This window comes from Mytilus galloprovincialis, chromosome 2 (assembly GCF_965363235.1).
Source record: "Mytilus galloprovincialis chromosome 2, xbMytGall1.hap1.1, whole genome shotgun sequence".
Taxonomy (NCBI): Eukaryota; Metazoa; Mollusca; class Bivalvia; order Mytilida; family Mytilidae; genus Mytilus; species Mytilus galloprovincialis.
The window spans coordinates 72,686,508-72,758,596 of NC_134839.1; the positions used below are offsets into that span (position 1 = coordinate 72,686,508).

Consider the following 72,089-nt stretch of genomic DNA (forward strand, 5'->3'; position numbering starts at 1 on the left):
ATCATCTGTAAGTGATAGTGATAAGAAATCTTCACATAGACTTCTTGGGTTTTATACACAGATAATATGAGGATTATATGAATTTACAATGGAGAGAAAAACAACTCTTCTTCTATAAGCAGACAATAACATTAACAAACAAAGGGATAACTTCCATGAGCATGATGAGGACATCATTACAAGAGAAAATATCAATAGCATAATTTAAGAAAAACACATAACTAATCAATTACAAACAAACCACGCCCCGCGACAAAGTTACTGAGAATTGTCAAAAATTATGCGCTTACCACAGCGCTATCCAAAAATCCTGGGGAGTACACTGCAAAGTATAATTTTTAACTGAATGTAATAATTAAAGTTAATTTATTGGATTTTGAATAAATCATAATCTGATAGTAGCATTAGATTATTAGGAAAACATCAATGTTCATTTGTCTTTCCATTATAACATTGATGAGGTTACTAGAACGAGGTTAGTCATTAAAAGTTTTCCACTTTTTGTCAGTGAAGTTTACATTTTATATTTTGTATATTTACTATTTGATATTCTGTATTGACAAACTGTTTAATTTGAGATTCAATTTAGTCAAAGACATTGATACAGAAATCAAAAATATTGTTCTTGTCTTCTTACATTTGAAGCTTACTTATATATTATAAGTAAACATGTACAATACTGTGGATTTATTTATTTTCGTGGGTACCAATTTTCGTGGATTAAAGAAATCTTGCATATTCAGGGATATTTAATTCATGGTTTTTGGCAAAGTCTGCAAACATTTCTTTAGAAAATTTGTATTCAGTTAAACATTTAAATTTGTGGTTCCCCTGAAACAAGGCAATCCATGAAAATTGGTATCCAACGAATATTAAGGAATCCACATTACATGAGGAACTTTTTTGAAATAAAATTATACATAATAATTACACAAATACAGATAGTAGGAATTATGCTGTATCATCTTTAAAATATTTCTATAATTGTCTAGGTTCCAATATTTACCAGAACAAACCAGCATTTTCACATGTCAGATGATCTCAGTATACCTATTATTATGGTAGGACCAGGAACAGGTGTGGCCCCATTTGTAGGCTTCCTACGACACAGACAGGCTCTAAGGAAAGATATGTCTGATCCAGAGCTGTATGGGAACACATGGTTATTTTATGGATGTAGACATGAGAAAAGTGACTATATCTATAGGTATGTTCATATGTAGTTGTACAGGATATGTTGTAAGAAGCTTGGCAATCAATTAATGATGTTAGTTATTTGCTGAAAAATTATTGCTTGCATACATTTTATATATAACAATATGAACTATAATTTATCATAGCACAGGGGGTCACATTATGTTTTTCTTTTGTTAATATGTATTCTCTGTACTTTAGGATATAACATTTATTCTGTCTACTGTAAATTCAGAAATTATTGCGTGCATTTATTGTTGCGATTTTGTCATTTTAGACTTAAATGCAATTTTAATTTTTACGATTTTTAGAAAAATTCTGTTTTTAATTCATATAAAACATTTCAAAATGCGAGTTTAAGTTATTGCGTTTCCAACTCAGTCGCATTTTTTTACAATAATAAAAACCTCGCAATTATTTCTGAATTTACAGTATTTGAAAGTTTGAAAATAGTTTTGTGTAGAGAAGCTATGATGTGCATTTGCAATTTAAAACTTTAAGAAATGAGTTTTTTTTTCAAATTTATTTTTAAAGGAAATTATCTTTGCTGTTCTAAGTATTGCAACACTGAAACAATTTAATGGATCTTATATGTGTTATATAATGAAATATTACTATACCTAAAAGAAAGGCGAAAAGTACCAAATGTTATTCAAACTCATAAGTTGAAAACACACTTACAGTATTGACATGCTAATGTATGTGAACATAGGAGAGCCTTGAGTATTCTGTTATCAGCCTAAATTTTTTACCCTTCAAACTATACACACATTCTTGCAGTTCCCACACATATTTGATCTTGATATCTTGTTCTGGTATAAATAAAGTAGTTTTTGTCTGAATTTCTTCTGTACATTAGGCAAACAACAATCAATATTTTTCGGATTATGCAAGTAATAGTTGCTGCTGGACATATGTCAATAAACTAGCAATAATGCAATCATGGTTAATTTAGGAATAGATTTTCAAACATGACAAATATTAATATTAATAGGCAAATCATAATATTGTATTTTTCAGGAAAGAACTTGAAGATTTTCAGTCCACTGGTATATTATCTCAACTATGTGTATGTTTCTCTCGTGACAATCAACTACAGATATCACCACAATATGTACAGGATAACATAAGAAATAACTCTACAGAGTTATCTATCTTGATAATGGAGAAAAATGCCACAGTGTTTGTCTGTGGAGATGCCAAAAACATGGCCAAAGATGTGAATGAAGCATTTGTCTCAGTTATACAGTCATATAAAGGTTTGTATTCAATAGTCATTTATTTTTTTTCATGTTTTGTCTTGCTTATTATGAATTATAATAAGATAATAGTATTTGGTAAATCAGATCCTTGCTAAGTATGCATAAAAAAGATCAGTCACAGAGTTCAGCTGACTTTTCATGGATACATGTTAAAGTAACAAGATTAAGTTTGTTTTTCACATACTATAAGGTTAACTTTATTTGGCATATGAAATGATTGCTAAGTGTACATATAAAAAAAGAAGATCTGGTATGATTGCAAATGAGACAACTCTCCTCAAGAGACCAAAATGACACAGAAATTAACAACTGTTGGTCACCGTACAGCCTTCAACAATGAGCAAAGCCCATACCGCATTGTCAGCTTTAAAAGGCCCCAAAATAACAATGTCAAACAATTCAAACGAGAAAACAAACAGCTTTATTTATGTACAAAAAATTAACAAAAAACAAATGTCTGTCTAGCAGAGTTCATCTGACCTTGACTTAATTTTAATGTTTCAATATAAAATCAATCAAGATCAGTAATACTGGTGAGACATTACATTGTGTGCACTCTTGTTTTATTTTCTGTTGCTGGATTACACAAGAAGGTTGCCAGTAACTTTCAAGAACATATTTGGTTAGCAGGAGCATATAATATCTTAGCAGGGGCATATTATAGCTTAGCAGGTACCTTATTGTAGGCACTTTTGTTTATTGATCAATGCTGTATTCCGACACATAACTACATAGAAAATCAATTCTCATGATTTTAATCTAGTCATCTCTTATTTTTTTTTTACCTCAAGCACATACTTTATCAGTGATATTCTTTTACAGGATGTACAGCAGAAGAAGCTAAGATAGAACTTATGAAAATGAGGCTACACAAGAGATATTTAGAAGACGTCTGGACATAAATTAGGTAGAATTGGCTGTGTTTAAATTAAACACTCATAGATCAGGAACTTAATAGCCAACAAACTAATGTTATTTATACTGCATTCTGGGTTATTTTTATATTGATATAAACCTTTATTGAATATTTGGAATGGGATAAATTTATGTATATTTGATGAACATGATAAAGTGTTTTTAGATGAAACTCTGAAAATGGTAAAAATTATTGCCCTTCATCAAAAACTTGTTATATTCAATGTAGTTGGGATTAAAGAATTGTAGAATTGGCTGTGTTTATATTAAACACGTAGATCTTGAACTTAAGGTCTAACAAAATGATGTTATAGATAATGCATAGTCGGTTATTTTAAATTGATATAAACCTTTATTGAATATTTTGAATGGGACAAATTTATGTATATTTGATGAAGTGTTTTTAGCTGCAACTCTTAAATGGTAAAACTATTGCCCTTTTTCAATAACTCGTTTTATTGTGGTTGGGATTATAGGGGTGTAAATTTGGCTGTGTTTATTTTAAACACGTAGATCTTGAACGTTAAAGGTCTAACAAAATAATGTTATTGATACTGCATTGTGGGCTATTTTATATTGATATAAAAGTTTATTGAATGTTTTGAATGGGATAAATTTATGTATATTTGGTGAAGTATTTTAAGCTGAAACTTTTAAAATGGTAATATTATTGCCCGTTCATAAAAAACTCACTTAAGGATGTTTGTTTGTCTTGTTTTAGAATTTTTGTCAGATTTTCAAAATCCTCTAGATTAATCCATTTTAATGTCTTAAATATTTTTGCCCATGAACCCCCATTTTACTTTTTATAAATCTTTTCATGTATAATTATAAGCCATTTGTAAAAGTTTTATAACATTTTATTTATTTTTAAATAGTTTTTGATAACTTTAACTGGTCAATGATAAAGCTATAAAAAATCATGAGAGAACATTTTCCTGCCAAAATTTCAATGGCTTATATCTCGAAAACAAGCAGATTGACCCCTATATTTTTTTGGCTTTTTTTATTCCTCTATTAATCCCCTATCAATATATACTAGTCTTATAGAAAGTTATTTATTTTGAAACTGAGCAGCGAATTTCCTTAATTGAATTTGGGATTAAAGCGGAGAATTTTTCAATATACCAAATGTAAACCTAAATTTTCTCCACATTATTATCACTTTGTTAAATTTTGATTAAAAAATCATGCAAAGAAATCAGTTCAGTCATGTTACATGATTACATATCATTTAATAAAGTTATTGAACAATTATTGTTTATCTTTCTCTAAAATATGTCTGTAAATTTCAATGATTGTACTTTTGACATTTTTACCTAATATGTTTGTGTGTTTTGTTCATGCATCATTGTCAATATAATGGAATTTGATTTGACTCTCTTACAAGTGAGAGGTTTAGCTAGCTATAAAACCAGGTTAAATCCATCATTTTCTACACAAGAAAATGCCTTACCAAGTCAGGAATATGACAGTTGTTATCCATTCATTTGATGTGTTTGAGCTTTTGATTTTGTCAGTTGATTGAATTTTCCTTGGAGTTCAGGATTTTTGTGATATTACTTTTTTTAGACAGAAAAGCACACCTAATAGTCATTGTACACATTTAGAAAGTAGTTTTGGGACCAAAACATGAATTGTAATGTGCATTAAGAACCATGAAAAGTCATGATCTATCTGCCCTGAAATTTTCAGATGAATCGGACAACCCGGTGTTAGGTTGCTGCCCCTGAATTGGTAATTTTAAGGAAATTTTGCCGTTTTTTGTTATTATCTTGAATATTATTATAGATAGAGATTAACTGTAAACAGCAATAATGTACAGCAAAGTAAGACCTAAAAATAAGTCAAACATGACCAAAATGGTCAATTGACCCCCTAAGGAGTTATTGTCCTTTATAGTAAATTTTTAACAATTTTCATAAAATTTGTAAATTTTTATTAACATTTTCCACTGAAACTACTGGGCCAAGTTCATTATAGATAGAGATAATTGTAAGCAACAAGAATGTTCAGTACAAACACATCACCATCACCGAAACACAATTTTGTCATGAATCCATCTGCTTCCTTTGTTAATATTCACATAGACCAAGGTGAGCAACACAGGCTCTTTAGAGCCTCTAGTTTTAACCAAAAACTCTAAAATAAAATCTTGAATCATCACCAAAAAGTATACAGATCTGTAGATTAATATAAATAAGATGTGTGTAAAGTTTGGAGCAATAATCATTAATTGTTTTTGAGATACGGCGTGACTTGTGACCCCACCTTTCTATTTTACAAAAAACTCAATTATTCTTAAATAAAATTTAGAATCATCACCAAAAAGTATACAGATCTTAAGATTAATATAAATAAGTAGTTATCAAAGGTACCAGGATTATAATTCAGTACGCCAGACGCGTGTTTCGTCTACATAAGACTCATCAGTGACGCTCATATCAAAATATTTTTAAAGCCAAACAAGTACAAAGTTGAAGAGCATTGAGGATCCAAAATTCCAAAAAGTTGTGCCAAATACGGCTAAGGTAATCTATGCCTGGGATGAGAAAATCCTTAGTTTTACGAAAAATTCAAAGTTTCGTAAACAGGAAATTTATAAAAATGACCACATTGTTGATATTCATGTCAGCACCGAAGTGTTGACTACTGGGCTTGTGATACCCTCGGGGACGAAACGTCCACCAGCAGTGGCATCGACCCAGTGGTGTAAATAGTTATCAAAGGTACAAGTGTGTAAAGTTTTGAGCAATAATAATAAATTTGTTTTTGAGATACGGCGTGACATTTGACACCACTTTTTTTTTTTTACAAAAAACTCAATAACAGGCTCTTTAGAGCCTCTAGTTTTAACCAAAAACTCTAAAATAAAATCTTGAATCATCACCAAAAAGTATACAGATCTGTAGAATAATATAACTAAGATGTGTGTAAAGTTTTGAGCAATAATCATTAATTGTTTTTGAGATACTGCGTGACTTGTGACCCCACCTTTCTATTTTACAAAAAAACTCAATTCTAAAATAAAATTTTGAATCATCACCAAAAGGTATACAGATCTTAAGATTAATATAAATAAGAAGTGTGTAAAGTTTAAGCAATAATCATAAATTATTTCGAGATACAGCCGACATGTGAAAAAAACACCCCTTGTTTTAGTTAGAAAGACCCGCAACTCAAAAAGTTTAAATTTTATTTTCACATAAAAGTATACAGATCATAAGAAACATCTGTTTTAAGTTTCATGAAATTTTGATTAATGGTTCTTAAGTTACGGTGTGAAGTGTGGACCCCAGACAGACAGACAGACAGATACCAAGCATTTGTATACCATAATACGTCACTTCAAATTTTTTACGGCCGTATAAACATCATCATCAAAGGGCAAAACCTCTAATAGTAAGGAATAGGTCATGAAAACTTATTTGTAAAACTTGTCTTGCTGATTTATCTATCATAATTTTTAAGATATAAGTCAAACAGGCAAAACAAAAGGCAAATCATCATCAAAGAGCAATAACTCTAAAACAAAAAGAGTCAATTGACGTTTTCAACTATTGTGGAACAATTTGTAGAACAAGCCTTGCTAATCATTTTTTGCAAAACGACAAAAAACAATCAAAATGACATATTGAAAGTCCACTATCTGCAACAGATTTAATATACTTTTAGATAGTTTACTAATGATAAAGATCGAACTAGACGACAAGACTCCTAATGACATTTGTAGTATTTGAATATATATTTGACTATAGCAAATTTACAGATCTAACATTGTTGGGTTGATGTTTAGACGAGTTGTATATACATTATGTACACAGCCATGTATCACCATCATTGATGGCGATCCGATGGATACATCTGTTGTAGAGTTGTCACTGACTCAGACGTACTTATAAATATAATTATTTTCTGTGACTGTATATTACATTAATTTGTAGGATCCTTTACTATAGATAATTTAGCTGATCTGTAACAATAACATCTTCATGCCTTATATATCATGTACTGTAGTACGCCGCTAGATTAAAACTGACGAGGAATGGTAACACACGGCCAGCGAAAGCTCTTTTTTTGAGAGCCCAGGTGGTCGTGTGGTCTAGCGGGACGGCTGCAGTGCAGGCGATTTGGTGTCACGATATCACAGTAGCATGGGTTCGAATCCCGGCGAGGGAAGAACCAAAAATTTGCGAAAGCAAATTTACAGATCTAACATTGTTGGGTTGATGTTTAGACGAGTTATATATATATATATATATATATATATATAACACATGATTTCATTTTCAAGCTTTTCACATTGACTGCAAAAACATATGAACTGTACATCGATTACTGCAATAGATATGCACCTTTTGTAATATTTAGATAAGCATTTAAATAATTTTTCTCACACTCTCTACATATAGATTTGATTAAAACATTTTTTTTGTGTACTATTTTCTTAAATTTCTATCATTGCTATTATCTAGTTTATGATGGTTTCTTGACTTGTCTTGTAGGGAGATTTACTACACATATAACTACACATATAACAACGAAAGATTTTCCCTTGCTTTTAAAAAAACCAGATATCCATGTTCATAGAAACAGGCATGATTCACCAAGAATTTGCGTAAACATTTTTTATTACATTGATTTCAATATGCTCAATTTTCAACTGCAAAACACAATCCACATGTGTTTCTGCAATTATCTCGAAGATTTGGTTGATTGCACAATTCATCTCTGTCTGGATAACTACTGCAATCTTCCCATAGGTCTATACAACCTAGAAAAAATGAACATTCACTATATTCCTAATACCCTGATAACTACACACTGATTTTATCAAATAGAAAAAGGGAGAAGGTTTGGATCCATTAAAACGTTTAATCCCGCTGCAAATGTTTGCACCTGTCCTAAGTCAGGAATCTGATGTACAGTAGTTGTAGTTTGTTTATGTAATATATACGTGTTTCTCGTTTCTCGTTTTGTTTATATAGATTAGACCGTTGGTTTTCCCGTTTGAATGGTTTTACACTAGTAATTTTGGGGCCCTTTATAGCTTGTTGTTCGGTGTGAGCCAAGGCTCCGTGTTGAAGGCCGTACTTTAACCTATAATGGTTTACTTTTTAAATTGTTATTTGTATGGAGAGTTGTCTCATTGGCACTCACACCACATCTTCCTATATCAATTTACTGCATACGGTTTGAACATTTTTATATATTAGTAGCTTGACATGGACGCTCTAGACTCGTTTAAAAAAAATAAAATTAAGATAACTATGATCAAATGTGTTTAGGTTAAATTCACAGAATGATATTCAATCTCAAACATATGATTCTATTCGCCTAACTTGTTCAAACCACTGGTACATATAATCGTATCTCTGCATAACTGATTGATAGAACCTCTCAAGTGAATTTTAAGGTATAACAAAACTCGATTATCAAAAGCAAAATTATTTATGTTATATATATAAAAAGACAACACATTTATAAAATATATACCTAGATCTGTACAATCTGGTTGTGTAGGTGTTGCACTATCTACAAAAATGTATAGAAAAAAAAATTAGATATCTGAAATACTGTAGAATAAAAAAATGTCAAACATATGGTTATGTTCTATAGTTGAATGTACATCTTCATCAAGTGAATACTATAGTTGATTTTGTTTACGTTTTATTTTCTCAAATGTTTGATAAAGTAATAGATTATTACAATACTGCACATCAGCCAATTTGCCAGACCTTGTCACTTAAATGGCTTATAATATGTCATTTAATAAATTTACTAGAAATATACAAAAAGGCTTCAAAACCTCTTGAAAAAGATGTAACATTACGACAAAACATTAATACATTGTATACATTGCTCTGTCGAAGATGTTGGTGTTATAAGATATGCAAATATGTATAGAAAATAGATCAATTACACGAAACACCGTATAATCAAATACTCAAAATCATTTAGCCATGTTTTATAGTTCAGGGATTGACCTGTTTGATTTTTATAACTCGAGCGTCAGTGTAGAGTCTTGTGAAGACCGCGTCTGGCGTACAAATGTTTCAGTCTGGTATCTACGATAAATTCATTTTAAACCCCAGGGTCCATACCGCTATGGTAGCGGGCTCCTCACCGAGGGTATCACAAGCCCAGTAGTCAGCTCTTCTGTGTTGACAGGATGTTTTATTGATATGATTATATTTATAAATTATTTGTTTACAAAACTTTCATCTACTTTCGAAATACCAAGGGTTTTCTTTCCCCGAAATATTTATTATCTTGCCCTTTTTGGAATATATTTAGAATTTTAGGCCCTCGATGTTATTCATTTTCGTACTTTGTATTTTTACTTATTTATATTCTAGCGTCACTGGTGGGTCCTTGGAAGACGAAACACGCATTTGGCGTAAACACTTTTGAACCCGGTGTCTTTTATAAATTTATATTCATTCTCATCAAAATAATACTACAGTTGAATTAATTGAAGTTTTATCTACTCTGCAAATGAATAAAGGATAATGATAATATCGTACATCAGCCAAGTAGGAAGATCTTTGCCTTTGAAATGACATATACTATGCGTATTTTTTTTTTATTACATTTTCAGTTAACAAACTATTAGAAAAAAAATATTGCAAACCTATTGAGCTGACCTTGAAATTAGACATTTCAATTAAAAATCGGACTACATATGAATGCATTCCTGGACTGAATACATATTTAGGACACAATAAATTTCAACAATGCAATTCATCCTGAACATGCATGAACTATTTACCTCTAACCATTAAGAAACCCAAAATTAATCAATCATTATTACGACATAACAGTTATAACATATATACCTTCCTCTGTCGAAGTTGTATTTGTTGAATGATCTACAAAAGTGTAAAAAAAAATTAACCATTTAAAACACATGAATTAAACATCTAGATATATTATATGTTTCATAGCTCAATATTCATCGTCAGCAATGTAATGCTACATGCAGTTGGATGGTTGTTATTTTATGTTTTTGTAATAGTCAACTTCCCAAATTCTAAATAACTTTAATGGGGTACTAGCTGTCCAATATATGTTCACTGACTTGAATCAAATTCTCATATTTGATTTAAAAACATGAAAAACATTTTTTTTTATCCAAATTAAAAAAAAGACTGAAATAAACAATTTACATGGCATAGGCTAGATAATATGTAACTTTGTTTCATGTGTAGTCTAGTTTTGACACCATATAATTAACTATTGAATTGACCTCCAAAGATCTCCGACGGTCATGTAACCGATATAAACATAAATATAGATATAAATAACAAGCGGACTCTTGCAATTGGATATTTTTCTTGGTCTGTTTATTTTATGTTATAGATGAAAAATATATGTTAATCATCGTTTTTACATGTATAAGAATGATTTTTGTGGATCGAATCAGTCAATCAAATGATTTACAATTGTTTTATTTCAACGTTGACATTCTTTTCCTTTAAATAATCGAACACGCACACTTTTCATGCGTTATCGACCTCTAGGTAAGGGGTTAAATAGAAGTTCACATGAATACGGATGAGGTCGTGTTTTCACTTGCAAGTGAACAATGCATCATCAATGTTTCTGAGCTTATTTTGTCAAATGAACCATACTGGCTGCGAAAACCGAATTATTATAACACTATTTCAATATCATTTATTTAATGATTGAAAAAACATAATCATACTTTAGATTTTTTATATATCTTATAATTAGTGCCACTTTAACTGGAGATCTATTTCGTGTGTTGTTTTTATCAGGAAGGAATACAATTTTCATTGACATTGAGGAGCCTGTAGAAAGACCAAATTTATCTGTGATTGATGTGAAATCTTTATGTTTTTCAAATCTTTTGAGTATATTTTATCTGTTGTTGAGCTATTTGCTTATTATATCAATACATGAAGGTATTTAATTTTATTGAAAATGGTGTTAAGACATCTATATGTCATCTTCATTTGATGATGCCTTGTTTGTAAGAATACATTTTGACCGATAAAAAACCAAGATGTAAACACTTGTGTTAAAATTGTGTGATAACAGAATAAGGAATTGGCAAATTGACTATTGTGGAAACATGTTTCTTTCATTATCTTAAAACTGTACATCAGCTTAAAATTCAGTACTTTGGCACGCATTGTATGTGCTTCTTAAATTTCAAGATGAAACATTAATAAATAGTTACAAGCAAAGACTTAAGCATCTTTAGACAAATATAATAATATGACAAAACATTTATAAAAATGTATACCTGTCTCTGAAGAAGCTGTGGGTGTCAGTGTTTCTTGATCTACAAAAATGTTTGAAAAATATTAATCAACTTTCCGAAAGACGGTAGAATATCATAGTTTTATTTTCTAGTTCAGTTTTTCTAATAAGCAATATAATACTATAGGTAAATAGTTTTAGTAATATTTTCTCAATTATCTAAAAATTATTCTGGCATGATAAGAATTCTGCACATCAGTCAGTAGTCAGTACTTTGTCAGTGACGTGACTTATAAAGACAGTTGTAGTATAGCGCTATTCAAGTTAATACTATAGTTGATTTAGTTGTCGTTTTATTTCCTCAGTTGTTAGATAAAGTATTATTGATTGTATGAACACAACACATCAGCAAAATAGCTAGACCTTGTCACCTAAATAACTTATAATATCTCAGTTAATAAATTTACAAAAAATATTCAACAACTTTTGAAAATAATCTAAAATTACGACAACACATTAATAAAATGTATACCTTGTTCTGTCGAGGCTGTTGGTGTTTGTGTTGTATGATCTAAAATTATGAATAGAAAACAAATCAACTACACGTAACACTACATAACCAAATACTTATAGCCGTAAAGTTATGTTTTATAGTTCAATGATTGGCATGTTTGACCCTTTTGTTTCAAGCCTTTTTTTATACGAAACGAGCGAATTGCGTAAAACTGTTCAAGTCTGGTAAATTTGATGAGTTGTTCGTCAAATCCTGGGTCGACTGATGTCAAGATAGGTCAAAGTCCCCCACCAAAGGTATCACCAGTCATGTAGTTAAGTAATATATAAATTAAGTGTTTACAAAACGTTTATTTTTTCGAAATACGAAGGATTTTCTATCAATTTTATCTTATCATTCTTTGAAATGATTATGCAGTCGAAAAATTTAACCACGATTCGAATCAAACGTTTCAACAGCCTTAAGTTATATCACCTTATAATATTGCATCTTCAAATTAAAATTGGACTACATATGAATGGCTGGACTGAATACATACTTATAACGTAACTTTCACCCATCCGACAACACATTTATGAATTAAAAATCCTTACCTAGATCTGTCAAATCTAGATGAGTTGGTGTTGCACGATCTACAAAAATGTAAAGAAACGAAATTACACAGAACAAAAGGTTCAATATAATTAGAAAAATATAACCATAAGACAAACCATTATAAAAATATATACATGTATATACCTTGCTCTGTCGAAGGTGTGGTAGTAAGTGTTGCATTATCTACAAATATGTATAGAAAATAGATAAACTACCTGAAACACCAACAGAATAAAATATTTCTAACCGTTAAGTTATTAATTATAGTTAAATTATTGGCCTGTTTGACGATTATTATTCGAGCGTCACTTCCGAGTGTTTTGAAGACGAATCGCACGTCTGGCATTTTAATTGTTTAAACCTGGCATATGAAATGAGTTTATTTTCAATTTCTAAGTCGATTCATCTGCTCGTCAACTTTCCTCCCCGAGGGTAACATCAGCCTAGTAGTCAGCACTTCTGTGTTGACAAAATGTGTTATTGATATGGTTAAATTCATAATTTTTTTCTTTTCGAAATACGAATGATAATAATGCTAGACTTAATACATATTTAGAACGTAACTTTTAACCATACGACAACACATTTATAGAATGTATACCTTGCTCTGTCCATTCCGGTTGTGTTGGTAATGCACGAGCTACAAAAACATATAGAAACATATAATAACTGAAACACTTTTGAATTAGATAATGTTTTATCGTTGAATGCTTTTCTTCAGCAAGATATGACTGCAGTTGAATTGCTTGACGTTTTATTGTCTTAAAGGTTTGAGACTGTATTATTGATTATTGGAATACCGAAAATAAGCAAAGTGGTCAGAACTTTATTTCTGACATTAATGATATCCTGCATTTCTTAATTTTCAAGAACCTCAGGTTAATGTGTACTCAAATAGAAAATCGGAAAATATTTCCTTAGCTACTTTTAGAAAAACCGTTCAAAACTTTGGATATGCAATGTTCTTTAACTCCGTACTTTATCTGGCTTTTATATCACTGATGATTCTTTTGTAGACGAAACGCGAGTCTGGCGTAGAAAATGTTAATCCTGGTTTGCATGATGAGTTTATTAAACTTTTGCAGCCAATTTCATTAATGACGTTTATCATAGAACTGTGCACGTATTTTGATATTGGAGGGTGTCAAAGTTTAACATCATATCTTTTTTAATACAAAATTCGTGAATATTACTTGCATTTCCTGTGATGACACCACTGGACTTCATGTATGTTTAGAAAGCTAATTTTCATAATACTACACATTTAAATATAATGTATACCTGACTCTTTCCAATCTGTCCACATTGTTGTTGTAGGTGTTGCATGATCTACAATAATGAATCGAAAATAAATTATCATATCTAAAATACTAAAGAAAGAACTAAAAACTGAAAATCAGTGCTTTACTTATTCTGGACGATTTACATTCACATTATTGTTATACTTGTGAAATTCGCGAAGAAAGTTCGCAAGGAAAAATAAGTTGGTAGCGTGTTTGATAATAAAACATCTGAATGGATTGTCGTTTTATTTTCCAACTTTATTGAGATATTACTTCATCTTCAAAATGATTTCTGACATGCATTTCTGAAATAGTCTTTAAAGACATATCTATGATTATCGTTTAAACTTATCTATAGCTGTTCAAATAAGTCAGCACTTTATAGTACTTGAATATTATTTCGATTTTGACGACATATTTTTATATTTTAACAATTGCCGAAACACATAGATATTAGAAGAAGTGCCAATGAGACAACTCATTATCAAAGTCATAATTTATAAAAGTTAACCATTCTAGGTCAATTTACGGTCTTCATGCATACACTCTAATTAAAGTAATGAACTATGTTGAAATATCACAAAACTAGTGACATAGCTTGAAATACCATGATAAAATATTTTTAAAACGCATACCTGGCTCTGTCGGGGCTGTGGTTGTTGGTATAACGGGATCTACTAAAATGTATAGAAAATCAATTAACTCTTTCGGAACTGCACTTGGACATGACGTTACTAAGTTGTTAAACTTGTGTCTGATGCATTTGTCATTTTAAACAAGAAAAATATGTTACAAATATAAAACAAGAATGTGTCCAAAGTACACAGATGCCCCACTCGCACTATCATTTTCCATGTTCAATGGACCGTGAAATTGGGTAAAAAATATAATTAGGCATTAAAATTAGAAAGATAATATCATAGGGAACATGTGTACTAAGTTTCAAGTTGATTGGGCTTCAACTTCATCAACAACTACCTTGACCAAAAACTTTAACCTGAAACTCGCACTTTCATTTTCTATGTTCAGTGAACCGTGAAATTGGGGTCAAAAGTTTAATTTGGCTTTAAAATTAGAAAGATCATATCATAAGGAACATGTGTACTAAGTTTCAAGTTGATTGGACTTCAACTTCATCAAAACTACCTTGACCAAAAACTTTAACCTGAAGCGGGACAGACGGACGAACGAACGGACGAACGAACGGACAGACGGACGGACGGACGAACGGACGCACAGACCAGAAAACATAATGCCCCTCTACTATAGTAGGTGGGGCATAAAAAAACTAGCGCCCACAATCGGCAATGTTAATCTTTTCAAAATTGAGTTACAATCTTATAATATAAACTAATTATTAAAGTTACGTTAGCTATTTTCGACAAAACCTTTTTAAATTTAAATATGATACAGAAAATAATATTAAAAATATGCGAAACGAATGTCATACACATCACTTTGTGGCTCAACTAAGGTTTCTTTGACATTTGACAAAGGCTACATTTCAAGACTTAGGTTTGAATAGTTTTAAATTTCTTAATTCCAAAGTTTTGGTTACAAATAAACCGTCTGAATGTTATTCCAGAGACACATGTTGTTTTCACGGGAATGTAATCATTTGTTGTAACTACTTATGGGTAAGTATAGCTTCAAGGAACCTTCATTAAAAGTATTTGCGTTTAATAAATAATACATTTTGATGGTTTAGGTCAAGTTTTTATAATGTACATATTTTTGAATTAAGGTAGCACTACAGTCAGAATATTTTTGACTCCAATCAACAGTCTTTAAAGATTAATTTCTCCAAAACTACTCAATGGATTTTTAAAATCTTTAACTCATTTTAAAGCTGAAATATAACTCTTTCTAAATCTATATATAAATTAATTTTTGGTTTGATTAATCTCAAAATATAGCAACTCCTTCAAAGCAGCTGACATTAATCCGTCTTCTTTCTTAACGTTGACAATTTTATTAAAATAATTCTGATGCTTACGTTCTGTAGGTATCTCGCATGTATGACCACATCCATTAAAACAACATTTATCTTGTCCCCAACAGTCACTGTTACTTGAACAATGTTCAACACATCTTGTTAATAACAATGATGGCACAGGACATCCAACAGAGTAAATCACTGCAAAACGATATGAAAGATACTATTATATACAGGTAGAACTAATGTGTTTTTCTAGGTTAAATAATTTGCTCCAAATTTAAGCTATAAATATATATGAGTCAACCAAAATATTAAACATAACCCGAATTCAATTTACCTCAAAAGTCTTTGGAAATAAATTAACTGAAATACTGTTAAATGACTTAAAGTTATGTTTAATAATAAAATGTTCATCTTTATTACTGTAATACTACATTCATTTTGAAGTGCTTTTCGTCTTGATTCATACCTATTAAAAGGACCTTCGAAACAACAAATAAACAAACTTAATAAAATAAAACAACGTATCCTTAGCGAACGCCTTATTGAAATTTTACACTTGTTTCTTTCTGCTTCTGGTGCACATCTAAAACGTTACTATAACCAAAAAAAAACCCATTTTCTATGGAAAATAAATTTTGATAGTTCGAAATTTATATTTTCTTATGGTAATTTTATTTGATAATTGCTTCCTTATAAAAGAGGCACGAAAGATACCAAAGGGACAGTCAAACTCATAAATCGAAAATAAACTGACAACGCCATGGCTAAAAAATGAAAAAGACAAACAGACAAACAATAGTACACATGACACAACATAGAAAACTAAAGAATAAACAACACGAACCCCAACAAAAACTAGAGGTGATCTCTGGTGCTCCGGAAGGGTAAGCAGATCCTGCTCCACATGTGGCACCCGTCGTGTTGCTTATGTGATAACAAATCCGGTAAATAGTCTAATTCGGTAATGTCACATTCATGAGAGGGAAGGGGATTGTAGTTACGACGTAAGGAACATATCCGATATCATTTGTGAAACGGTTATTCCATAACGGTCAACCAACTCGTGATGGCGTCCGTAAAATTTACGAAGGGATGATTTCAACTTCACCATTTGGAACTCTTGGTTTAATAGCTTCCTTGTGAGCAGCAACCCTCTATCAAGAAAATCATGATAGGAAATGCAAGCACGGGAACATCGTATCAATTGGGAGATATATACCCCGTATGCAGGTGCTGCTGGGATGTTGCTACTTAGAAATGGAAAGTTCACAATTGGAAAGCTGAAATCATCTCTTTTGTCGTAAAGTTTTGTTTTCAACCGACCCTCATTGTCAATTTCTAGATGCAAGTCAAGATATGAGGCCGACTTAACTGTATCTGTAGTATCCTTTATCTCTAGTTCGATGGGATAGATGCGTTCCACATAGTCACCAAATTTTGAATTATTTAGTGAAAGAACATCATCTATATAGCGAAAAGTAGAGTTAAAGGATATCGCTTTCTTCTTATCTTTCTTCCTAAGAAGTTCCTACATGAAGTCAGCCTCATAATAATAAAGAAACAAGTCGGCAAGAAGAGGGGCACAATTAGTTCCCATTGGAATGCCGACAGTCTGCTGAAAAACACGTCCTTCGAACGTAACAAATATGTTGTCAATCAAGAATTATAAATGATCATTGATTCTGACAAACAAATGCCGATTATTCACGTTTTGACCGCCGAAAAAACATGAAACATGTATTACAACTTATATTAATTGATTGATTCTCAGAAAAATAATTGCTAAAATTGTGTCACGTCTTCTTTATTTACAACGGTTTCAACACCAGCATGCACCTTTGGTCATATATCTTCGCACGTAGTCATACTTTCCTGTCTTTTAAGATTGTCCTAATTGATAAAGGTTAATACGATTTTAGCTTCGAATGCACACAATGCAATAGATAAAATTGAGAATGGAAATGGGGAATGTGCCAAAGAAAGAACAATTAGACCAAAGAGCAGATAACAGTCGAAGGTCACCAAAAGGTCTTCAATGCAGCGTGAAAATCCTCCACCCGAAAGCGTGCTTCAGCTGGCCCCTATTCAAAACTATATACTAGTTTAATGATAATGGACGTCATACTAAACTCCAAAATATGTAAAAGAAACTAAAATTAAAATTCATACAAGACTTACAAAGTCCAGAGGCTTCTGACTTGGGACAGGCGCAAATAAATGAGACGGGGTTAAACATGTTTTTTTTAAAAATCTCAACCCTCCCCTATACCTCAAGCCAATGAAGAAAAACAAACACACAACAATACGCACAGTAAATCTCGGTTTGAAAGAAGTTCGAGTCCGATGTCAGAATAAATTACAAAACAAACTAAACAGAGAGGGGCGAAAGATACCGGAGGGACAATCATAGATCGAAAATAAACTGACAAAGCTATGGTTAAAAAAAACCATAGAAAACTTAAGACTTAGCAACACGAACCCCATCCAAAACTCGGGTGATCTCAGTTGCTCCGGAAGGGTATGCAGGTGTGGCACCCGTCGTGTTGCTCATGTTATTACAAACCTGGTAAATAGTCTATTTCGGTAGGTCCCATTCGTGAAAAGAGAAGGGGGTTGTAGTTACGTCATAAGGAACATATCCGATATCATCTGTGAAACGGTTATTTAAAAAAATGAAACACCTATTATCAAAGGATTTATTCATTACTTACAAGTATTGTCTGCTTCACATGTATGTCCGCAGCCGTTGTAACAGCATTTGCCTTGTCCAAGACAATCATTGTCATTTGAGCACTGTTCAACACATCTTCTTGTTAAATGCAATGGACATTCACCAGGTCTATTGGCTGTGTGAATAAAACATAGATTGAACAAAAAATGTATTCTTGAGATCGAACATATGCAATGAGACCAAAACGGTAACAATACATTCAGCAACATGAATGTACTAATTACGTATGGTGAATCGTATATGGAAGCACGCCAATTAATACGTATATATTATTTATAGTACATAAACTGAAATACAAATAATTGTGCATCGTTGATTGTGTTTTAAGCATACAGTATACTATATATGAAGAACACTAATTTGCTTGCTTTTAAATAATACTCACAAAGATATACTTTAGTATCGGATATACAGTGAAAGTTTTAATGTATTTAATTTTGGATCCTCAATGCTCTTCAACTTTTTACTTGTTTGGCTTAATAAATATTTTGATATGAGCGTCACTGATGAGTCTTATGTAGACGAAACGCGCGTCTGGCGTAGTAAATTATAATCCTGGTACCTTTGATAACTATATAGATAAATTCCGACATTGTTGTCAAGATAATATAATTGCATGCGATTGTTTCACAAGTGAAATGTTCAGCTAACTTGATAACCAGAATTAAATCATCATTTTCAGCATAAGGCAATGTCTGTCAGGAATATGTCAGTTGTTTTCCATTCAATTGATGTGTTCGAGTTTTTCGTTTTTCCATTTGATAAGAGACTTTCTGTTTTGAGTTTTCTTTTATTTTTCTTGCTATTTTTGTATATTTTCTTTTCATTAATTGCACATACAGAGCTTTTCTATCAATTTTTATAAATTACTAACCTGTCACTAACGGGACATTGACTGGTGTCCTATACCCTGTGAAATATTATTCGAGATTTGAAAATATAAATAAATGTGAGCTGTTTTACTTTGTAATAGTTTCTATACAGAGATTATCATGGAAATACAGTTAGAATCTAATGAATTATTTTATGGAAGTGTGCATTCAAAAGGTTGCTATTCTACCAAAAAAAAGCTGACCTTTCAAGACTTATGCTCTTATGCATTTTATGATCCGAAACGTTTTGTATGTTTGGTTTACAGTGATTGGGTATACGATTGTAGCAAATGATTGATTGGTGTTGAACGGCAATTCAAAGCTCAATGGTGCTCGTGTTTTGCGTTCAGAATCTATGTTTCTATTGGTCGATTGAAATGATATGAATTATTTATTTTGTAGGTTAATTTCCAGTTGCTTCTATTCTAGTTGTGATTGAACAACGTTTGCATCCTTTAAGCAACGGTAATAAAAAAAGGACATTCAAGCTCATAAGTCAAAAATAAACTGACAACGCTATGGCAAATAAAAGACAAACAGATAAACAAAAGTACATTACACACAACATATTCAACTACAGACTGAACAACATGAACCCCATCAAAAACTCTGGCAATTTGAGGTACTCTTGAAGGGTATGCATATCCTGTTCAGCACGTGGCACCCGTCGTGTCTTATATGTTACATTGATAATCAATGTTTCTGGTACTTACATGTTCTAGATATTTCGCATGTATGACCACATCCGTTAAAACAGCATTTCGCATCTCCACTACACTCGTTGTCTCCCGAACACTGCTCAACACATCTTGATGTTAACCACGATGGGGATGGACATCCAACATAATGTGGTCCTGAAGAGGTTATTTTAGATTGTATTATACACTGTTATTATTGTATATTTCCAGGTTAAACGATTTCTACTAATTTTATCTGATAATAATTACATTAGATGTATGTTTCATTATAATATTTTATTTTGATTGGCTAACTGCACATCACGTGTTATTCCGTAAGCAGTTGCATTGCTCAATACAACTTTTCACTCATGATAACACGTGCTCCAACAATAAAGTGCACAGGTGAATTAAATAATAAAATATATAAAATTCGTGTTTTCATGATCATAGCTAAAAAATGTAATTATAAGTATTGAATGCTTCTTTTTGTAACTTTATCGGGTTGTAAAAGCGTTGACCGTGTGTACATTTTTAGAATGAAGCGCTTCCGCGCTTCATACAAAATGTACTTCGGTCAACGCTTTTACACCCCAATAAATTTACAAAAAGAAGCATTCAATTCTTAAATGAACAGAAATCAACAAAAACATAAGATTTTCTTAGTTTTTTACATTAAAGATAAAAAAATAAATTTCTTTGCAAGACTAAAAATGCGTTCCTTGATGTGATAAAGAATTAAAACATTTCATAACTGAAACATTTTTAATGAATACTGTGAAATGAGTCATAATTATTTGAACATGTAAAACGCCGTGTGCTATCGTAAATATCCATGTCAACAAAGATAAATCTGTAGATCGTTTATATAAAATGAGAATAAAGCAATGAATCTTCCATTATATGCAACATATATAAGACTTGATAAGAATTTCATGTTTTGCTAGAAGTATATTTGAGATGCGAATGAAAAGAAGATTTATAACGTAGTGTTTGCTTTCAAAGTTGTTTAAATGATGATCTATGACAGAAAGGCAAACCTAATACTAAGAACGAAAAACAAAAACCGTCAAGTGCAAATCACATTTAAATCACAACACGAATTTCATATGATTTCATTGTCCTGTAAAGTGTAAAGCACAATTCTTCATATACTCTGATCCATATGTTACCTTTATGTACATGCATTTGTGTTTATTTTACTAGCTTGTCTTTCCTACCTGATTGTATTTCTGACTGACATTGAGGAAGACGACATGGTACTTTCTCCCAACTGTCTCCTGGACAATATTTTGAATTACTGTGGTCGTTACACAGTCTAAATCGACTTTTAATTCCTTGTCCACATACACCTGTACACTGTGACCATGGAAGCCATCCGCCCCAAACGCCCACTCCTTTAAAACATAACTACAACACTTGCAATACCATTATAGAAAATAGTGACAACAAAGGATAATTCAAGTTTTACACTTTTGTCTTTGTTAACATAAATCATCTAACACATCTGGTATGGTTTCGGTGGACTACATAGTCCAGTTTAAGATTTATTCCAAATCTGTTTTTATAACCTACTTGACTCTCTAAATCTTCTGCTCTTATTTTGACATGAAGAATATTGTTCTTTCAGAAAAACGTTTCTTGTACACTTATATCAGTACCGTATGATTTTATTTCATCCTTTTGTGAAGAAAAAAGAGTGGAAGAGGATCCTGATGGATCAAAAATAGTAAGATTGTATTTTTTTCATGATTTTATTAGGATCATTCTATATTGTTTTAGCTTTGTAATACAGTTTAGTTTTCTGTTACCAAACATATTACACCGTAGGCATTTAAAACACAAATAAATGAATACGCCCTCCATTTAATGACAACCATCTAATCGCCAATACCATATATCAATTTCGGTTTTTCTGAGTGGTCAGATAAAAGGTAAAATCACAAGAATACTGAACTCCATGGAAAATTCGAAAAGGAAAGTGATAAGTGATGATGACACTGAATATATCATTTGTACAACATATGATATTCAAAATGGTCTTTATGTCCGAACAACATCTATATGTATTAACTAAATATAATTTTACAAGTCGATCTTAATGGTTTTGAGTTTAATTAATGTGTCATTCCAAAGTCCGGAGCTAGTTATCCAGTGGTTGCCTATGATTATTGTCTGTTGTACATATTTTTCGTTTGCTGTTTAGAGCAGAATTAGAGACATCAGCAGTATACTCAAATCTCATACGTTCATTAAGAAGATAAACATCAGATTCAAATCTGATTAATCATGAGGAGTTACAAATCAGGATAAAACACACACAAAATTGATGGAATTGTATTAGGTAAAAAAGAAGCAAGTCCGGGTGAGTTGCAAAAGTAAGCGTTTCCTTCCATGGGCCATACAGTATCCTAAATCATTTAAGAATGTGCATAAACAAATGTATAGATTTTCGATTGATTTATAGGGTTTGCTGTGAGCCTCGTCAAAACGACAGGAAATTTGTTCCCTATCGGATGAATGTTTTTCTCCTTACATTATATAATAATTCTACTCTTTAATTAGTACTAGTATCCATCAAATTACGTTATCTATTGTTTAGTACACATATATAAATATCCTTTATTTAACTCACATAAGAAAGATTATTTACCTTGTTCAGCAGCTGGCAGACAGTCTTCAGGACGGGGACACTCATATCCATGAATCGATATGTTTACTGATTCTACATTGCCGTTATCTAAAATAATAAATAAAAAATATATGCTTATAATTTTAATTCAATATAAAATAGAAATCATTGGTTGTACACATAGAGAAACAGAAATTACAAGTCTCAGCGTTGAATTTGAATCACGTTAATATTTTGCTTTCAATAATATTGGTTTAGGTCGAACGTTAATTATTTTTTGGGTAAAACAATGCTATTCAATAAGTGTCGTACTTTGAGATAAAATACAGTCCATATCACGATATTTGAAAAACAAAAATGTTAAAGATATAGATCACAAAGCTTGTTTTCAAGTAACAAAGTTTATTAAAATTGATTTATTTGGTAATTCTATAGTTTTCAATGAAGAATTTTTCTATGGTAAATAACAATAGATATAAATTTTGGTATTTCGGCTAGGTTTGGAACAAAGATAAGCACGCAAAGTGTAAACCGATTTATTGTATTTTTTATACTCTTATATTTGAGATCTATGAAATTCTTATTTTGAAACTATACTGCAACTGGAATAAAATTCTTTCTGTTTTTATATTTGTTTATTTTTTGTACAACATTTGGTAATACAAATATAATCATTATTTAAAAAAGGATGGAAGAGGGAATAATTTTGTGAACCAGGTATCAACTGTAAAGTATAAAATTGAAAAAAGTTTCAACGTTGTCGTCTATAATTTCCATAGTTTATGATTAAAAAATTGATTTGGATAACACTGTGACACCCAATGACATATTAGCTTTTGGAATTAGAAATAAACCCACCAAGTGTTTTACCAAACACAGCTGTTGGTTCTATTTTCCAGTATCCATTAGGATTTTCTCCCCACATTTGAACAGTTAAGACAGTTATGTCCATATATGAAGCTGGATCGAGACCTCTTCCAGGCAGAATTGTAGATTTTGTGCCATACGGAGAAACGAGATCCCATTTTATCTGTCCGGCATGTTGATGATTTACTTTTAAAGATATTTCAACATGTTCTATATAAGTAGCAGTGCATCCGGTGATTTCGACCACAAAGTAATTAGAGTCACGACTTAGTCTAAAAAATAAACCTAGTTTATATATTTTGTCATGTATTACTTTTTACATTATTAATTTATGTGTTCACAGTTTAGGATAATACACATTTTTATATATTTAGAAATATTCATCAGGTCAAACATTGCTTACTTTAACCTAGAATTTGTAACTTTTAATACAATGTAACTTGGATTGAGAGTTGTCTCATTGGCTCTTATACCACATCTTCTTATTTATAGATAAAAAGAACAAACAGACGACCGATCAATTTTCAGAAATATTCTTTTTCTTTAAAAACTAATTAGATATTTACAGGGAACCTACACATCTATAAAACTACAATATATTTTGAGGTCAAACGAATGTATTGTATAATAAAATGAAGTATCACAAAATGGTGAAATACTTGCATAATTAATTTTCAAAATATGACAATATACATTTATTTGATAAACAATCAATCTCATATTTTTTTTAATTTGTAAATTTTCTTAAATTATTTACTTTAATATATTTCTCCTGAAAAAAAATTCTTCATGTGAGGCATTGGAACATTACCCATGAACAAATATTTATTTAATATCAAATTATCAAACATTAAATTACTTACGGACTGTTAAAAGTTTTTGTTGTTGTACAATTTTGTCTTTGTGGGACGTTAATCCAGGTTTTACTCCTTTCAACCAGAGTGCCAATATCAAGTAGTCCGAATCCAAAATATGATGACACTAAATTAGAAATTATTTTCCAATTATAACAATATATATTAGTGTTTGCAACTTATAACATATCGATTGATTGCCTTTTGCCTAACGTCAAATGAGATTATTTAAGACATCTAGCCGAAGCTGGTTTTTCACTTTTTAATGGAAAGCGGGTTAAATTTTGTACTGTTTTCCGTAAGGCTACGTACACATTCTTATTAGCTGCGTGGCTTCCTATTCATACCTTACACACAGTATTCACACTTTTGTATAGATTTTACTGCTAGACCAAAGGAGTCTATAGGATTATAATTCATATTCTATGTCAACCCATGGGTTTATGTTTAAAATATTGAAACATGTCCACATATTTGTAGAACTGACTGGTTTAAAAACCAAAATGTGCTTTATATGGATCTATATGTTGAAATCGAATATCTTATTTCCCATTTATTTGAATTGACCTTTTTTAAATGAAAACGAGAAGCTTTTATTCTTTTATGTACACGTTCTGTTGATAATCGAACACATACTATTTATTTCTTCGTATTGTCAATTATAAATTACCCATACTTTTTGAAAGTAAGTAACGAGTAAAACAATATTGAAACGTTTTCGTCAACATTGGAATTTAGAAGAAAAGCGAGAGAGCTTATTTGATTGAGTTCCGTTAAAAGTCTTGTATTGAACAATGAACAAGGAATTTTCAAATTTGACAGAGGGAATGACTAGAAAATGACAAAAAAGGCATCCAAACCCAAAACAAACTCCAGAAGGCCAACACATGTTCAGACTGAATAAAACACGTTTTTGATTGTTTTTTTAATCAAATGTTCATTTCGATATATAAACGATATCTTATTTTCTTAATGACTACCTCGGATTCCTGCAGCATTTGTTATGAAATTTGATCTGTATATGTTATCTGGGAGATTATTTCTTGACGTCTGTACCAGTAGATGCATTATGTCCCGATACGTTAGAGCAGGACTGAGAAAAAAAATGTTATCATTAGAATGAAATGTAATGTATGATAATGTAATTAGAAACAATGAATGTATATCAAGTATTTTCGTATACTAAAATTTTTTATTTATTTTTGTAGGTGTTAATTTTAATGTTAGTTTTAGTTAAGTTAAACTTTTGTGTCAAGATTTAAAAATGTTGCAATATATAGTTTTTTTTTCTTTCTCGAAACTATGAATTAAATATAATATAGAGTTTACGTCAATGTAAACAACAAGTAAGCTTTGCCATATGTAGAATATTAAAAAAAGGATAGAAATTTATCTTGTTATTTAAAACATACATTTGTGTGTTGGTCTGTAATTCTATAAGTAACTTGGGTACATTATAAATGCTTTAATATTGACACATTTTTGTCGTATTTGCTACTTACTTGGCACTTAAAGCAAGAGCTACAGCACCTGATACCATAGGCACTGCTGCTGCGTTCTGGTTAAAATTTGTGGTGATTCCGTTTCCAATATCTGTTGTAATCTAGAAAAAAAAAAGAATGATATTTTTTTCCATATGTTTATCAAAGTTATATTTCGCTTTAAAAATTGTAAAAGAAGATTTAAATAATGGAAAAATTCGCGTTGATTCACAAGAACAGAAGAAATTGGAATTAAAGTTGAAAATAAATCCTCTTATATTCTTGTTCAATAAGAATAAGACGAATCGTTTAAAATAACTTTAGAAAAGGAAATAAGTGAGCAAATTAATTCACAAAATGCTATGATCTAATGTTATGTTTAGGTAAATTTAAGACATAGAAATGACAAAATTCACAATTAATATTCTACTTACACGTATACTTCAAATATTTGTTTGAATGTACATAATGCTATGATGCATATAAAACGTTAACAAGAGTTGCATTCACTGCACGTTTTTGTGTATATGATTAGTAAAGTTTATCCTTTGCCGATAGCATCTTTTTGCTCATTTTCTAGAACGTTATTACATCATTGCTTATGTAAGGAATATTCTAGTAGTATTACCTTAGAATATTTTAAAGGGTCCTGATAACAAAGAGTGTTCATTTTCGAAATTATATACTTGGTTTCCATAAAATAAGGATATGTGAAGTGTTATTTGTTTAAGTTTGAGCATACAAGAAACAGGTCAAAGTTTTAATCGTCTAATTGTACACCTATATCAAATAAAAGATATGGATCCATCATGAAGACCTAAACTTCTTCAATTACTTTCTATGATTAGCGTTATAATTTATAAACTTTCAATCCGGAAACTTCTGCACGAAAAGCGCATATGCAAATAGTTTGTTGATTATTTTGTAACTGTAAATAAATTCATTATAGATACAAGGATTAAATTTTGTATTTACGCCAGACGGGCGTTTCGTCTACAAAAGACGCATCAGTGACGCTCGAATCCAAAAAGTACGAAGTTAAAGAGTATTGATTTTACTTTTACCATATTGTTAACATTACTGATTTCGTAAAAGGTCCTTTAGATACTTTTCCAAGGCCCGAATTAAATCATGCCAACTTCAATAAAACTAAACGAAAAGTGTCAGAGTTGAATTTTAGGATAACACATTATGAAGATATTGACTTTTTATGGGGTCTCACAGGCATCCAGGTAAATTCATACTAACCACTCTTCTATTACTTCTATCACCTGGTTTTTCAGTAAAGGCTGCAACCATCATAGCACTGCAAGCTTCACCATTAGGAAGTTTTCGAAGATTATGCTGAATGCCTGAAAAATTTGATTATCAAATATTAAACTATATAAATGTTACGTTATTAATAAATGTTTTTAAAATATATGACTTTCAAAATAATTATTGCTGATACTACTTCTCGATTTTGACACCATTACAAATTTTGTGCTGAATTTTTGTATTTTTAAATTTTCTTATTTTAGCAAACAATTTCAATTAATTTTGTATTATCTTTCAGAGATAAAATCAAACTAACACTTCATAAGTTAGTCTTATCAGAAGCTTCAAGGAATCACAGTATTCGGATCGCTTAATGCCATAACAATATTTTGCTGCTGAATTTACGAACGTACCTTGGATTTTGTTTGTCTATTTTCATATAACTCTCGTGTGGATCAATTTAATTAATTGCAAAACTCACCAAAGATTAAAATATACAGGCTCCGTGTTGAAAACCGTACCTGAACCTATAATGTTTTTTTAAATAAAGTTGTAAGTTGGATGAAGAGTTGTCTGATTGGCACTCAAACTACAACGTCCTATATCTATATACACATTTATGTTTTGATCTGAATTCTTTTACCCTTTTCTTATGTTTTAACAAGTTAATATATGGCTTGAAAGTTCTTGTAGAAATCATTAACTGAATACCTGCTACAGATATCACATATCTATTGGCAACCAGTCTGTCATAAGAACAACTATCACGAAAGACATCTGTTTCTTCTCCGCCACTATTTCCAGTAGTAGAAACATAGACAGATCCAAGACCACCCCTTCCCTGTTCATATAAAAAAACCAAAACATAATTTATTACTAAGGCCAATATATTTTAAGCTGTAACAAACATATAATATACTCATAATAAGTGTAATTCTAAAGTAAGTTTATAAATTATGGTTATAAAATCCAAACAATACCATACAAGGATAAAAAAATGTTAGCACTAATACAAAAGGTGAATGGGTTCTCAATGTTTCTTGCAGTACATTTCCACATATCTACCGAAACGTTTAAGTCTCAGACACACATATAAAAGATACAAAAACGATTACTTGAACAAGTTAAAGTCAACAATTCTTATACAGCAATAATTAATGTTTCTTAGGTAATTCTTAAAGACTTTTACTGTCTTGTTATTAGGTGAAAAGCATCACAGAAAATGCAACCATAATAATATGTATTAATTCAGATATTCACACGACCATCTGGTTATTCAGAGGTAAATGCATTTTAGTTTTTAAAAATTGTCCTAATACTATCTGCTAAGTCTGACTCTTAACCCGTTGTGTCTTGTTAGGCATTCAATATTTTATTCAGATAATTCAGTAAGACAAAATTTTTGCAAGACTGAAGATGAATTTATAACTGTGCAGGCTTCCAAAAAACAAAGACTACAGCCAATCATGATAAACTAAAATGATTGGAAAATACACCACTTGTTTTTTTTCTCGAAAAGTTACTAAAGTGAGCTAGATTTCGATTGAATTATGGTGCCCAAAAAATAACATTATCGTTAACAGTACTCCTAACACGGCGTATATATTAAAACATTAAAACAGAAAGATATGGTATGATTGCCAATGAAATAACTCTCCGCCATGGACCAAATAACGTAGACGTTAATAGCTGTATGCGAATGCCACACCGCAAGGCAAGTTACAAAAGGTCTCGAAGTTTCTTTATCATCTATATGATCTAAATAACCATAAGCGATATAAACTTTAATGCACAAAATGTAATGTCGACAATTCATGACTCTTTGATTGGCTCAAACCAAATTTTGTTAGAGGTGGATGATACCGGGAGGACATTCACAAGTCAAAAGTCGAAGAAAAATGGAAAAGCCATGCATAAAAAAAAGGAAAACATATTGTATAAAAATAATTACTATCATATAAGTTTGGCTTAACAAGAGCAATTGTTCTTTAAGAAAGTTCACTAGATAATAAGTAGAAGTAACAATTATATTTTGCTTTTAATTTAATATATAGTTACATAAGTTGTTCCGTATTCCAAGGAACTTTCTTGATTGGAAAGTAAAGGATATGTCTTTGTTCCAGTATGGAAGTTAGCAAAGCTACAACTGTAAACATCTATAACATCACTACGATGTCTGAGTAAATTCGCGTCAAATGTTTCGTATATTGCTGTCGAGGCTATTTTAACATCTGTCAAAAATAATTCAACATTAACACATACATTATAGTTTAACTCATAATATTGTAAAGTGTCTTTTTCAAATCATCGGTCGTCAGTTGCTTTCGTAATTTGATTTTCAAGTTTTTTTTCTATTTATGTTTTCAATACGATAGGCAACATCGCAAAGTTTTGCCAATACTGTCAAAAAAGATCAGCTATTAAATGGCAATATTACTATTGAAGTTATTTGAAGATTGATGCAAATGAAAATTAGATATATCTTAACATTAAGAAATGTTTTGTGACTGTCAAATTTTCTCTATCAATCGCAGTTTTCAAATACCAATCGCGACTTTCATTTTACTATATATTTTCGTTTTTGATACGATCAGAAATGTTATAGCCTTGATTTTTTTAAACATATTTCTATAAATAAAAAAAACTTGCCAGCAATTTCAGCTTCAAAGGCAATTCCAATTATACCCTGTCGATTCTTCTTCGCTGCAATAATACCGGCTACTCTTGTACCATGTCTTTAAAATGATTGGTTACAAGAATTTATTAATAATCATCTTAATATTAACAATGACAACGCAGTGTTAACAGTGACTATCAGATTAAAATAGTTATAAAGCAAAACAAGTACAAAGTTGAAGAGCAATGAGGACCCAAACTTCCTAGGTAGACGTTTGACGTATATTGTAATGATCTTTTTGGGTTAAAAATAAAGCTTATGCTGATGTTCAATGTTATTCGTATTTCAGAGAGGCATAACGCCAGCAAATATATTTGTTATATAAATGTTCACACTTATTAAAGGGTTTAATGGGTGGTCATTGATATTGATGCACATTTAAGGCCTTTTTTTTTTTTTTTAGAATTGAAGCCAATTTCTTTTTGACTTACTTTAATGTTTCTTGATCTTCTCTATTCCATGCGTTGCCACCAAACTTGTATCTGGACTTCAAGAAGAGACAAATCACGTCTTTAAAAACTTATAAATGTGAGGCCGACTCCTCTTGGTTAGTATGTAATTTAATGTTTATGTTTGTTTGTTCATATGTGCTTTTATATTAAGTGTAATTGTTTATACATATATATTTTCTGTAACTATGTAATTTGTAGTTAATGAGAAATAAAATTCATTCAGTCAGTCATAACGTATATGTTAAAAGCATTTTGACTACCATAGAAAGTTCCTATAAACATTCAGTATAAGAAAGATGAAATTATAATCAATTGCTGATTGAGAAAAAATGAAATAAAAATATTTCTAATCACATAAATGTGTCATAATATTTATGAATGTGATGGGAAAAAAACATATTAAATACTTTAATAACATTTTAGAAAATGCACTTTTATAATAGGTATTATTATCTATATGTAGCAGGATTTTGAAACTCGAACAAAAGAAAAAAAAACATTATTCATATGCTTTGATATTAAAATAAGTCAACGATGCAGCTAATCACAAGTACCATCTCAAAAGGGTCTTTAGTTGATATACAAAGGAAAGCAAATTCTTTGAGGAAAGACTTCATTAAAGGAGAAGGTATGATAAGGCAAGTACCTTTGTCAACATTAATATTAATATTGTTCATTAATGTGTAAAATGAATTTTTAAGGGTACCAATGTTCGTTGATTAGGAAACACTTGCATGATCGTGAATATTCAATGTCATGGTTTTGTCGAAGTCTGCGTACGAGCCTATATGAAATGTGTCATTCGTTAAAAATGTAATTTCCTGGATCACTTGTATCTTAAAAGATCCACGAAAATTGGTATCCAACGAATAATAAGGAATCCCTATTAGTTAAAACGAGAAAAACTGACAACATAGTCTCGGTTTGAGATCTTCTTATCAATATCTATATATGTGCAACAGACAAATAATGATGTTACTTAACAACCTCTTGTGTCCATTTAGGTTAGATTAATCTTAAAAGAGAGTAAACAATACACAACATAGGAATCTAAAGACTGAGCTATATAAACCCAACCAAAAACAAGAGTGATCAAAGGTGCTCTAGAAATGCAAGACGATCCTGCTCCATTATTGGCACCCGCCGCGTTTCTTGTTGTTAAACAGGCTATTACCACCGTCTTACACCTATATATTTTGTTTACTGTCATGCCAATTGTATCGCATACTATTTTTGTCTTTGCTGTCTTTCTGTGATTTATAAAAAGATAAGGTTTATTATATGTCTTTATACACTAGAAAAATGATCACTGCAATAGTAATATAGGTACAGAAAGTATGTATTTAGCGTAGTTTGTGTCATAACATGTCTTCATCGAATGGATACGATTATGTTTGTCTAACACGTCTTATCTAAGTCATTTAGTTTAATTGTTGGAGCGTCAATTTCGAGCACGCTGAGACCAATTTGTGTTATGTGCACGTGGATGTTTGTGTGCATTTTTGCATTTTGTTTTTTTTCTTATTAGACATTTTTGAACGAAGTTGGAATTTGAATTATAAGCATTAAAATTTTATGTTGTTCTCCTCTTATATTTAATGCGTTTCCCTCAGTTTTAGTTTGTTACCCCGATTTTGTTTTTTGTCCATGGATTTATGAGTTTTGAACAGCGGTATACTACTGTTGCCTTTATTTACAAACATTTTCAATTCCTTTGTGAGAAAGTTTGTATGCTTACCCATAGCCACCGGCGTGACCTGAAAATATATATGCAAACATTTATGCTATATGTTAATTGATGTTGAATGCACTGAACTAAGTGTACATCATGATAAAAATGGAAAACTGTTGTCACGGCAATGTTCATCGTCTTACTTCAATTATACATCGTTATATTTATCGCGAAGCTCCTTTTTTTTTTTTTTTTTTTTTTTTTTTTTTTTTTTTTAAATATCTCTATATTTGTTATCATCTAATACATGACAAAACTGAGAGGAAAGTTCAGTTATATCGGCGAGAGTTGACTTACCAATTTTGATATATCGGTCTACTTATGCGTGTATATCCAGAATCCAACGTCCTTTCCTGAAACAAAAAATGAATTACTATTTTTAACAGTGAGAAAAAAATCTAGATTTTGTTAAGTACGGCGATATAACAAATTTATAATTTAAAACGTGTGTTCTTAAGACTAAACATTTTCATTGCATTGCATGTTTCAAGACAAATGCATTGCCTCTATTCCAAATGTCTTGGTTTCTATTAGTGATAATGTAATCTCCTTTTTGCAATTTCAATCGATTATCTTTGCAAGAACATATGTATTGCACTATTTGTTTATTTGTAGTCGTCCTTAACATTAATGGAATATAAGCATTTTAATTGATATAATAATTTTATGCTATACTAATGCGTTAAAAGTATGCATTAATCTAAAAAATAAAATCACAAAAATACTGAACTCCGAGGTAATTCAAAAGGGAAAGTCCCTAATCAAATGGCAATATCAAATGCTTAAACACATCAAACGAATGGATAACAACGGTAATATTTCTGACTTGGTACTGGCATTTTCTTATGAAGAACATGCATTTTCTTATATAGAAAATTGTGGATAAAACCTGTTTTATATCTAGCTAAAACTCTCATTTGTATGACAGTCGCATCCAAATCCATTGTATTTACAAGATGCGTGAACAAAACAAACAGACACTATAAGTAAAAAATCGCAAAAATAGGGGTACAGCAGTCAACATTGTGTTATCATCTTAATCACTATAAAACAAACAAATGTAACAAAGAAGCACACAAAGCATCCATCAAATTTAACATCTTCATTTTGCTTTTTTATTATAATTTATTTGTAAATTCACTCATAAAGCATTGAAAGATTTCAAGTACTGGAGTAGAATCGCGTGTTTGACGTCACACAGTTAGATATAAATTAATTTTGTCGTCCAAAGTATTACGGGATACATAAGTACAGAGTAACGTCAAATGGATATCCCAATAAACAGACTTGACAGTAAATGTAATTTTAATAATATAGAATAACTTTTTCGTTAAAGTTATAACGGGATACATAAATACAGAGTCACGTCAAATGGATTTCACAAAAAAAACCCACCCAGAACTAACAGTAAAAGTAATATCAATAAAGACAAATTAACAACTGCAGTTTTTTTTTATTCAAACAAAACAAAAGGGGTATATGTACTCACAATGTTGATGTCTATGTGGTCCTGGACACCTGTGTCAACCACACCAACTGTCACTCCAGTACCATTCACACAAATTCTCCAGGCTGGCAAAACATTCATGTCATATCCGTTTGGTCTGTTCTAAAAGATAATGATAAACAGATATAAGAAAAAATATCGTTTTTTAATCGAGACACCTGAATTTTCTAAATTTAAATTGAAAAATTACAATCAGGAAATATGTCACAGTTTTATCAAAAGTAAAACCACTGACTTGTTAAGTTTAAGGACTGGTTGTGATGCATATACGTTAAAATATTAAGGTAGATCATAGGTATATACTTCTTGAGATAGAAATTTCTTAAACTTTGTCAAAAAGAAGATTTTACTATGCATTTAAAAATATAATAAAAAGTATGGGTCACCGCGCTATTTTCCAAGCTATGAGTCGTTAGAATTGCCTAAATTTTGTTAAAGTTTTCACGAAAAAACACATTTGTGTGCATAAAAAAAATCTATGAGATAAAATTTTGAAAGGAATTGTGAGAAGATAAGTTTTAAAATATGTTTTAAGGAAATAAAAAGAAAAAAATGTCACCAAACTTGTTTTCTTGCTACAAGTAAAAATTTAAAATTTCCCTATCTAGTCAAGTATATATTTTTTTACTTAAAGAGTTTGCAAATCTCTCTCTAAATGCAGATTTGGGCAAATAACTATACCGTTTTTGTATTGGGATTGCACAATCCAAGATTACGGTATACATGCATGAATCTACCTGAAACTTTTAAGAAATACGACATTTAGCAATACAATGCCATTAAATTTTATTTAAATAATTTTCGATTTAAAAATCTGTTATTTCATCTTTGGAATGGTATGAAATTCAAGTAGAATTATTCTTGCTAAAAGCTAGATCAAAGATTCAAAATTATTTATTAAAACTTATCAATGTGGATTAAGTTCAAGGTTGCAATGTCAAATTATACAACTGTCAAATAGATATTGTTTGATATGTTCACTTACAAGATACCACATTGCGTTCCATTCTGGATCTTCAATTCTTATGGGGCAATGGTCACATTCTGTAAACTTGAAAAGAAAATATTTTATCTATAGTACGTTTATTAGTATAATGGTAGTATATGGATTAGATATTAAAAAAAACAGATAATATATACATGGTGTGCAATCTTTTTTATAAAAAAAAACAATTACTTTTTAGCTTGCTGTTCGGTGTTAACCAAGGCTTTGTGTTGAAGACCGTACTTTCACCTATAATGGTTTACTTTTATGAATTGTGACTTGGATGGAGAGTTGTCTCATTGGCCCTCATACAACATCTTGTTATATCTATTCAAGCGTTTTCCTTATATGAAAGTTCGTAAAACTACTTTCTTGCTAAAAGACCGATTTCACGTTAGGCTTGAGTATTCTAAGTTCCCTGTTCCCCGAGGAAAGCGCTTCTGTTAAATTGTTCTTTTTGGCCAATTCAAACATTTTTGACTTTGTATTTAAAACTTAATCAACAAATAAGAACTGAAAAATGAGAATGCAAATTGATAAAGTATCAAAATGGCATATTTTTTGGTCTTCTTTATCGTTCTTTTGACAAAGTGGCAATACCTCTTGCACATTGCACGGCGCCCTTAACCACTCCGCAAACTTGGTAGTTGGTAAATAATGCTTTCGCTTGTATAGTAATGTATTTTCTAGTCGGCTTTGTTTACGATTGTAGCACAGTGCTTGCTGTATAGTTGCAAGAAGATAGAATAGCTTGCAGATCAACTCTAGTTTGTCCATCGTAAAGATTGAGATTTTGACGAAACAGCTGATCTCGAAGATCTACCATCGTGTATACATAAATATACTTGTATACCATTTGTTTTTAATGCTTTTCTTGTTTTATGGTTCAAAACATGTAGCATGAGGAGACTTTGTATTTCTTTTATTTTATGCGTTACATAATAATATTTCTTACCAACAGAAAATTTGAGACCCTGAAAAAAAATTGAATGTATAATATTTATATCAAAACCATAATATTAGGAAGAAAAATATTCTTGCATTGATTGAAGCATGAACAGAGTAATAGATATAGATATATGAAGCTTTAAAAAGTAATAACGCCTCGAAAGTATCTAGATATCGCGTATTTGTCGAAGTTATGTCGAAGTTAAAAAAAAATACTGAAAAAAGCAATGATTCTTCTCGGGAATCAGTTTTTCTTATTGGTTTGCGAAATTAAGTTTGAGATAATTTCGTCGTATTTAACTTTTTAAATTTTTTTTCTTGAAATATGCATTTATCTGAGCGTAAGGAGGTGACTCCTTCAGTCACAATTGTCTTTTTTTGTTGTTTTGTTTAAGCCGTTGTAGTGTCTTTATTCCCACACCCTCATACGAATCATAAGGGTTTTTTACAAACATAATGAAAAATATTTAAGAAGCAATTGACAAGTAAATAGAATATATCGTAAAATAATTGTTGTAAGTATTTGGTTAGAGTGCATATACTGACTGCACGTGGGTCTGATGTTTTAAATAATAAACCAAGTACATCTAATTTTTTTCAACCATGGCAATGACGGCTTAATCCCTCAGGGTATCATATGTCAAAGTGTCATGACTTCTGATGTGACATGAAATCTCATTGTAACGTCAATTTCTATAAAAACATTTTTTTTTTATAAAATGTTAAAAGATTTGAAACATTAAGGGTTTTATACCAGCAGACATATATCGCTGAAGAAAAAAGATTTGGCACTTCTTTTACGAAGTCTTAGGTTTGAAATGGTCATTGTCATTGATTAAGCCTTTTAAACTGTTATAGATCGAGCGCCTCTAATGCATAATTTCTAGACTGAATACCCGTAAGATGTACTTAATGTTAAGCCATCAAGCTCTTTTCCTTATTACGATAACTGGCTGGAGCGATTGTCATGCTAAAAACATTTAAGTAACTTACCAAATCAAAACAACTCCAAAGAACTGTTTGTACTTCATCGTTGAAAGAATTACCAACATCTACAAACAATGGGCGTGTATGTTTAACGGTATATGAATAAACTTATTGGTTGTAAAGTCATATTTAAAAATACTGAAAAAAGAGTAACACAAAAATCCCCCCTAAAAGCAATCAAACATTAGTGCACAAGACACTGAAATGCATACACAAGTAAGGCTGATAGTTATAAAAAAGAGCGTCGAATCTTAGAATAGAAAGAGATGCTATCAAATAGCCTTTGTTAATGTATGTTGACGTTTATTTTTGTACCAATTTAGTGTTTTTATTGTTCAGTTTGTTCCTCCTATAGTTGATGAGTGTCCCTCCGTTTTGGTTTGTGACCAAGATTGTTTCAGTTGAATAGATGGCTATTTAACATCAGTATACTTTTATTGCCTTTCTTTATACCAAGGTATATATTCCAGTTTATAATAGTACCAATCCTTCTTTGAATATGAGTAAAATATGATGTCAGATTCAATTCTAGTTTAGTTAAACTATCAAGTTGATGTTAGTAATATCAAACTACAATTGTATATCAAAGAAAACATAAGAATAAGATTTTCATCTAATATAATAACGGATATAAACGATTATTTGGCATATTTTTGACAAAATACAGCAAGTACAGGAATATCGAGTTTAAAATGGTTACTAATTTGTACACAAAAAAAAATGTTGATGACAACAATTGACAATCATTAATATTTAAAAAACGAAGTCGATAAGTCAATGATTAACGTACTTACTTGTCAGAAGACACTTTAAGCACAAATGTTTGTGTTACTTACTTTATATCAGTCCAGTTAAGTGTTCGGAGAATAGGCATACGTGTATACTTTGTAAATTCTTAAAACTAAGTATGTTAGTTATCAAGTTTTCTTAAGAGAAATTGATACTTTTGCATATTGTATTTCAATTTCATGACTTAAGGATACATGTGTATGTTTCAGATCAAAGACAGCTCTTAAAAATCATAAAATAATAAATTAAAACATAATGTGCAGAAAAGTTAGTGAAATTTAGTTTTTTGTAACTTCGTTGAAGTATTCTGATTTTTTGCGATACAAATTTAATGTTTAAACTGTTTTTATTTCAAACCCTCTTATACAAAATAATAATCAGCGAAACATCGAAATTACACGCATCAATAATTGTTTACAACAATAAGATGAAACTTGCATAAATCATGCCAAAGTAAGTTCACTTAGCGGCCCTTTATAGACAAGATCCTTGTATAGTCATTTTCATATATATTTCTACACGTCGATATTTCGTCGATATTTATAATGAATTTGAAGTAAATACATAAAAAGTATCTGTATCAATATGTTTCATGAAAACACATTTTGTTTTTAACTGCAAGCTTTTTTTTTTCTAATTGTCATCTCTTACTTTGAAGTTATTTTTGGTATTCTGTTTCTTTTTTAAACGATAAGCGTTCTTTCTGTGCCCACGTGATGGGTATTTTCGCATCTAAGCATTCCTCCTAATTGAAGTAACCTGATAAATTCCGTAATCCCGAAGTAATTCATCAACAAGACACTGGTGACAACTACAATAATATATTTCACATTTTGCAAAAATTGAAAACAAACAGCGTATATAATACGAATTCGAATATGAGTACAAAAAAAACCAAAAGATTGCAAATATGATGAGGATATTTTTTTTAACCCATGGGATTTATATCTTGTATCTTAGCCTTTTTATCCCCAAAGAAAAAAATTACGACGATTTTCAACCACATTTACCAGCGGTAGCACTAAAAAGATATCTAGTTACTTTTTTTGTTATCGAATGATATTTTATAAACAAAAATGTTTGAAGAAATTATTTTAATTAAAAAACAACACCAATGCTGACTGTATCTGCCATATTGTTTAATGATATTCAAGTAAAAGAAAACTTGTTATAAATACAATATTATGCACCTAACATATGATATGAATTATACATATATGTTCAGGATATTTCATCACCCCTTCATTGTTAACTTAACAAGAATTAAGAGGGAAAAGTTTTGCTGTTGATCACGCTATAATTAAGAGTAAAGGAAGTAGGTAGGAGAAATCATTTCCGTTTTATAATGTATGCCCATGTTTGAAGTAGATACACTTTAGAAAACTGATTCCAAGTAAAAACGGGGATTTTATGCAAATGACCACAAATCGTGGTCATCATTATTTTTATGTCAAATTAATTTTACAATGGAAATGGACGTTGAGGGAAAATGAGTAACAATTGTTTTCTGTAAAGTGTTTATTGAAATTATATCCCACAAATGCCAAAGGATCAACTTGGATTTAATTAAATGTGTTCTACCAATACTCGATGCTGTAATGCTTCGAAATATCGCTTTGTAGTTACAGAGGACATTTGTAAAAGAAACCAGCCAAAATCAATAATTTTTCGGCCCAAACCAGACATGTTTTTTTGATTCGTTAAAAAAACTGACGAGAGATTGTAAACGATTTTGCATATGAATTATTAATAACACAGTTCAGTAAGATTAATCTAATGTAGAAGGGCATACACAATTTTATATTCTTTTACGACGTTGAAGTCATCAAATCAAAATTACATTTTTTTTTGTAAATTGCCAAAAATTGTCCGAAAATTGTCATTTCTTTACAGTTATAAAAATTGTCATTTATTTACGATTATAAAAATTGTCATTAATATACAGTTATCCGTATACTTCATTACTGTATTATGTAAATATTTTCAATTCTGTTGGTTTCAAGTTTTTATGATAATTCAATTTTTTAATTGAATGAGTATGTTTTATATAATGAAGCAACTTTAATACTAGTTTGAAAAACGGAAAAGATGTAGTTTTTCTAGATAGACATTTTCCGAACATTAATTTTAATAGTTAATAAATAGATGGAAAGAATTCAAAGGCAACCTTTACGTTCGAAAATCAAACTGGAGTTATTCCTGAATATTAACATAGATATAATTTTAATGTTTACTGGATGTTAGTGTCAGGTATCAGTATTCAATTTTTTTTGTGTAGCATATTTTCTTCAGGGTTTAAATCTATATTTATTTGATGCAGCACTCAATTAAAGGTTAATAAGGCATTATTATGAGGCCATTTCAAAATTATGCAAATGTATGTCACAATGCCACAGTTTGTAAATAACAAATTTCTGGAACATGAGGTTTTTTTTAACTCAGGTGTTAGTTTGAAATGTGTCGATTATGAAATTTTTATGACATCAAAGTGACATTACAAGGTAACATATACAAGTGCATTATTGTGTCGTCTTTGCATAACCCATATAATTGTTCTGTCAGTCATACCTTTTACTTGTCTTTGTATAACTCTGTTAATTTGAGTTTCAAATGTTCTCCTTCGAAAAACACCAAGAACTGTATTTTATGTAAAATGAATAATGATTAGGATTATAGCACAAAGTTGACTGCTGTATTATTGACATTTGTACCGATTATGTCTGTTTGTTTTGTTCACGCATCGTTGTCAATATAATAAAATTTGATGCGACTGTCATACAAGTGATAGGCTTATCTTGCAATAAATCCAGGTTTTCTAAATAAGAAAATGCCTGTACGAAGTCGGGAATATGACAGTTATTTTACATTTTTGATGTATTTGATCTTTTGATTTTGCCATTGACTTTCCGTTTGAGTTTTCCCTCGGAGCTCAGTATTTTTGTGAATTTACTTTTATGTAAAATAAATACAGGTATGAAATGAAATATATAACAAGTGCATGATTTGTATCAAGACATAAGTCTGAACAAATATCCAGAACACCTAATAGCACACCCTACTTTTGATGGTTTTCCATTTCGTCTATGGTCCTATTTTGATAAAAGCTAAAAAGCAAACAAACATAGGTTTGTTTATTGAAATAATTTATCATTACATATACTTTTGCAGTTAGTAATTTCGTAGATACTTTATATTTTCAGCATTTGGGGACATAATTAGCTTTTTCACAAATATAATGGAATGAACATTTTTCATGTATACAATTTAAATAAAAACAGGTAGTTAGGTGATAAAAGTGTCCGATAAAGTGCCTATGTTACTCAAAATAGAATCAGTTTACATAACATGTCATATTTAGAACGTCAGATATCAAGAATTATCTCATAACGGTGTTATGAAGTGTTCCTCCTTCATATAAGGCATTACGACAGGAAGGACACTACTACGAAATTTGAAATAGATTTATTTATGAAGTGTTCTTACTTCATATTATGACCATTCAGATAAGTACCTCAAGTTTCGTTTAAACTTTTGAAACTCAAACATAGAGTAAAATCATAGGGCTCTCATACTCTATCATACACTATTTCCCGTTCCGCGGGGAATATCATGAAGATTTGTTCGCCCAAGAAAACCCATCTTTCACGATGGCATTGCCTTTTTGATGGTGAACAAATCTTCAAATCTTCCTATGTCAAGGGAATTGAATGTTTTATTGCACTGCCTTTACCTTTTTTTGCCGAACATACGACAGTTATTTACATATGTTTATAACTAAACATGAACAATGATAATCAGTGTTGATCGAAATTTGATTTTCTTTTTTTTTCTAGATCTAAAATAATTGTGGAGACAATACAGCCATATCTCTATATAAAAAGAGCTCAAACGATAGAACATTTACCGAGCGTAACATCACACAAGGTCGTCCCAAAGATGTAAGGGGAATATGATACTCTGAGAGGAACATGAAGTATAATGCCACTGTTATTCATATATTGATAGTTTAATCAATATTCGATTGGTTAAGACTATCCATGTGGCATTGAACAAATCTTCATACATTCCCCTCTGTAATGTAGGGACGACATCGTGCGACGTTACGCGCGGTTAATGAGGAATGATTTCAACCAATCAGATGTTGATCAGTATTGACATGAAATGGAATAGATTTATATGTTCCATGCCTATGAGTATTTGCGCTATATGCGTTTGGTCATGACCACATGAGTATATATTCGTTTAGTCCCATCAACGGTCCGCACTATATGAGTATAAAAATCATATATTGACATTTTTAAATGTAATTAAACGTCCTATTCAGGTTACCAAAGCTCATCATTCTCCAAAACCTAAATGGCGAAAAAGTTTCTAAAATAATTTCTTCATCTTTGACATAAATGAATTGAGTGAATATATGTGTATTTGTCATCTTGTCCTCTCTTTTGTGTCATTACTTGCATTTATCATGTCGACTTTTTTGTCTGCAAGTAAAACCACATGTGTATCCGGCAAATTATTTTTTCTTTTTTTTTTCTGAATGATTAATTTTGTTTCTTATTTTTCATTTAATTGGTGTATTTGCTCCGATTCATACAATCTTATAGTCATCATAAGATTAAGAAATTTTCAACATCAAAATATATCTTAAAAACTAGAAGATTCCATGTACTAAGTGACTGGGAGCTGAACAATTGACTTTTCATCGAAAAGTTCATTAAGATATTTCCTGGAGTCGACATTTGCGTTTTATAATATGCCAAAACTTCAAATAAATAGCAACAATAATGTGTCCATAGTACACGGATGCCCAACTCGCACTATCATTTTCTATGTTCAGTGGACCATAACATTTAGGTTAGAACTCTAATTTGGCATTGATATTAGAAAGATCATATCATAGGGAACATGTGTACTAAGTTTAATGTTGATTGGACTTCAACGTTTCCAAAACCTACCTTGACTAAAAACTTTAACCCGAAGCGGGACAGACGGACGGATGAACGAACGAAAGAACGGACAAACGGACGAACGAACGAAAGAACGGACGCACAGACCAGAAAACACAATGCCCCTCTACTATCGTATGTTGGGCATGAAAATCAAAGAGCAATACTTCTTATTAGGAGTAATCAAATTGTTATGTCATATATGAATATTCGTAGATCGTGTTTTACTAATGCATATCGGCATTAACTAAGACTTTTTACTAGACGTAAATGAAACCTCGACCATACGACACAATAAAAAATATCTTTAACTCTATCCACGATTTTTAACAAAATACATCTTTCAAATTTAAAAAAAAAAACAAACTCTAATCGATCCATTTTTGAAGATAACGGACAATTCAATTATGTCATCAATATAAAAACAAAAGCAACAAGCAATACAAGAAAACACAAAACATGCTGCCACAAATGCGCCCCGAATGAAAATACTAGCAAATTAAACTCAAAACAGCAGTCAAAAAGAAACACACAGACAACAAAAAAAGAACCTCAACAAAGAGCCGTCTAGAAAATCATCAATATTTGATTTTTTTCTTGAATATATATCTTTTACGTAGTTTGTGTAACCCCTGACGACTGTAATTTCAGCTAACAATTTGTGTCACTTGAATTTTTTGGGCCAAAATTTCAGTTCATTAATTCAATGCTGGTATGACAATCAGTGTTGACCAAAATTAATTGGAGTATTTTGGGCCATTTTGGAGAAAAACATCAAGTTTGGTAAACAGAATACCTGTGATACCTAGGCGCCCAGAAACCAAAACTTTTGCCCCAATTTAAGTTAAGTAATTATTAATCTGAGTATGAATTTTGACCTTTTTGACCTAAAGTTAAAGGGGTGTTTAACTTTCATTGGGGGATAATCAATGAAACCAAGTTTGACATAGATAAGATGCACATTCTGCCACTTCCGAGTGTTTGTTTTATTCATTCAAGCGAGAAATGTCAAAATGGAAAGGAGAAATTAAGAAAATAAAATGTCCCTAACAATATATCGTACAGTTGTACTAGTTCATCGAGTGTTTACGGAAATAAAGCTTGAACAAATTTTACCAGCTATGTCCATGCAAATGTTGCATTTACAGTGCTAACAATTAAAGACTTTTTATCTTTGATTTTTGGTTTTGCATACAAGAAAATCGTAAAGTATGCAATTTCATTTCATGGCCAGGCGTGTATGCAAAGACGCAGTTTAATCTGCAAACAAACCAGTTATGTTTATGGTTATTTTTTTGTAAAAGTATAGACAATTTGATACTGTAATATTTTTTTTAACTTTTTCGTTGTATTTGTACCTTTCAAGATTATTTTCCTCTTTTGTTGTTGATGGATTATAACTTTTTATCTCTATTTAAAAGCAGTATTAATTTTTAACGCACTGCCTAAATTTAGACTATCTCATAACCTTTGTTGTGTCATTATTTTCTTTAAATTGTGTCATTGCTATCATCCAATGTGCAATGTTTAGATATTGAATGGTAATTCTATGGACCTATATTGTCTGCAAAGATATACTATAGATAAAAAAAACACACTTAGAAATGACATCCACGCTTCAAAGCAGGCACTTTTCTTACCATGATTCATTTAAAGGAATTCACTTAAATGTATTTTATTAAATTGATCACACATGTTCAATGTTCAATTGAAAAAATCTGCTATTTACACAATCCACACTACCTAGGCGGATAGTTCATTTCATAAATTATATATGCCGTGCATGTTGCAATTTTCCAATATATGTTCACATCCTGAAAAAGAAATGTTTAAATAATACAGCAATTCATTATCACTTGTGTATCATTTCAATACGGACGAAATATTCCTATATTGCATCAATACGTATACAATAGTACAACCGTGTTATTATTAACTACATTTCAAATCCTATCGAACCCTTAAGTTCTATATTTTAAAACATGTTTAAATATCAAAACTATGCTATTGATCTCACTTTTAGAAATATCAATGAAGGGAACAATGTGATGATAATGATTTATGACAAGAGAAATGAGAGTTAAATATCAAAACGAATAATAAGAATTCAGTCTTCTATGTGTACGTGTGTAAATGATGTTTCTGTGATGTTTCTGTTACGTGAATGGTCTCAATGGTCTCGATATAACAATTCATTAGTACACCTGATATAAAAACATTTCGCTCTGTCACTATGATAAGTGTAAATGACTTATGGAATTACGCCTTAACTAAACTAAGGTTGCTACTCTCTTAAAATTGTTATTAAAGACTGATGCCCTTATTTGTTAATGGCCTGACATGTTAATACAAGAGGCCTTTAAACGTTTAAATTACAAAACAAATGCACCCAATGAATCTTATTCCAGAAACACATGCCTGGAAATCTAGTCATTTTAAGTATCACTAGGCCAGTAACGTTGCAGCAAACTGTAATTCCACGTATTGTATGATATAATTGGTAAATGTAGGTTAATTTCTAGTTTCTAATACTCTGTATGTATTTGTGTATTAACTAAGATCGCAACTTCTCAAAACAAACTAACAGATGATGGTCTTTTAAACGTGTATATTTAATGTTTCTTGGACTTACATGTTCTAGGTTTCACATGTATGACCACACCCGTTATTACAACATTTTCTTTGTCCTAAACAATCACTATTGCTAGAACACTGTTCAATACATCTACTGGTTAACGATGCTGGCAAAGGACATCCAACAGAACTGATCCCTGAATAACGATATGATTAATACTGGTTAAAAATAGTATATATTTAGCTAGAAGTGTATTTAAGATACAAGCTAGATAGTAGTTTTATCATAAAGGGGTTTGGGAAGTTGTTTCAGTTTTAACCCATGAACGAAATTCACAGCGAGAATAAGTATTAGAGGTATTTTCCTCGGAGTTCAGTATTTTTGTGTTTTTACTTTTTTTGAAATATGATAACTGCTATCACACAAAATTATTGTTTTTTTCTCAGTTGAATATTTCCTATAAATCTATGCAGATAATAAAAGTAAATCAACGAACCCTATATGCTTTTTTCCTTTTTTAAATTACAGACAAATGGACAATTTTTTGTAGGGTTTAAAATGTTAATTGATATAATTCAAATAAAAACATTTTAATTATTGAAATATCTCAAATAGATAATGTAAAATAAATCATCATTGTGATTAAAATGAGCTAAAGACCTTGTGTTCTTTCTTTACAAGCACCAGTAAACATTCTCTGGAAGTTGTGTATAAAGCATGTAGGAAGAATTTCACTTTCATACGAACGGATGAGAATTAAATATTTTACTAGCAGTGAATTGAAGATAAAAGTTTTCAAAGTTTTTAAAATTTGGTTTCTTTTAGTTGTGCACTACCTACAATTTCAACCTACTTAAAAAAAACCTGACAAAAGACACTCTCCTTTTATACGTGCATATTAAATGTTGCTGGCACTTACTTGTTGTAGATATCTCACATGTATGACCACATCCGTTATAACAACATTTCGTATTACCACTACAATCATTGTCTCTCGAACACTGTTCAACACATCTTGATGTTAACAAAGCTTCAAATTGACATTGACTAACATTGGTCGCTGCATAGAAATAAAATAGATACTAATTCACACCTTCATTATCGTTTTATTTTTTTAATTTAAGAAAAATGGATATTCCCATTAGTTTAGTTTCAACATATTTATTTATGGTGAATTGGGATAAAAATTATTGCAACTTATATTAACCCGGTTCAACTTTGCGGTGCGAGTGCTGTCTTGAAGTAGCACTAGCCTGCTCTTTTACCAAAACTACAAGGATGACTTTTTGCGTGTACATAAATCTCACATGTATGACACACCCGTTATAACAACGTTTTCTTTGTCAAAAACAATCACTGTTGCTTGAACACTGTTCAACACAGCTTAAGTCGGCCTCATATCTTGACTTACATCTAGAAATTGACAATGAGGGTCGGTTGGAAACAAAACTTTACGACACAAGAGATGACTTCAGCTTTCCAATTGTGAACTTTCCATTTTTAAGTAGCAACATTCCAGCAGCACCTGCATACGGGGTTTATCTCCCAATTGATACGATATTCCCGTGCTTGCATTTCCTACCATGATTTTCTTGATAGAGGGTTGCTGCTCACAAAGAAGCTATTAAACCAAGAGTTCCAAATGGTGAAGTTGAAATCATCCCTTCGTAAATTTTACGGACGCCATCACGAGTTGGTTGACCGTTATGGAATAACCGTTTCACAAATGATATCGGATATGTTCCTTACGTCGTAATTTCAATCCCCTTCCCTTTCATGAATGTGATCTACCGAATTGGACTATTTACCGGATTTGTTATTACATAAGCAACACGACGGGTGCCACATGTGGAGCAGGATCTGGTTACCCTTCCGGAGCACCTGAGATCACCCCTAGTTTTTTGTGGCGTTCGTGTTGCTTCTTCTTTAGTTTTCTATGTTGTGTCATGTGTACTATTGTTTGTCTGTTTGTCTTTTTCATTTTTGAACATGACGTTGTCTGTTTATTTTCGATTTATGAGTTTGACTGTCCCTCTAGTATCTTTCGTTTCTCTTTTGTTGTTAACGATTCTAGCGATTAACAGTTACTAAAATTAAACCCTGCACAGTGATATGAAAGATACTATAACATATTATCATTGTTTTTTTCTAAGTTGAATTTATTTTGCAAAAGGAAAGCTGAAAATAGATATTCTTTCACAAAAAACATATGCATTTTCCTTTTTTTAAATTTAAGAAAACGTGACAAAGGTTAAAAATGTTCGTTCGTGTTTTCCAAATAAAAACATTTGCATTAATTAAATAGTTTTAATGGATAATGTAAACTTCATAATTATGATGATTGAAAAAATGAGTGAAGAACCATGTACTCTTCATGAACAAGCATATGAAACGTGTCTATGGATGTTATGTATAAAGAAGAAGAAATTCAATAACTTGAAACAAAATCAAAAAATTGATAAGAATTGCATGTGATGCAAAAGCTACATTTAAGATTTTATAATAAACATTTTGTTTGACAAGTTGTTTTATATTTGGTAGAGAGTCACAGCATAAATTAATTAAACCAAAACACAAAACCCGTCAAAACTTCAATATACCGTAACAAGAATTTCCGTTTCTTATTAAAATGTATAGAAAAAAAGTAGCAATCTGAATATTGTAAAATTTAATACTTATTATTATGCCTTTATGAAAAATATTCAGCTACATCAAAATAATACACATTTGAACGGCGTTTGATTCTATATACTTTTTGCGTAAGAATGTATTAAAGAATATTGTAATACCACACATAAGCCAAGTAGTCAGTACTTTTCCACTAAATGGCGTATACCCTTCATTTCTAAACTTGTCCGTTAAGAAATTATAATGAATATTTTGTAAAAAATCAAAAGTTTAGTATAGAGTCTAAAGCTATGAAGGTTAAATTGAAAAAAGTCAATACTCAATAAACTCGTGTTTTGTTTATAAATGTCAGTTGGTGTGTATTGAAAGGTCAAGACACCAGCAAAAAGAGTCAGCAGAAATTGTCATAAAAAAATTAAATGCAATTCATCAAATTGAAACGTCGAAAAGTGTCAACTTCTGTTCAATCATGGATCGTATGGCCTCAATGTCAAAGAAAAAGTGCATTTTTTGTATAAAAATAATATAAAGTATTACTTTAATTTACTAATAAAAAAATTCAATATTTATAAAAATAAAAATCAATGTTAAAAGATTGAATTACCGTATGGAATTGTTAACCTTTTAAAGAAGCTCGTGGCTAGGTGAACAACATCTCCAAAAAAATCAGTACCAACTTAAGTAAAACTTATTTCATTATTTAACCGTAAACGCTGCGGCATCAACAATGGTTTAATTCATTACATAACACTTGTGCGGAATACAAGTTAGTATATCAATGCTTTTTTTTTACATTACTTTCTATTAAAAGATAAAATTTGGACTATTTAAAGGTGGTTAAATGTTTTATGTTGAACATGAATTTACCTGCACATGCGCTTCTGGAACATGTCTTACTGTCAAATGTTTCATTGTAACTACATAAAATTGTAGTATTCATTTGTTGCCTTATTCTGACTTGAGTTCCGTTGCCACAAGTAATACTGCATTTTGACCAAGAGCTCCAAAATGACCAGGAACAACCTGTCTTATCTGCATCTTGAACTAGAAATTAAGAAAATGTAGAAAACTTTTCTGCACTATATAGATTTGATTTCGAAGTTGATAGCTTCTTTTTATATCTTTTGTGGGGTGTAAAAGTATTGAACGAAACAAAATGTGTATAAAGCGTGCACGCACCATTATTCTAAATCAACGCTTTAACAGCCTTTTCAAATGATCAAAAGAATCATTCAATTATGAAAATTACACGTTTATGTCACAACCATTAAATAAAAGAGTTATACAAAGCTTTTCGTTTTTTTCTTTGGTGGCAAGTGCAGTCATACCTATATTATATTATACGGAAATAAAACTTGATGCTAGAGTGCCTCACAAGGTTGTCAGCCAATAAAAAGAACGCAATCTGATAAAACATACATGTTACTTGACTATTTAATAATATGTATACTAGCGATTCTATATTCATACCTAAATTGTATTTATTTTCTGATTTTTAAAACTTACACCACTTTCAAAAATTTAAAAAGAAGTTTAGAGATTCGTTAGTCGTCGAAACGGGACCATTTTTATATTGAAAACCATTGCTCCTTTTATATCTAAGTTACACGAAAATGTAACTAAAACATATTTCGCACCCAGTGGCATCGGATTAATGAATTTATATCTTCTCGAATTCTAAATTATGTGTCTGCAGATCATGTTCGTTCACCGCATATTATCTTTTATACTTACACTGTGTTTCAGGGCCCGTATGCATAAAACTTCTTAACTTAAGTGTTCCTTAGACTTAGATTTCACTTAGAATTCCTTTAGTTAAGTAAAAAGTAAGTCGTATGCATCAACTTACTTAAGTCTTCACTTAACTAAGGAATACTTAAATCAGAACCTTTCTCTAATTACTGTATGATATTTATATATAATTACATTACCTCATCGTATGTACTGATCATCCGTGTAAAGGTTTGTCATGATTATTTACATTGATTGATTGATACATACTTTTATTAAGAGCTGGGTTTAATTGATTTCGGTGTGTAAAACAATTCAATAAAACGCATAATAGTACAATTTTGAAACGGAAGAAAAGTTAGTGCATAAGAGAAAAATTGACATTTCGATATTTTCATAAGGGGAAGAGAAATTGACTGTCAAAAGAACTCATATGATATCATAATAATCAACCAAACTGTTCCTTCAAAATGGATGTCCCAACGCCCTCTTTTCCCTTAAATTCAACCGACTCCAAAAATAAAACTTTGGACTATTTAGAGGTGGTTAAATATTTTATGTTGAATACAAATATACCTGCACATGCGCTTCTGGAACATATCTTACTGTCAAATGTTTCATTGTAACTACATAACATTGTAGTATTCATTTGTTGCCTTATTCTGACTTGTGTTCCGTTGCCACAAGTAATACTGCATTTTGACCAGGAGCTCCAAAATGACCAGGAACAACCTGCTTGATCTGCACCTAGAACTAAGAATTAAGAAAATGTAGTATACAGAAAACCTTTCTGCACTATACAGACTTTATTTTGAAGTTGATACTTCTTTTTATATCTTGTCTGGGGTGTAAAAGCATTGAACAAAACACAAAGTGTATACAGCGCGGAAGCACTACATTCTTAATCTGTTCACACAATCAACGCTTTTACAACCTATTCAAATAATCAAAAGAAGCATTCAATTCTTATAAATACATGTTTATGTTACAACCATGAAGTTAACGAGTTTTTGTTTGTTTTAACATTGTCTTGGGTAGCAAGTGCAGTCATAGCTGTATCTGACAAGATTGTCAGCCAATCAAAATAATAGCGCAATCTGATAAAACATACATGTAATTTGACTATCAAATAATATGCATATTTAAAAATTATATATATGCACTTCTTCAAAAATAAATTGTAGTTATTTTCCTGAATTTGAAAACGTACACTAATTAAAAAAAAATCTGTTTACATATTTGTTTTTCGCCGAAAACGGACTTTTTTAATATTGGACACCTTTGCTATTTTTTTGTTATCTCTAAGATACACGAAAATGATATTATGCCCACTGGCCACAGGCTCTTATTTCTGTCAGTATGGGAATTACTATCCATACCCGTACGAAAAATCACAAGGTAGATAACGGAAATTTTCAATGTGTTCGCTTCAACCAATATTTTATTACTTTCCCTGCGCCTCTCACGAATAAACATACAACAGTCTGTCGGTAATTGATTTATCTTTACATTAAAACAGCTTTCACGTACCTTGATAATACCCCTCAAACAGAATAACACAATTCAGACGAGAATTATTGACCTTTTTCCAGACCATTGAATTTGTACTTCCAAAACTTCCGGTTAACTTAGGAAGTTAATATAACAGTGCAAACTGATTGTTCAAATTCATCTGGTTACCTGTTTATTTATACTAGTGACCAGAAACCAGAAAAATGTGTCCAATGGGATTGCACAGTCTTATTTACTTCCTATGTAAACCGGAAGCTTTGGAAGTACAAATTCAATGGTTTGGAAAAAGGTCAATAATTCTCAAGTGTGTTATTCTGTTTGAGGGGTATTCTCAAAGTACGCGAAAGTTGTTTTAGTGTAAAGATAAATCAATTACCGACTGACTGGTGTATGTTTATTCGTGAGAGGGGCAAGGGAAAGTAATAAAATATTGGTTGAAGCGAACACAATGAACTTTCCGTTAGCTACCTTGTGATTTTTCGTACGGATATGGATAGTAAACCCCATATTGACAGAAACAAGTGCCTGTGCCACTGGCATCGAATTAATGAATTTATATCTTGTCGGATTTCAAATTATGTGTCGGCAGATCATGTTCAATTACCGCATCTAACTTTTTATACTTACACTGTGTTTCTGGTAATATTTTATTTGTTGAGAAGAAAGTAACAACACCTGTAAGACCTACTGCAATCAAAGAACAAACACCGATAAGAGCTAACAACCATGATGATATTTGAATCTTTCGACGACTAGGAATATCTGCTCGCCTTGGTGAAATATTTGGTAGTTTAATGTTGACATCATTGGAATGATCTTTCTTATACACTAATTTTATTTCATCGTACTCTGTTGAATGTTTTTCTGAAGGTACCTCCTCATAGATTGAATCGGTTTTATCTGATTTGTAACTGATGTTGTTAAAGAATTTGTGTTGAGGGTTTGACATTATGGTTTCTTATCAGTTGCAATCTGCAAAAAGTAAAACACTATGATTTTGTTTAGTTTATAACTATTATATTAGCAAAAGAGACATAAAAGGGAGGATTATATGTCTGAAAGGTAAGGGATATTGATATTGACGTTTGCCATCGTGATTGGTATAAGAATAAAACTACAACAGCTAGATTAGAATGGAGAAACAGTAAAAATAAGTATCAAAGAATACAATATAGTATGAAGACGAACTATGATTACTCATCAAGATGGGAGCTAAACATTATTTTTCTGAGTCCAGGACTTTTTTAAGCAAATACACATGTAGTTTTGATATCAATATCTTATATATCAATAATCAAAGCAATTTTCATGAAGGTCTCTCTATATTGTAAGTGCTCAAACGTTTTTTGAGTTCGGCTTTGGTATAGTGTGTCGCTTGTTCACGATATTGTCGACAAAAGTTTACAGGGCACAAAAATGGTATACAGTGTTATAACTGTCACTTTTATATTTAGCCAGTTCAATGTCACTTTCATTATTCAAATGATACATTTTGTTGGGAAAATCAATTTATTAAAATGTGTATTTACATTGTAAGTTGCATTTGCGTGTTCCTTGGTCAAAAGTTTTCCATGTATTACTTTGTAGCCTGTTTTTTGTCTTTAATTTGATTGTGATTTGTGTCAGTTTGTTTTTGACTTATGATCTTTGATATCCCTTTGGTAACTTCCGCTTCGGTTACGCATCATCTTCATGCAAGGTTGAACTTATAATTTGTTTTTAACACTCTCAAACTGTTAACATATTTAGATCCAAAACAGGTGTTCAATGTACATTATCAAAGCCATGGTGTTGTCAGTATATTTTCAATTGTTGAGTTTGAATATAACTCTGGTACCTTTCGGTCCTCCTTAATCGTTATCGCTCGTTTAAAAAAAATAATTGAATCAAAAAAATATTGTGACATTAATTATGATATAAGGATATATATGAAAGAAAACCTCTTATAATGATGACTTATCATGAAGAGGAAATATCCCAGAACTATATAATGTGTTATTTTCCTAAAAAATAGTTGAAAAAAAATCAGATATTCTGAACATGTTGTACATTATGATGTTCGGAAAGCATGATTTAAACATTTATCATAACTGTATAATGTAAAGACAACACGATTATTCAAACATTAATGACTTTATAATATTATACTCTTTGGAACAACGAATAACGATTGAATTGTCAATCAACATGACAGAATTCTATTGGAATAGGAAATATATCAAGATTCATAGTTATCAAAGGTACCAGGATTATAATTTTAATACGCCAGACGCGCGTTTCGTCTACACAAGACTCATCAGTGACGTTCAGATCAAAATAGTTATAAAGCCAAACAAGTATAAAGTTGAAGAGCATTGAGGACCCAAAATTCCAAAATGTTGTGCCAAATACTTTTAAATTAATAACTGAATATAATAACTTTATTATTAATATATTATCTAAAGAAAAATGATTAGAAACAAACTTAAAGTAAAATAAAACTTATTCATTGAGTTTGAGGCGATAAAAGTGAAAGTGACTGAGTACATTGTACAGCATAGCAATTAGAAAGGGCAATTTTCACCGACTGCAACTTACCCAAACTATAAGACCGGTAAGAAATTCTTTGTTATCTTTGGTTTCGTCTTTTACCTTTTTCTTACTGTTTTCTGTCCTGTTTCATTTAGAACACCTTCTTAGTATCATCTAACAATGTGTATCATGGCGTTAAAACTAGTTTGACGAACAGCTGATATTAATAACTAATACTTAGAAAACAAGAAACAGATAATCATATATTCAATCATATCATCTCCTGGAATCTATGTATACACAATGAAGGGAAAAAGAAACCTTGCCCGCTAATTACAGCAGAAACCATTACTACATATATTTATCAATTAAATAACTTGAAACCGAAAGTTTAAAAAAAAATATACAAATAGTTAGAATTGTCCTGATAGAAAATATAATGATAAGATTTAAAATAATTAATGTGTTACTACGAACACTTTAATGTATATATTATTAAGAATCTTAGGGCAAAGAACACTTCATTTACTAAATTGATATGACCTCATTCAAAAACTTGAACTTTACAAACATAATGTTTTTAGTTTTAAAGTGCGTTAAATACAAAATTTTGATCCTGGTATCTATGATGAGTTTATTTAGTGGTTCAATTATTCATTTATTAAGTATGTGCTTAAGTTCGCTACTCAGGTTAAGATAAATAACTTTCCTTAACACTAGTGTATATTGATAGGGGATTAATTGTTGAATCAAAAATCCCAAAAAAATATAGGGTCAATGTGCTTGTTTTCGAGATATTAGCCATTGGAATTTTGGCGGGAAAATGTTATTTCTTGATTTTTCATAGCTTTATCATTGACCAGTTAAAGTTCTCAAAAATAAATAAAATTTTAAAAGACGAATATAGCGAAATCCTTATTTTTTTGTTGATGATTTATACCCGCGATCCCCCTTAATATAGAATCAATCCTACTCCAAATTATTGTATGGGTAAAATTCAATGTCAGATTCAATTCTTGTTTTGATATGTAAGAGAATAGTGTTCATATATTAAATTGTTCTGTTAAAGTAAAGTAACATTTACGTTTCATAGAAACCATACAATAATATGTGGAATTCCGGTCGGAAACGATGTACTTATATATTTATGAGAAATACATCATATTCTTACAGAGAAAACTTCAGTATTACACTTCTCAGCATTTATGATGAACTTATTTTAACTCATAGCATGTGATGGAAGTTCATTTTTGAGCTTTCCAGTTAGATCTAAGGTATTATCTCTTTTTTTTTTTTTTTTTTTTTTTATTTATTTATTCACAAATAGTTGGAATACATAATTGAGCTGTATAAATTTTAAAACACATTTAATATTTTGTTTGAGAATTTTTTAAAAAGACTATCAAATTTTTATGTTAAATAATGGTTGCAATGGATTAAAAAAACAAGCTTAATTCGAAGTTAGTCATGATACCGATAGACTTTTATTTCTAAAACAGATTAATAAAATACTATTACAACACATTACTTTTTTGACAATATTGTAATTATAAATAGTTGTTAATTCAGATATTTAAGTATTGTCGTCTAGGAGAGAATAATACTACCGATTTCCCAATATTGTATAGAATGATGTTTAAGTTAAGAAAAAAAAAACTGATATTATTTACTATAATTGATGATAATTGATATTTAACGTAAAGTAGATTAGTCAATGTTATAACGTACTTACTTGTCAGCTGACACAGTAGTCACACACATAACAGTACATGATTTCAGATCAGTCCATTATAAGAGTTCCGGGAATAAACCCACGTGTATAAGCTGAAAATACTTCAAGTTAATTAAATTAGCAAGCCTCTTAAAGGGAAGTCAATATAATTTCATATTGTATTGTCAGTTTGGTGATTTTAAGGTACTAGTATGATGTAGATGGGTAAAGTTATGAAACAATGAATTTAACACAATAACTATGTGGTTATTTTCGAGATAAATAAATTTCAGAGTTAATAGATTCTTCTAACTTAATGATTTTCCAGAAAACTGTTTTAATCTAAAAAAACCCAAAAGCAAACAAAACCTTTAAACAATTTTATTAAGAAGGGACATAGTTAGTACGATACTGTTGTCGAGTCATGAAAGATGGCATATATTTGCTTTAATATTGATCCACTTCTAGGGTCTTTGCATCGGAAACAAACACATTTTTTTTCTAAAACCAGTTGTTGGGATGTATTGTATGATGGTATGATACTCAACAATTAACGGGAAGGATTGTGCTCAATATTCATATGATGAAGACGTCATCTTTCAATCTGTTTAATTGAGGTCTGGAGCTGACATGTCAGAAACTGCTAGATGTCGTCCTTTATTAATCTAGCAAGCGGAAATGTGGAATTTCTTTCTGGATGCAATTTCGTTGTGAGGTTTTCTCCGTGATCCACGTTTAAACTTGATCAATTTCTTGAAAAATTCAGAGACTACTGTTTGCATTTAAACAACTTAACCTTAAAGTGCCTGGTTTATTATACATATGTACATTGTCGGAAATACAAAAAAAAAAAAAATGAACTCTTTACAAAACAGGAGAAAATCTTGACAAGCCTGGCTTATCGTCCTTTTTCTAAAGCTTGTACATATAAATAATATAACATTTCCGACAATATACATATATTGCATGATCATATTACTTATATATTATGAATTTGGCTTCCATGCGCAGCATATTTCAGTATTCCTTCCATAATTATCTTCAAGTGTTTAGAAAAGAGAAGTTTATTGCAATTCGCCTAATTTCTGAAAAGGCATTTATAAAAATATAACATTTCCGGACGTTCTATCATAATAATATGCCTTTGTTTTATGTAGGCACCCTTTAAAAACTGATTTTATAGTACAAACGGGGTCTTTACATAAATGATAATGATTCGTACTGTTAATGCAGGTTCAGAAAGAAGACGAAATGTGATCCCAAGAGAGGTGTATATTGGACTTATATTGAACTCGATTGTTCAGGGTCTACTAATACTTTATGCTGTTAGGTTTCAAAATGTAGTGTTTAAGTTTTTCAAAGAAATTTTTGAAAAGTAACGAATCAGAATAAAAGATTGTCAGCCGATAGCTGCCATGTGTGTTATCCGCTTTAAAAATAGTGAGAGAATGTAGAAGATTTTGCATAGATACTTTTCACGAATGTGACCTACCGAATTAGACTATTTACCGGATTTGTAATAACATAAGCAACACGACGGGTGCCATTTGTGGAGCAGGATCTGCTTACCTTTCTGGAGCACCTGAGATCACCCCAGTTTTTGGTGGGGTTCGTGTTACTTAGTTTTTAGTTTTCTATGTTGTGTCTTCTGTACTTTTATTTGTCTGTTCGTCTTTTTATTTTTATCCATGGCGTTGTCAGTTTATTTTCTATCTATGAGTTTGACTCTCCCTCTGGTATCTTTCGTCCCTCTTTTTTATGTAAATAATTAAGAAAACTTTCTACAGGAGGACAAGACATCTCTATTTCTATCCGAAGTAGTAGTCATTCTATCAACTTATGTACTTAAAGGGATAAATAAATAAACATACATTTTTTAAAATAGTAAAGTATAATATTCTGCAGCTATCCATATATACTTCCCTATTGTCTTATCTAAATTGCAAAACTTAAAAAAAACAGAAATATTTTCTTTATTGAAGGATTAAGAGTATAACAATGTATCATATTTTTGAAGCATTTATACTCGTCATGGCAACAATCACACGGAACAAGTGTAGTTGATAGAAATATTAATTTGAAGATGTGATATGATATAATTGCAAATATTTAGTAAATGGGAATGTTATTTTAAGAGAACTTTTTGAACCATTTCTTTCGCAATTAATTATCAAAGGTACCAGGGTATAATTTGATACGCCATACGCGCGTTTCGACTTCATAAGACTCATTAGTGACGCTCAGTACAAAATCACGCTCAGTACAAAATCATTAGAAAGCAAAACATGCAAAAGTTGAAGAACATTGGGAACCCAAAATTCCAAAAAAGCTGTGCCAAATACGACTAAAGTAATCTTACCTGCGATAAAAATATCCTTAGTATTTCGAATAATTTACACTTATAAAATTATAAAAATTACCATACATAAGGGCAACAGTAGTATACTGCTGTTCAATATAATTGATATTCATGTCAACACCAAAGTGCTGACTACTTGGCAGGTAATACCCTCGGGGACGTCCACCAGCAGTGGCATCAACCCAGGGAAGCATATAGTTATCAACGGTACCAGGCTTATGATTTGATACGCCAGGCGCCCGTTTCGTCTACATAAGACTCATCAGTGACACTGAGTACAAGATTGTTAGATAGCCAAAAAAACGGAGCTATTAATGAGTCTAAAACAAAAATATTAATCAAGTGTTCATTAGATATCAGATCCTGAAAAAAATATCTAGAACTTCGTCAAATAGTAGCAGGGCTACAATTTCCTACACAAAGACTGAGCCATTTCCTGGATATAATTTGAAACCATTCTGTCAGTTGGTACCAAGTTTCATCAGTGATTACCCTGAATTTTTAAATCTTTTTTTTTGATAAAGTAGGATACCATTTTATTTTAATAATATTTTACATTATTCGAAAAGTGTTTAAGTTCATAACGCAATTCTTCCTCCTATACCCCATTTCATAAATTTTTAACCTATTGTTGCTGTTTGTATAGCTTACACAGTGCTATCAATATAAAAGAATTATATGTGACTGTTATACTAGTGATAGGTTAAGCTACCTATAAAACCAAAACTTATGCACCATTTTCTACAAGTCAGAAATATCACAGTTGTTTGACATTCGTTGATATTTTTTGAAATTTTCGTTTCCCCATTTGATAAAAAAACCATTCCCTTTTGAATTTTCCTTGGAGTTCGGTATTTCTGTTATTTCACTTTATATTCCCGATTATCTACAAAAGATTGATAAGTGACGCTCGAATAAAAAAATGTTTAAAAAGGTCAAATTACGAAGTTGAAGAGCATTGATTACCAAAAAATTTTAGAAGTTTTGCCAAATACATCTAAGGTAATATACTTATGAGGTAGAAAAGCCTTTTGTATTTCCAATCTCTAAAGTTTATTTATAATTATGACTATATCAATGATAATTTATGTCAACGCAGACTAAAATTCTTTAATTTCAAAGACAAATATTTTCTGCAGATATCATGAACTGCGATGAGTTTAAAGTAGGACAAACCTCTGTATGTATGTCTGTAAGATTCAAATCCATCACAGTTTTCTGAGGAACTACAAATCAAGAGTCATCAGTCCTCATGTGAACATGATATACTAAGTAATGTAGTTAATATCTCACCCTTTCAACTCCCCGTTAACAGGATGCCTAAATATTGTAACACCAAATTTCATATATATTTTTTTAGTAAAATACGCTCAGCAGTTAAGGTTTAAAGGAAAGAGTACAAGAGTTATGCATACCTAAGTTACTATTCACAATACACACATTACAAGTGAATGCAATTGCAGCATGATTAATGTATACAAAAAAAAAAGAAATCTGTCAATAAATTTATTAAACCATTAAAAATCTAACAATGGGCATATGATTGGAAATTTATTTATGAGAAATAAGACTGGAAAAGTGGTCGTATTCTGATTATTCCCTCAGCACACAGCATTAAGGAGAAATAACGTAGACTGTTCAGTCTGAAGGTACCTTGTCATGTAGAGGGACATGTCCTATAGTAGATTCTCTCCTTGTGGTGAACTAGCATGTTAAAAAAGTAGCTCAGTGCATTATTGGTCTAGTTCTGTACAAAATATGTTAATTACATTGTATTTATATCTGAGTATCATGTCCTCTTCCTGCACTCAACTTGCCACTGGATCGCATAACATCCATCCAACCATCCATCTCAAAAGTAATATACCGAGTTTCAATGTTCAATTCTTGTTCAATATGTTCTGATTTGACTCAAGCAAGATACAAATGCATGTAAAATGGTATTGTCAAATAGAAATATTAATAAGATCTTACTAAAAACATAAACCTTATAAAATAACCACACAAGATCCAAGTCTGACAATAAATATGACATAAAGCCAGAATATTAAAAAAAAAAGTTAAAGTAAAAAAAAAAACATAACGAAAACATCAACATGTCACGATATAGAAAATGAATGGAAATGAGATAAGTGTCCAAAGAGAACAATTAACTCACCCCAAATATACAAAACAACAAAAGACCTTTTAAATAGGCATCAATGTATGCATTCAACTGTAACCATTGTAACTAATTTTAAGGTAAATAAACTAAATTTTACCTGAAAAAGAAACAAACAAAAACCTTCAAAAAGATGCACATTTACGTACTTAAAGCGAGGACATCTTTTTTTTATGAACACAGTGATCTATTAATAAATGCACTGAAAAGAGCAGGTACATGTTTATATGTTTAACAGTAATGAAAAATTCCCTACAGATACAGTACTGATTTAATTAGTGTTATAATGAAACAGTACTGACGAAATCAGCGCTGAAACAGTACTGTAAAAATCAGTACTGAAACAGTACTGACAAAATCAGAACTGAAACAGTACTGACAAAATCAGAACTGAAACAGTACTGTAAAAATCAGTACTGACGAAATTAGTACTGAAACAGTACTGTCAAAATCAGTACTGAAACAGTACTGTCAAAATCAGTACTGAAACAGTACTGTCAAAATCAGTACTGAAACAGTACTGTCAAAAACAGTACTGAATAAACAAAAAGTATAACATTACAAGTTTTCTGTCTTGCCGAACAGTACTGATATATACGAGGGTAGAAATGTACCAAAAAAAACGTGAGTAAATTCTAAGTAGTGTACATTAAAAATGTACAACCAAAAAGACCAAAACATTCACGAGTCCCTCGATCTCAAAAGCTGCTGAATCCCATAATCCCGATATGAACCCCACCTTGTGCCACACCTCCTTATAGCCCGGCAACCTGACTAAATCTAACATGTTGTCAATCGTTAATTAACTGAAATGATTCACGATGTTAATCAATATACCTATTTTTTTAAAAATTTGCATGTCAAATATAAAATAAAAAATCCTTTGCAATGAATTCGTAACAATATACATGTAATCCTAATATCCTATTGACAAACCAGGTTGTATTCCGCCTGGCTCTTCTGTCGAGCTGTCAGCCAGGATCCCAGGCTATCATTTTACTCTAAAAATGACCATATACATACTCCTTTGGCCAAACCCCAAATAATGTGCAAATATTTTCGTGGAGAAATAACATTAAAGAACCTTAGTGAGCGCGCTCACATGCCCCACGTCCCCACATTGTCACTGATATATGATATCATTAAACTTTTGTTTATAGATATAGGAAGGTGTGGTATGAGCGCCAATGAGACAACTCTCCATCCAAATAACAATTTATAAAAGTAACCCATTATAGGTCAAGATACGGCCTTCAACACGGAGGGCTCACACCGAGCAACAAGCTATAAAGGGCCCCAAAATTACTAGTGTAAAACCATTCATGCAAACGGGAAAACCAACAGTCTAATCTATATAAAAAAAACAAGAAACGATAAACACGTATAAATTACATAAACAAACGACAACTACTGTACATCAGATTCCTGATTTATGTTCATTACTCAGGAGCCAAATAAATAAAGACTGTTTCTTGTATCAAAACATATCATTATATAATTACATTCTTTCTGAAATTTTATTGAGATTATAATATTAATGAATGATGGTTGTCAAACCATTTCTGCCATTATACATTGAGTTCAAAATTTGCGGGCCCAGAACAATATTAGTATTTTTCCAGCACCGTCTTATATTTAATGTTTTTAGTCTTGTTTTGACCCGGTTAAATATTAAGTAGAAATTTCTTGCCAAGTGACAGTAATATATTTGCGAAGTTGATAAGGAAGCCAGTTCCAGCGACACATCTATATACCTTAATAAAGGAAGTGGCACACCTCATTGCAGGTTTGGTGACCAGTACAGTAAACAAACATGCCATATAAAACAAACAATTTATTTATCTATTTGTTATCTTTTATATGTATGCGCTGTACATAATTGATTTAAACTCCTTTGGTATATATTCCATATGGCGGTGCTCCTACTTACAGAAGGCTTATACACAGAAGAAGAAGCTGAGCGCCATTTGTCGTCATAATGATCGTTAGCATAATACAACGATGACATTTAACACTTCGAGATTTCACACATCGACAATTCACGAATCGACAAGTCACATGTTACAAGTTACAAAACATCAATATACAAAAAGACAATTTACCAGTAAAGAATTTTGAAATCTACAAGTTACAAATTGACAATTTACGAATGAAGCATTATGAAATTGCACAGTTACAAGTAACAAACTGACAATTTTCCGATTAAGAATGTTGAAACTACAAAGGTGCAAGATACAAATTGACAATTTACGAATTAAGCATTATGAATTTCACAGTAACAAGTTACAAATTAACAATTTACGAATTAACAATTAAGAAACTACACAGTTACAAGTTACGAATTAAGAATTTTGACCCCGTTGGCTTTCCATATAATTTAGCCTTCAAAGTTAGTTTCTAAGAATATCATGATTATATTTTACCTGTTTTAAAGGGCTGTTTATTTGACTGCCTCAAACAACTTTTGTAGTATGAAAATACGAAGATGTGATATAATTGGTAATGAGACAACTCCCACAGGACGCCAAAATGACACAGAAATTAACTATATGTCGCGGTACGGTCGAATGTTTAAAAACACTTTTTTTTCACACGAACTTTTTGACCCAATTTCACCCAAAAATGAGATGAAAGACTAATGGTTTTTATTTGAATTCTCAAAATATCAGTCCATGTGCTTGAAAATCTATTTTTGGACAAATTTTGGGGAAATACGTGACATATAAATTTCCATTTTTTGCAATATTTTTTTTTATCAAAAACAAGCAGGTTTTTGCCATGGATACACCAAAATGAAATATATTTAACTATTTAAACTACTTAATATCAAATCTTTCGACAAAAATTATTACATTGATATGCACATATATGACACAAAAAGTTGGTTTGATTTGCATGTTAGAAAGCAAGGAGAAGGATAAAATTTATGTTAATTGCTATCTGACATTAATACTAATCCAGTGACAAATTTCATTTTGTTGTGTCATTGTCAAGAAAAGTAAAAACTCCCATAACATACCAGCGTCTTACTTTACTCTTAAGAAGTTTTCAATACCATTTGGGTTATCTTTGTTGCGCTCTTGCAAGTCTCTAGTACTTTTGATTTAGTCATTTGATTAGGGACGTTTCGTTTTGATTTTTCCGTATTTTTGTGATTTTACTTCATACAGACTGAGATCGAGTATAGTTGATTTGTGGTCGGGGTTGAGCCGTGATGGAATTGTTTAGGAATCGTGAATGGTCGAGAATAGGTCGTGTACAGTCGGATAGTAGTCGGGTAGAAGTAGACAGGTCCGACCAAGAATTCTATCTGCACACACTTTTAGAGAATTGTGTAGATAGTTATCAAAAGCATCAAGATTATAATTTAATAGCAGTCATGTGAACTCGTGTATGGCCGAGTTGAGATCGAAGAGTGATCAAATATAATCGCGTAGAGATTGGGTATTAGTCGAGTTGATCTGGAATTAAAAAAAAAAATAATCATGAAGCGATCGGTCATTGGTCTAGTTAATCTGGACCACATATCAAACAGGTTGGCGTTGATCGGGAAATAATCGTACATTATTCGAGCAAAGGTCGAGATGATCGAGTATTGATCGGAAAATAGTTGTCTTCCGACCAAACCCGATCTCTTCACGATCCTTTCCCGGTTAATTCAACCGCTACTCGACGAATTGTCTATCTTTTCTCGAGTGACTGGCTTGTCGATCCTTAACGGAATGCTTTTGACATGACAAAAATTCTCTCGAGTAGAAAGTCAGATCGATGACGACCAGGATAAACCACTCCAATTATTCTTGTCGATTGAGTCAGACTAGTCTTCCGATGGCTTAATCTGCCTTGATCGAGATTGATCGAGTTGGTCTGATCGACAGTGTGAACCTAGCTGAATCTGGAATCAAAATTATTATCGTTGGATACCAATTTTCTAGGATTTCTTGGGTACATGAGAACAAAAAACTTAAATGTTAAACGAATTGCAAATTTTCTAAAGGCATTGTATGCAGATAATGGCAAAACCTCATAACCAAATATCTACAATCTACGAAAATTGAAAATAGATGAATCCACAGCATATTAATTATGGGTGTCGTCTGTCGTATTGCTGTTTGTTATTTACACACACCCCAAATATCCATTTATGCATATCATTACACTGCCTCTCTAAAGAGGTTGTGAGTTACTCGTTCAAGTATTAATCAAAAATCTTACTTTGAATGCTATATATATATATATGCAAGCTTTAGGTGACTTCAGTTTTTTTTACAACAGGTCAATTCTAAAATGCAACTGTATGAGGACACTCAATCTCTACTCTAAGCGGAGCGCGAGTGCCCGGACAAAACCACCGACATTCGGTAGAAAAACTGACAATCCTAGTCAGCTATGATTAGGGTTTCGTGCAGCCGCACGAGCATGATTCGAACTTAATGATTCAATCATGAACGAAGCCCCGTAAAATTGATTGTATAGTATTATTATAATAAAGAGAGCTCATTACAAATGCATGTTTTATAAATTGGTTTAATTTGAGAAATACATCAACTAATTACAAAATCCGCATGTTGTTTTACAATGATCTCTTATAACATAGTTCGTTGCACGGCATCCGTGTATTCTAGCGTACTCACTGCAACTACCATATGAATCACAACAAACTGAAAAAGAAATATTTATAATTTCTACCTTTTACATTTTTCTTTAAATTTGTTTGTATGAATCGTTATTTCTTTTTCTATAAACTAGACGGAGACTGTCAAAAGTGTTGTAGATCATAACAACGATACTGTAAATGATTTGATGTATATTTCATCTACAAATTACTTTTGTAAATCATACCACTTCATATATACTATTGTCTCATTTTATTCCTATCCATTGCTCATATTACAGAATCACATGATTTTATGCAAAGTATATCTGTATTTGAATAGTTATTATCATAGATTGTTATTAATCAGGTAAATTGTGTTTGAAAAGAGAACAAACAGCTCAAGTGTATCCTAATATCTGTAAATAAAATGACTATTTACCAAAGTTTCATCCTGACATTGTTATCAATTCAAAAGACATATGGACTTGTTAAACATAAAACGTTTGGTGTCAGTTGAAACTAAATCTCAAATCAAAATTTAAGTCCGTTTTTATTCTTTTTGTACATAATTATGTTCTTTGAAATTTGGACAGAAAGTTGAACCTCGATAACAAAGCTTCAATGGTAGAAGCGTATGTAATAATAATTCTGTTAACACTTACTATGAGGAAGACAGCATTATCTAGACTGTCACCATTGCATGTACCTGCGCATTCTGGTCTTCGATCCCGGGTTCCATAACCAGATGTCGAAGAGCATGCTGACCAAAAATGACCATTCTCTCCATATTCCGATCACTAAAAGCGATATGTATATGTAAGTTATGATCATGGTTTTCCTTCATGACACATACAAAACTGCGATGACTAGTGACACATCATCGTTTAAATTTTTCAATAACTTTATTAGGTCTTTCCACTTTTCTGTGGAAAGACCTATTGTTTTTCTTCTTCTTATTTTTTTTTCTGCTGGTGGACTATTAGTCCCCGAGGGTATCACCAGCCCAGTAGCCAGTACTTCGGTACTGGTATGAAAATACGGATTTATTGTGTTATTAAAATTTGCTGTTACAAAATATTAGAAATTACTATAAATTAAGGAATGTATCTCCCTCATGCAAAGCTCTGATTCCTTTCACGGATTTGGCTATACTTTTTGGATCTTTTGGATTATAGCTCTTCATCTTTTATATATACTTTGGATTGCAAATATTTTGGCCATGAGCATCACTGAAGAGACATGTATTGTCGAAATGCGCATCTGGTGCAAGAAAAATTGGTACCGTTAATTTTATTACTGTAGAGATTGATTTATATGCCATGGGAAGAAAGAAAGTTAGAACTACGATCAAGAGTGTTGAGGTATAACAACCTGTGTGTAAAACAAGAATGATGTTTTTTGAAACTCATGTGAATCACTGACAATGCCTTTGGGGAATATCATCTGTTTTCAGTTGTCAAGTTGTGTTATTGAGTTGTCCCTTTTTATATATCAAGTCAAAAATACTGTACAGTGATTACCCATGCAATTCAGAAAACACCATTCACAGCTTTTCCCTTCATATATCAAACTTTTCTTCCCCGTCTACTGCAGTTTTGTCTTGAACATGCAAATAAAAAACCCATGAATCTTTGCACATGGTTCCAGACATTACAGAATACAGAATAATTGGGAAAAAAATATATAAATATTATAGAAAAAAATACCCAGTACAGGCTAGATCCAGCCATTTTTTAAAGGGAAATTCCAACCCAGGAGAAAGGGGTACAGGGGTGGGATTTCCAAATATATGTCCCCATTCTGACCCCCACCGCCACTACTAACAAAATAAAGAATAGAGAATTATATATATTCATTGGCTGATCCAGTGGGGAAGGGGGTTGGTTTCCCCTTTTTTTGGACAATCAATGCATTCATATGGGATCTATAGTCGGGACACCACAACCTTTTATTTTAAATGGCTGGATCTGCCCCTGATATATGTATACCAAGAAATGAAAATTCGCCTTTTCAGAATCTAGAGGACTATGGGTAATCTCATTGTTCGTACACCAAAATGGAAATAACGTTACGTCATTGGTTGAATTTCTATTGTTTATCACGTTTTGAACCAATCACAACGTTTTGGTGTACGCTTAGTTTTGGAAATATTACCCAGAATGCATTAGATTCTGAAACGGCGAATTGGACACAACATTCATCAATCATGCTTTCACTATCAACTGCATAAAGTTCTAATCACTGATAGATCCTAATTCTAAATTATTGAAATCATCATTTTGCATTTGCACTTGGGAGTAGATTAGATGCACCAATTATCGTCTCTACAACATATATCAATAGAGATAACAGGAAGTGTGAAAAACACCAAATAAACCAACAACACCGCATGGTCCATTTTTCCTGAGAAAAATATAGTGCATGATTTGGCCTAAAATTTTATACAAGACTGCCAGATACCTGTAAGTGCAATAATATGGGTAAAAAAATAGAGGAAATTGTTCGCACAGAGACATGCCTTTATTTTACAATAAGATAACATAAATTAGAACCTACTCATTTGTGAGTTGGACATTATTCACATCTCAACCTGACTATGAATTAAGAAATAATTGAATATTGAATTATTTAACAGTAAATTTTCTGCCCAACTTTTTATCCTTGTTACTATAGTCTTTGACCATTATTTTACTAGGAGTGGAAGTCCATAACAAGTAAAACATGTGTCACTCTGGCACTTACTATCCTTGGAAAAATTGTACTATTGTTTGTTTTTCTAGTAATTTCAATTTATAATTATAGTTATTATCAAAATAAGCATATTTTGAAAGTTTCATTTATTTTTTCCATAAAAAAAGGATATGGACATTATAAGCTAGGAATGCTAATGACATGATGTCATTTTAAAGAAAATTAGTCTGGAGACATACATTTAAAAAAAATATTTGTACACAAATCTAAAACAATATAGAAACAACATTTAAATTTATCTTTTAAAATAAAAGGCATGGACTTTTTTAACTAGGATAATAAATGACATGGAAATTATTAGGAAAAATTAGTGTGGGGATATGAATTCCATTAGTATTTATAATGCACAACTCTAATTATAAAACATAAAATTGAATTGTCATTGTTTACATGTAAATAATTTGTTTTATCAAAATTGTCCTTTTAAAATAAAGGACATGAATGTTTTAAGAATATAATTGACATTGATAAAATTTTCTAGAACATCCATTTCAAGAAAATTATAAATACACAACTCTTATTCAATATTAAAACATAACATTAAAATTTCAATTGTGTATATGTACTAAATGATTTGAATCATTATTAATCTTTTCCTATAAAAAAAAAGGACATGGATGCTTTTATCTAGGAAAATTAATGATGGACTTCAATTCATAGGAAAATGTGTCAGGGAAAAGAAATTACTAACATCAGACTAAAAATACAAGTTAATTCTGTAACAATGGATTTTTAATGCTAGAAATATGTGTCGGCCCAGATTTTATTTTTAGAAATAAAAACTCACACTGTCCTAAAATTCAAAAACAGTTATGCAAATGTGTCTTGACAAATTATTCCATCCATTGTGCACTCAAATTCAATTTATATAAAAAACAGAATTCCTTCAAGGAATTTTGTACTAAGGGAGATAATCCCTACAAGAAATAGATTTATCTCCCATTAATTGGTCAAATTGTTGGTTACAATATTAACATTTTTCAATGCTAAATTTTCTAAGCCATGCAACAATTATAAATAGCCTCAAGTAAAGCATCACCAGAATAATAACAAGTAAATGCTACACAATTGATTAAAAACTGTTATAAATTTATTGAATAGAAATATAATGGAATGGAAAATTAATTTTATGTCGGATTTACATGTATTGTCACAACGTTAGCTCTGATGACATCAATAATAATAACATATATAATATTAAGATATATACAAAATAAAGATTATATCCACATCAGATACAAGGTAGTTTAAAAATTATACTACTTATTTCATATAAATTTGTGGTATAGGATAAATGTTATTAAGCCAGCAATCTAACAACAAGCATGAACAATTAAGTAATTATCATGATCTGGTTAAAATAAATTGTTAATAATAATGAAGAAAATATAAACTGTACACTTCCAGTTAAAACTTTTTCACATAATTTATTGAAAAACACTCAATTCAGAAAGCTTTATAATATAACAACAGAAATTGTCCAAATTAAAAATGATATTTCCCATTGATTTTTGCAGGTTTCACACCTCCTTGAAAAAATGTTTAAATTTTTCACTATGGAAAAGAAGATTGGAAAGCCATGGTGTTTGAGTGATCCTTGGTCACGCATGGTGAAGGCAACAGGTAGTGTAAATATTTATGGTAAAACACTGGCAAATCTGAATTCTTGACTTACATGAAAACTGATTAATGCAATTTGTTGTTCATTGTCTGAAAATTTAACTTTAGTTACTGACTGTTTTTTATGAGTTATAGTTATAAAACTTGAAATCCCCCTATTCTTAATTTATAAAATCCTATAACTCAGAATAGTAAGATCTTGAATTTTTAAATTAAAGGAGCCTGTTTTAATATATATATATAAACAATTTTCCAAAGTTTCATGAAAATAAGATTTGAAATTATCTCAGGAAACGTTAAAAACAGAAGAACATTTAAGTCATCACATTCAATCAAAATTATTTACACATGCATAACTTCAAGATTAAAAAAGTTCAATAAAACAATACAGTGACACTCACAGCTTCACACAAACCAGTACTTTACAAAATAAAAATGTACTAGAAAATGTGTTCATTATATACAATTATAAAATCTCCTGAAAAGATTAATACTCTCATTATCTCATATTTTGTTGATTATTAAAGTGTACACACTTAACACAAAACAAATGAATGTTTATATTTCTGAATAATTTCTCTCTATTTTCAGGAATAAGCCTCAGTACTTTGAAGAGGAAGATCGAGGCTTTGGATCCAGTGCAGAATGTAGTTAAGGAAGTGCACAAGTCATCAGTACAGAAGCCTGGTCCAAAGCCTTGGAAGCTGGACGACTTTAACCGGAATGTAGTAAAGAGGACCATATATGATATGTATAGGAAGAAAGAGGTGGTGTCCATGCCCCGTCTTCATGTAGTCCTGAAAGAGAAAGACATTACTGCATCCTTGTCAACAGTAGTGAGAACAGTGAAGTCACTGGGTTTTTGGTAAATATTTATCAAAATTTACATTTTTAAGTAATAACAACTTTGGATTCCTTAGAATTTGCAAAGTCCAACTTTCCTAGGATTTTTTTCATCATTTGATGTAAACCTTGAACTTAAAGGTTTAATGTACAACAGAACATGTAAATGGAACATAACTTTTCTCAATCCTGGAAAACTAGTACCAACAAAAAATGGATAAATCAGCAGTATTTTTAAAATAATAAAAGGAATGACTTAAAAATTGTTTCTATATAAAAGTTTCAACAAATTTCTATTTCAATAATATATTCCGAATGTAAAGCAAAGTCTATATTTAATGTTATACCAATGCTTTGTATGGTTCAGTAGGTAGGGAATTTATTTCCTTTCTGATTGACAAGCAAAATAGCATACTTGTTAAACACAAGAAAATGAAGTTACATTTAGGGGCCTTTTATAGCCGACTATGGATATGAGTTTTCTCATTGTTGAAGGCTGTACAGTGACATTTAGTTGTTAATGTCAGTGTCATTCTGGTCTCTTGCGGAGAGTTGTCTCATTGTCAATCAGACCAAATCTTTTTATATTTACAGCACACACAAAAAACAATCTTATTTCATTTTAAAATTAATTTATATTTTTGGGACAACAGAAGGAACTTCATATATATATATATGTAAATTTATGGTATAACAGCCCATATCTGATGCAAAACACAAGACATCTGCACAATATTGACATTTTTGTTTAACACTGTGATCATCAGCCAAATGTAGAATCTGTAATTAGAAGTATTATTAGAAGTCAGTATGTAGGAAACAATGTATTTGAAAATTACATTTCTTTTGCAGTGATAAATCAGTTATAGAGAAAAAAATCATTCCTATTAATTATTTGTTTATTCTGAGGAGAATGCAATAAATGCCAATGATTGAATCAGTAACAAAATCATACAACAATATACTTATCTAAATAGAGACACATGAATTAATAAACACAAATGTTTTATGAAATAAGCTGTAGACATTAAGCAGACATGTATCTACATGTATCAACACCAAGCAATAAAGGCTATTAATTTTGTGACATTGTTTTTCCCATACAAAATGTACAAGCGTTTCATTAACTTATTTTTTAAGGAATGCAGACATGACTTTAAACTAGTAATTCTTATTTTTTAGGTTTTCCAAGAAAGGATCGGGCCGACGTCATGTGGTTGAGAGGGATGATGTTGTCGCTCTTCGTCATCATTATCTGCGTCAGATACGCAAGTACAGGCAGCAAGAGCGTCATATTGTGTATTTAGATGAGACTTGGTTGAATTCCAATCATGTAGTCAAGGGTGACTGGCTGGATGAACCTAGCACATCCATGTCAGTCTTTGAGCCACACTGTGAGGGCAGCGGGCGTTCTTTACCATCTGGTAAAGGCACTCGTTTGATAATCCTAGATGCTGGATCTTCTCAACAAGGCCTCATCCCTGGTGTTGGCCTTATCTTTGAGTCGAAAACCAACAGCTCGGATTATCATGATGAAATGAATAGTGAACACTTCACAGAATGGTTCAGAGACACGCTCATCCCTAGACTATCTCCCCAGTCTGTAGTTGTAATGGACAATGCTCTGTATCACAGCCACTTAGATCCTGAGTCGAGGGCACCTTCTACAGGTGCTAATAAACCAGGTATCTCGGCATGGTTGGATAAGAACAATGTTCATTATGACCCCAAAATGAAAAAGACTGGGCTGCTTGATTTGGTAAATCAGCACAAGCCTCAGAAAAAATATGTGATAGACGAACTTGCAAAAGCTCATGGCCATGTGGTTTTACGATTACCCCCTTACCATTGTGAGCTCAATCCCATTGAAATGGTTTGGTCTGACTTGAAAGGCTTCGTAGCTAGAAAAAAATCTACCTACAAAATTAAAGATTGTAAGAAGCTTTTTGAGGAGGGCAAGTCCCATTTCAGTGCGGAGCGCTGGGCTAAATTTGAAACTCATGTGGTGAGGGAGTATGAAGAAAAGCTCTGGCAGATCGATGGTCTCAGAGACAAGGCTCTTTCTCCAGTTATTATACACATGACGGACGATGAGACGGATGACAGTCAGGCGACTATTGCATATTGTCAGGAGGGGGGTACCGATGACGAGGAAATTGACATGGACATTGTTGACGGTTATGTCTCTGATACCAGCGATCAGGCTGATGTGATTTTGTGTAAAATTTGCCATGACACTGATCCGCCAGGACGCGTTCCCAAGCGAGACCGGGGAACGCACATTGATTGGTTTCAATGTGACACCTGTGATCAGTGGTTGCATAACAAATGTTGCACAAAACCTGCCCTGGCGCAGATAATGTGTCATCGGTGCTATTCTCTTCTTCACCACCGAAATCTCAGTGAAACACTGGTCTCACCACTGGATGATGTGGAGCAGTAATGTCTTTCTTCAATGTTGGTCAAATGCAGTGCATTTTTCTAACAGTTTCAGGACTTCTGAAGAATGGACAATGTGATAGAAGCATATCTGTGATAAAAGCATATCTGTGATAAAAGTATATCTGTGATAAAGACTATATTGTGATAAAAATAAAGCATATCTGTGATATAGACTATATTGTGATAAGAATAAAGCATATCTGTGTTAAATTATATAGTGCTAAACATCTGTGATTTGTTGTGTATAAATGTGCAATATCATTGTAAATCATGTAGATTATTATCTAGAAATTTCCTGGACTGTTATTGACATTAATT

General features: G+C 31.2%; 4 protein-coding genes across 9 annotated transcripts in view; 2 read left to right on the forward strand and 2 right to left on the reverse strand.

Annotated features, from left to right (window-relative positions):
• LOC143064331 (methionine synthase reductase-like) overlaps nucleotides 1–4,628 on the forward strand; it is a 22,769-nt gene extending 18,141 nt beyond the window's left edge. Inside the window, exons 12-14 of the mRNA XM_076237091.1 lie at nucleotides 993–1,207; nucleotides 2,215–2,453; nucleotides 3,279–4,628. Coding sequence (XP_076093206.1) covers nucleotides 993–1,207; nucleotides 2,215–2,453; nucleotides 3,279–3,358 — 534 coding nt within the window. The 3' untranslated portion in view covers nucleotides 3,359–4,628. The remainder of the gene's footprint in view (nucleotides 1–992; nucleotides 1,208–2,214; nucleotides 2,454–3,278) is intronic.
• A 3,356-nt stretch (nucleotides 4,629–7,984) lies between these two features.
• LOC143064334 (neuroendocrine convertase 2-like) lies at nucleotides 7,985–36,655 on the reverse strand. Of its 3 annotated transcripts, none has more exons than XM_076237098.1 (31): nucleotides 36,599–36,655; nucleotides 35,613–35,631; nucleotides 34,658–34,723; nucleotides 33,655–33,774; nucleotides 32,463–32,518; nucleotides 32,172–32,190; nucleotides 30,413–30,468; nucleotides 29,954–30,039; nucleotides 29,363–29,535; nucleotides 28,016–28,145; nucleotides 27,296–27,399; nucleotides 26,069–26,169; nucleotides 25,547–25,659; nucleotides 24,576–24,693; nucleotides 23,704–23,984; nucleotides 22,867–22,953; nucleotides 21,434–21,610; nucleotides 20,250–20,390; nucleotides 19,539–19,574; nucleotides 18,645–18,779; nucleotides 15,988–16,128; nucleotides 14,627–14,668; nucleotides 13,990–14,037; nucleotides 13,310–13,348; nucleotides 12,853–12,891; nucleotides 12,708–12,746; nucleotides 12,133–12,171; nucleotides 11,644–11,682; nucleotides 10,211–10,243; nucleotides 8,881–8,906; nucleotides 7,985–8,149 (listed from the first exon to the last, which is right to left on the reverse strand). In XM_076237098.1, exons 1-31 carry the CDS (start codon nucleotides 36,634–36,636, stop codon nucleotides 8,024–8,026), a joined length of 2,667 nt encoding a protein of 888 aa, XP_076093213.1. In that variant the 5' UTR covers nucleotides 36,637–36,655; the 3' UTR covers nucleotides 7,985–8,023. The 3 variants fall into 3 exon arrangements, with proteins under 3 accessions (XP_076093213.1, XP_076093212.1, XP_076093214.1); XM_076237097.1 differs by having other exon boundaries at nucleotides 7,985–8,145; nucleotides 8,868–8,906; XM_076237099.1 differs by lacking the exon at nucleotides 12,853–12,891 and having other exon boundaries at nucleotides 7,985–8,145; nucleotides 8,868–8,906.
• A 6,924-nt stretch (nucleotides 36,656–43,579) lies between these two features.
• On the reverse strand, nucleotides 43,580–55,099 carry LOC143064333 (semaphorin-5A-like). 4 transcript variants are annotated; one of them, XM_076237093.1, is made up of 8 exons: nucleotides 55,020–55,098; nucleotides 53,354–53,461; nucleotides 51,404–51,748; nucleotides 49,841–50,017; nucleotides 48,401–48,577; nucleotides 45,825–45,965; nucleotides 44,963–45,101; nucleotides 43,684–44,144 (listed from the first exon to the last, which is right to left on the reverse strand). In XM_076237093.1, exons 3-7 carry the CDS (start codon nucleotides 51,723–51,725, stop codon nucleotides 44,968–44,970), a joined length of 951 nt encoding a protein of 316 aa, XP_076093208.1. In that variant the 5' UTR covers nucleotides 51,726–51,748; nucleotides 53,354–53,461; nucleotides 55,020–55,098; the 3' UTR covers nucleotides 43,684–44,144; nucleotides 44,963–44,967. The 4 variants fall into 4 exon arrangements, with proteins under 4 accessions (XP_076093210.1, XP_076093209.1, XP_076093208.1 ...); XM_076237094.1 differs by lacking the exon at nucleotides 53,354–53,461 and having other exon boundaries at nucleotides 43,666–44,144; nucleotides 55,020–55,099; XM_076237092.1 differs by lacking the exon at nucleotides 55,020–55,098 and having other exon boundaries at nucleotides 53,354–53,544.
• A 15,398-nt stretch (nucleotides 55,100–70,497) lies between these two features.
• Nucleotides 70,498–71,772, forward strand: LOC143062539 (uncharacterized; the record flags this gene model as incomplete). The annotated part of the gene is made up of 1 exon (XM_076234204.1): nucleotides 70,498–71,772. A coding segment is annotated over one exon (1,275 nt), but the record flags the coding sequence as incomplete, so codon positions are not given.
• Nucleotides 71,773–72,089: the final 317 nt, after the last annotated feature.

Coding starts and splice junctions, on each gene's coding strand:
- LOC143064334 (XM_076237097.1), bottom strand. CDS start 36,636: ATGAAGTACAAACAGTTCTTTGGAGTTGTTTTGATTTG. Junction 20,391..21,433: donor TCAGTCAGAAATACAATCAG/GTAGGAAAGACA, acceptor TAACCTCTTCAG/GACCACATTATGTTGGATGT. Junction 12,747..12,852: donor CACACCTTCGACAGAGCAAG/GTATATACATGT, acceptor ACATTTTTGTAG/ATCGTGCAACACCAACTCAT.
- LOC143064333 (XM_076237094.1), bottom strand. CDS start 51,725: ATGTCAAACCCTCAACACAAATTCTTTAACAACATCAGTTACAAATCA. Junction 50,018..51,403: donor AATATTACCAGAAACACAGT/GTAAGTATAAAA, acceptor CTTAATTCTTAG/TTCTAGGTGCAGATCAAGCA. Junction 45,966..48,400: donor TTCCAGAAGCGCATGTGCAG/GTAAATTCATGT, acceptor ATTTCTATGCAG/CGACCAATGTTAGTCAATGT.